The sequence below is a fragment of the Chaetodon auriga genome, chromosome 19, assembly GCF_051107435.1.
Source record: "Chaetodon auriga isolate fChaAug3 chromosome 19, fChaAug3.hap1, whole genome shotgun sequence".
In the NCBI taxonomy this organism is placed as follows: Eukaryota; Metazoa; Chordata; class Actinopteri; order Chaetodontiformes; family Chaetodontidae; genus Chaetodon; species Chaetodon auriga.
Window position 1 is genome coordinate 2659032 of NC_135092.1, and position 69154 is coordinate 2728185.

General features: G+C 42.0%; 6 protein-coding genes across 18 annotated transcripts in view; 4 read left to right on the top strand and 2 right to left on the bottom strand.

Moving 5' to 3' along the window:
• Nucleotides 1-2401: 2401 nt before the first annotated feature.
• On the top strand, nt 2402-10959 carry uap1l1 (UDP-N-acetylglucosamine pyrophosphorylase 1 like 1). Its single transcript, XM_076757337.1, has 9 exons — nt 2402-2859; nt 5123-5327; nt 6098-6273; nt 6409-6581; nt 7357-7550; nt 8412-8552; nt 8664-8849; nt 10332-10398; nt 10638-10959. The coding sequence occupies exons 1-9, from the start codon at nt 2532-2534 to the stop codon at nt 10722-10724; spliced, it is 1557 nt and encodes a 518-aa protein (XP_076613452.1). The 5' UTR covers nt 2402-2531; the 3' UTR covers nt 10725-10959.
• Nucleotides 10960-11752: 793 nt separating this feature from the next.
• Nucleotides 11753-16793, top strand: zdhhc12b (zDHHC palmitoyltransferase 12b). 3 transcript variants are annotated; one of them, XR_013079214.1, is made up of 6 exons: nt 11780-12311; nt 12640-12779; nt 13143-13235; nt 14879-15048; nt 15146-16208; nt 16242-16793. XR_013079214.1 is itself a non-coding variant. In XM_076758034.1 (5 exons), the coding sequence occupies exons 1-5, from the start codon at nt 12194-12196 to the stop codon at nt 15459-15461; spliced, it is 834 nt and encodes a 277-aa protein (XP_076614149.1). In that variant the 5' UTR covers nt 11753-12193; the 3' UTR covers nt 15462-16793. The 3 variants fall into 3 exon arrangements, 2 of the variants coding, with proteins under 2 accessions (XP_076614149.1, XP_076614148.1); XM_076758034.1 differs by having other exon boundaries at nt 11753-12311; nt 14882-15048; nt 15146-16793; XM_076758033.1 differs by having other exon boundaries at nt 15146-16793.
• A 71-nt stretch (nt 16794-16864) lies between these two features.
• Nucleotides 16865-36934, bottom strand: pkn3 (protein kinase N3). 2 transcript variants are annotated; one of them, XM_076758032.1, is made up of 22 exons: nt 36672-36934; nt 33595-33871; nt 32520-32677; nt 31569-31692; nt 29884-30035; nt 29330-29549; nt 28963-29145; nt 27851-27960; nt 25849-25992; nt 25532-25607; nt 24650-24809; nt 23620-23710; nt 23178-23239; nt 22877-22946; nt 22455-22546; nt 20446-20622; nt 20286-20348; nt 20127-20203; nt 19716-19858; nt 18771-18878; nt 18249-18329; nt 16865-17782 (listed from the first exon to the last, which is right to left on the bottom strand). In XM_076758032.1, exons 1-22 carry the CDS (start codon nt 36690-36692, stop codon nt 17582-17584), a joined length of 2790 nt encoding a protein of 929 aa, XP_076614147.1. In that variant the 5' UTR covers nt 36693-36934; the 3' UTR covers nt 16865-17581. The 2 variants fall into 2 exon arrangements, with proteins under 2 accessions (XP_076614147.1, XP_076614145.1); XM_076758030.1 differs by having other exon boundaries at nt 32520-32680.
• Nucleotides 36935-38709: 1775 nt separating this feature from the next.
• Nucleotides 38710-43978, top strand: LOC143338203 (protein SET-like). The gene is made up of 8 exons (XM_076758433.1): nt 38710-38947; nt 40626-40683; nt 40776-40918; nt 41073-41176; nt 41259-41372; nt 41667-41837; nt 42671-42811; nt 42984-43978. Exons 1-8 carry the CDS (start codon nt 38878-38880, stop codon nt 43002-43004), a joined length of 822 nt encoding a protein of 273 aa, XP_076614548.1. The 5' UTR covers nt 38710-38877; the 3' UTR covers nt 43005-43978.
• Nucleotides 43979-47010: 3032 nt separating this feature from the next.
• Nucleotides 47011-54568, top strand: dync2i2 (dynein 2 intermediate chain 2). The gene is made up of 9 exons (XM_076758580.1): nt 47011-47286; nt 47815-48075; nt 48265-48374; nt 48580-48737; nt 52434-52543; nt 52868-53038; nt 53533-53765; nt 53841-53998; nt 54166-54568. The coding sequence occupies exons 1-9, from the start codon at nt 47209-47211 to the stop codon at nt 54402-54404; spliced, it is 1518 nt and encodes a 505-aa protein (XP_076614695.1). The 5' UTR covers nt 47011-47208; the 3' UTR covers nt 54405-54568.
• The window catches only part of sptan1 (spectrin alpha, non-erythrocytic 1), a 35882-nt gene continuing 21283 nt past the window's right edge, over nt 54556-69154 (bottom strand). For 5 of the 10 annotated variants that reach the window (XM_076758578.1, XM_076758577.1, XM_076758571.1 and 2 more), the window contains 30 exons: nt 68907-68954; nt 67935-68026; nt 66794-66938; nt 66498-66679; nt 66231-66330; nt 65430-65627; nt 65170-65316; nt 64974-65077; nt 64653-64815; nt 64283-64297; nt 63174-63305; nt 61698-61835; nt 61499-61603; nt 61043-61251; nt 60776-60896; nt 60305-60426; nt 60075-60207; nt 59875-59973; nt 59595-59754; nt 58994-59070; nt 58691-58900; nt 58219-58515; nt 57810-57922; nt 57289-57306; nt 56190-56244; nt 55767-55963; nt 55560-55613; nt 55326-55472; nt 55076-55223; nt 54556-54988 (listed from right to left, as the gene is read on the bottom strand). In XM_076758578.1, the coding sequence (XP_076614693.1) occupies nt 54863-54988; nt 55076-55223; nt 55326-55472; nt 55560-55613; nt 55767-55963; nt 56190-56244; nt 57289-57306; nt 57810-57922; nt 58219-58515; nt 58691-58900; nt 58994-59070; nt 59595-59754; nt 59875-59973; nt 60075-60207; nt 60305-60426; nt 60776-60896; nt 61043-61251; nt 61499-61603; nt 61698-61835; nt 63174-63305; nt 64283-64297; nt 64653-64815; nt 64974-65077; nt 65170-65316; nt 65430-65627; nt 66231-66330; nt 66498-66679; nt 66794-66938; nt 67935-68026; nt 68907-68954 (3855 nt within the window). In that variant the 3' untranslated portion in view covers nt 54556-54862. The remainder of the gene's footprint in view (nt 54989-55075; nt 55224-55325; nt 55473-55559; nt 55614-55766; nt 55964-56189; nt 56245-57288; nt 57307-57809; nt 57923-58218; nt 58516-58690; nt 58901-58993; nt 59071-59594; nt 59755-59874; nt 59974-60074; nt 60208-60304; nt 60427-60775; nt 60897-61042; nt 61252-61498; nt 61604-61697; nt 61836-63173; nt 63306-64282; nt 64298-64652; nt 64816-64973; nt 65078-65169; nt 65317-65429; nt 65628-66230; nt 66331-66497; nt 66680-66793; nt 66939-67934; nt 68027-68906; nt 68955-69154) is intronic. The other 5 variants (XM_076758579.1, XM_076758573.1, XM_076758572.1 and 2 more) reach the window with 2 other exon arrangements.

Here is a 69154-nt window from a genome sequence, read left to right on the forward strand (position 1 = left end):
GTATAAAGTATCCTATGATGGGAATACTCATATTAAACAGGCGATAGACTGGCAAGTATTTTAATTAACTTAAAATTAGAAAGTGAGTGCCAAAAACTGCAGTTCCTTGAATGGACAGTTGAGGCTGGCTCCAGAAGTGAGTCAATCTCCGTAGACCCCCATACTAAAATGGCCAACTTTACAACAGAAATAAACATGTTTACAGCCTGGTCTCCAGAGCTAATTTCCCCGTTTATGACAACACTTAGAAAAGTATTGCTGCTTTGACAAGCATAATCCATAAATGTGAACAGGACATGTATGACTTCTTTTTTTTTTTTTTTTTGATAAATCAATTTATAATGCCAAATTATTCTTCAATAGGAGCCGTTTTCACTTTATAAGTACTGTATGTCTCCAGCAGGTGGCAGTAAATAGGCAAAACCAATTTATGGGTCACAATCCAACAATTCAGTTCAATGGGAAGCCTCAAATACTCAGGATTTCTTCTCTCTGAAGTGTCGACTGGCCACGTCGCAGAATTGTACATTTTGATAAAATCACAGCTTGAATGTTTGTTACAATACTTTTTAACAGATGGAAGATATGAATATATGTCTACAATGGTGACCTATACTGACATAGAACAACATGCCTTTCTGCATCTACACGGAACCTCTTCACTTGTGTGTGGCTCCTGGAAGGCTGCTGGACTCTGTGGGAGACTATACAAGAACATGAGGTCAGTGAGGCTGGAGGATGAGACACAACAAATGTCTCTAAAATTCAAAAAGTCATTGTGAACTTTGTGGTTTGGATCCTCTGATGCTGACTGGCTGCTCTGTTGCATTCTTTGTTCTACAGCTCTTCCAAAGCTTGATATTTATTTTGTTTTTCCCTACACAGGCCTTGCTGTGGAGTGTCTGTCCAAGGCCAAATTGATTGTGATGACAGTGCTACCTGTGATTTCCTCTATGTTCCAGATACATTCATTTCTTGTATATGAACTGCAAAAATAGTGCACACTCAATTAGTCTAATTTACTTTTGATTGTTAGTATCTTTTATGGCCACAGAGGAAAACAAATCAGACAATTATAAAGCAAATGTATTCAGTGACAGCTTTGGGTCTACTGGAATTTAACGCCTATGGGAAAAACACTGACAGGTTATGCTGTCTGTTGCATCAGTTCACTGACTGTAGCTCCAACAAGAAATGAGAGCAAAACAATAATTGTCTGACAAAAATGCTTTGTTTATATGTTACTAACAAACATCTAAGACTGTGACAGTCATGTCCTCTGCTTTTATTCTTTTGTTTCAGAAGTTGCTGACTGATCTTAAAACTCCATTTGGAAAGTGTTCTCTGTATATCTCCATTAAGAAGTGCTGCTGTCAGCTCACCACAGCATGGCTGTGTGTGGGTAACGTCTCTATCTTGGTGTCAGCGCCATCTTTGGGCCAACACCGACTACTTCAGTTCCTTATAACGTCCAGGATCACTGTGTGCTCTGCCCTTTTTCCCCTTTCTTTTCATTTTCATAATCACATTTAGTTTTGCATCATAAAGTAAAAGAAACTGGTTGGACACAGAAACATCCTGCTGCGTAACATAGACCAACTTGCTCCACCCCACGTGGGGGCGGGGGCACAACCTTAAACTGTTGGGCGCACTTTCTCCTCTGGCGGGCACACTTCAGTAGTCAGGTGACTTTTATATCTCAGGTCATGTGCTGATCATGTGACTTGGTTGTTTAGATTTCTTGCCAGAGTTACTTCCTGTCACTTTACAGCTGATGGTGGTGTTTGGATGAATGATCCAGTGATTTGAATAAACATTTTAACATATGATATTAAGATGAAGGCCCAGGCCACAATAATGTCTTTTCAACATCTTCAGCACTACTAGACATGTTTGTGTTTGATATCCTGACCCTTTCAAAGGTGTGAGTCAGCTGTGATGAAGACTAATGACAGCCTTTGATAGCTTGTTACTACCTCCAACCAATGCCTGGTATCAACTTGTGCTTCATCTATTTGAAACTCTGGTTTACCATGACTGTGTCACATACACTGTCACACCTTCTGTCATTGTTCACTGTGTCACGTTCAGGTAAGTCACGAGCTTCATGCATGTCAGCTCACTGAGGTGATCACAGCGAATACCCCATAAGGAACCACAGAAGAAGAAATATGCTCGGATATGTTAGGCCGTTGTGGTTTGACACACTTTGTTAGCAGTTGACTGCTCTTAAAATCAGCTGACAGACGCTGAGTCAGCACATCCTGAACTTGTTGCTGACTTACAGGAAACCGTCCAAACGTCGGTTTTCAGAGCTATTTCAGACATGGTTTGCTTCTGTAGTCCTGAAAGGCACAAAGACGTCAGTCATTCGTCTGCAGCCGCGTGTCCTGTTATATCTGTGTTTTTCACCACAGGATCCTTTGGATCCGAGAGCTGCAGTCACGAGTTCCTGACACAGTCACTTCCTGCAAACCACCACGCTCCCACATCGCTTCTAGCCAGCCGAGAGAAGGACTCTGCATGCGTGCATGTGTCAGGTCCCTGCTCCACAGTTTGATCTGTTACCGACACACACAATGCTGTCCTTTGAGCAAGTGGAGCGCAGCTTAGAGAGAGCGGGACAGTCTCACGTTCTGCAGTTCTGGCCGGAGCTGTGTGAGGAGGACAGGGACAGGTTCCTGCAGGAGCTGTCCCAGCTGGATCTGGAGGGACTAAAGGATCACTGTGAAGGGACTGCGAGGGCTGCAGCCTCCCCGCCAGCCAGCCTGGATCAGGACATAGAGCCAGTCCCTCCAGAGTCCATCGGCAGCGTGAGGAAAAGTGACCAAAGCGCTCTTTCACAGTGGGAGAACGAAGGTGAGCTGAGCAGTGACAGACATCTGCCAGGACTTAGAAAAGTGAAGTAAGAGGAAGAAGGAGCTAGGTTAGTGAATAACATGGTGTTTGTCTTCACCAATGCACGTCTAGAGGTGACATGTTAACAGCTTCAGTGTCCACAAAGCGCCTTAATTATATTAATCATCTTTATCAGTCACTGCACTCCTTCCGGTGATGGAGAGTAACCGCACGTTTACTCATCTTTTGTTCTCAAGTACAGTTTTGAGGTACTAATACTTTGTTTGAGTATTTTATTTTTATGTAACTTTATACTTAAATACATTTCCGAGGGAAATATTCAGCGCATTGTCAAAGACTAAATCGAGGGTCCCCAATCGTTTTCCGTTTGTGGGCCCTTCATACCTTCCGACATGTAGGTATGAGTGTGGGAGGAGGGCGATTGTTTTTTCCAGAATGGCGAAGGTACTCTGCCTCTGATTGGCTCACCCTGACGCTCTCAGCCTATCCGTGCTCACTCCTCATGCCGAACCTCACCGACCAGGCTGCGGGGACACACGGCTTTAAATTGCATCTAGTGTGTGCAAATTGGGTGGTGTCAGATAAACACAGAGAACAGATCCATGTATCCACAGTTATTTGTAAAAAGGCTTGAGGGCCATGTAAACTATGGGAAAAACCCAGGAAAACAGGAATGTTGGCAGAAATGGGCCCTTACAGAAAGGCTTTGTGTGGTTGTGGCCCCTTGTCATGCCTCAGGTGTTCCAGCAGTTTCACCCAGCGCACAGTTCTCAGATGGTTTTATTTAAATAACTGTTTAAGGACCAAAGAGGTCATATTAGCCAATATTAGTACAAAAAATGAAAACATATTTACGTATCAGGATTACTTTTGTCTTCTTTTATCTCCCATTAATCATTTAACTCACTGGTTTGAGTTCCATGCACAATCCCACAGGTGTTTCTACATCTGCTCAGACTGAGCCGTTCTGATGTCTAGTCCACAAATACACGGGTATTTTTCCAAACACAGCCTTTTCTATGTTTTGGTCTTTCATCCACACACAAGCACAGTTTTTGGTCACTGAAAACAGAGCTTTTGGAAAAGTCCTTCCAGAGAGAAGGTGACATGAAGAGTGCTTCAGTTCTGTTTTTGGGTTTTCACAGATTTTTTTTCCATCCATGCTTGTGTGGACAGGATTTTTTTTTAGAACAAAGGAGGAACAACCTGTGTATGTGTGGACTAGACATTTCAGAATTGGAGCAGCTGAGTGAGAAAATTTGCTCCCGTCAACAAATTTGTTATTCTGGGTTGGACTGACGATATCTCCCACTCAGAGAAAACTACACAACTGTCAACAAATTGTTAGCAAATGGCTGCAATTCACCATGACTGGCTTTTACAGTACATCCAAATACAATCCAATCAACACTAAAACGACTGATTCAGCACATTTAAAGGAGCTATAGACAGTGTTCGTTTGCATCTGCTTTCACTTGTAAACAAACTACTCCAAACACATAACAGCACAAAAGTAGCTCGCCTTTGGAATAATGCATAAACATTCCCAAGTAAGACAACAACAACAACAAGCCTGTTTCCTGTTCTTCCCAGTCTACCAACATTACCTGAATACAGTGTTGTCTGTCCCAGCCCAAGAAGTGCAAAAAGAAGAGATCAGGTCAGGCACTGTAAGGGAGTAAGGCAGGAAAAATCTCCTCCAGAGAAAGAGGAAATTTAACTACAGTTATAGGATGACCAGCCACATCACAGTACTGCACAGTGTTCAGGCTCCTCTAATGTACCAGCTTTTCCCTGTTTTTTAAAATGGCCAGCAGAAAGATGAAGTTGTAAATAGGCTGAAACAGTGGTTCCCAACCTGAGACTCAAGCTAAATGTAAGGGGTCACAAGATTATTAACCAGAAAGTAAAGAAGAACAAAAAAAAAAGAGCTTACTCATACATTTATTCTTATTTTTCTCAAATCACTACTTTTCTAGTGAAATAGCAAAAAACTACTAGGACCTGTCACATTTTGAACAGTTCATGGCTCATATGTGATCTGTTACAAGGGTTGGAAGCCTCAAAGGTTGGGAACCACTGATCTAAATCATTCAAATCACTGCTCATCTCCTAATCCTCCTGAAAAACTCTGCAACAGCATTATGAAAGTATCATGCTAAAGGTTAAATGGCAGCTTGTCAAGTTTTATGAAAGGTTTCATTTATACAGTATGACAAAAGCTGTGTGCTAAGCCCTTCTTGTTACCACTCTGTTTTGACAGGGCTGTTGCAGATCTCAAAGAACCGAGTTGGAGTTCTGCTCTTGGCCGGTGGTCAGGGGACCCGTCTTGGCGTTCAGTATCCCAAAGGAATGTATAATGTTGGGCTACCAAGCGGCAAAACCTTGTATCAAATCCAGGCAGAGCGTATTCGCAAAATCCAGAAGCTGTCAGACACAAAGCATGGCTCAAAATGCACCGTTCCATGGTAAGATGATGTGATGGTTCTTTCTGCACTACTCTGACCATGTGCAGGCTTATTGAGCACAAGGTGATATAAACCCCCGGATGTTTGATTATAATACACTATAAAACCTCAGAACCTCACAGCTGCAGTCAAAACTGACATTAGGTGATTTTTTGCCTCTCTGGCAGTTTCTGCTTTTTTTCATTTTCCTAGTCTAATGAAATTCATGTCTCTCCTGGTTTGGTGATTTTGAATTGGATTTTTTCTGATAAACTGAAGGATCAAGTGTTCCTTTGTGGGTTGAGGAAATTCTCCTCCTTGTTAAGCTAAATAAACTATTTAAAAAGCTTCATGGACCTGACTCATCAGACATTGTTGGGTACTTACAACAAACCCAACAGTGCATCTGCATGTATCTAGTCATCACTCTCAGCCCACATTTTTCTCTAGGATGCAGTAAATGTTCTTTTACCTTTCAACTCACATGCTGTTTTAGGACCATTTCATCCATGAAGTAAACAAGCCTGCCTGTGTCGGGGTCAGGGCGCTCTACTCACAGGCAGAGCACAGCAAAGTGGAGCAGATGTTGTAACGCTGAAGCAATACCTGGAAAATTATTTAAATGGAATGTTTGGGGTTCATTTTATTTACATTTCTCAAGCTCTGGCCGATCGGACAACTGGCTGATTGTATTTTCTGGCCTGACGTAACTTTGTATTGGCCCATCAGCCAGTCCTTATTTATGGATCCTGCACTTAAAACCTTTTTTCTGTACTATTGCACCTCTTCAGGTACATAATGACCAGTGAGTTCACTTTGGCTCCCACTGAGAAGTTCTTTAAGGAAAACAACTACTTTGGTTTGGAGCCATCAAACGTTGTTATGTTTGAGCAAAGGATGATCCCAGCAGTGACCTTTGATGGAAAGGTCATCCTGCAGGGTAAAGGGAAGATCGCCATGGCCCCAGGTAGGTGCACATCAGCTCCTTCAGAAGATCCAGACACGAATATCTGTGAAATCACTTTGTTTCACCCATTGCTACTGTGTTCAGTACAGTTTAAGGTAATGAGCCATGTTTCAAAACCTCTCCACCCTCTGTCAGATGGTAACGGTGGTCTGTATCAGGCATTGATGGACAACAATGTGCTGGAGGACATGAAGAAGAGAGGAGTGGAGTACCTGCATGTGTACTGTGTGGACAACATCATGGTCAAGATGGCCGACCCTGTGTTTATTGGGTTCTGTGTGAGCAAAGGGGCTGACTGTGGAGCCAAGGTAGAGTTTTATCATACAGGAGCTCTAAAATTTGTGAGCTTTCTTTCAGCGAGTAGGATGAAGAGATTGATATGTCTGTGCATTAAATACAGAGCTGGAGTTGGGAGGTGTCCTTTTTTACACTACTGTTTGTGTGCAGATCAAACAAAACAGTGTTTGTCACAGACAGGCTAGCTGCTTCCCCCTGCTTAATGCTAAGCTAGGCTAACCATGTTCTGACTCCAGCGCTGTACTTAACACACAGTCATGAAAATGGTATCAGTCATCTCACCTCACTCTCTCAAAGGAAGCAAATGAGCACTTATATTCTATAGAAACATTGAGAAAACACAAGATTTCTCTTTGAATAAAGAGCAGTTGAGTAAATGGTTAGTGTTTCCTCTGTGACTGAACCCTACACAGGCTCCAGCTCTGTGTCTGCTGATCATATTCACCTTTCAAACTGGCAAAGCCACAGTCAGTGTGTTTCTTTGTTTCTGTTTCTGTGTTTCTCTGTGGGAGAACCATGTGCTCTACTGAGAGATAACATTCAATCAGTCATAGCTAATAAGATCCAGACATGTTCTGTTTCTCAAAACGGACATATTGGCTCTACTAACTTCGAGTTGGTTCTAATGAGGAAAATGAAACACTTTCACGTTATGTCCTGTGGTGCGCAAATTCAATTCAATCTTTTTTGTAACAATTAATCTCAAGGGAAGAATTAAGTGAAATATAAATCTTGGAGGAGTAAAAGTCCAAATTGTGCCTCCTGTTTCTGTCTATCATGTGTCAGGTGGTGGAGAAGGCGTACCCCACAGAGCCAGTGGGTGTGGTTTGCAGGGTGCAGGGCATCTGCCAGGTGGTGGAGTACAGCGAGTTCCAACCAGAGACAGCTGAGCTCCGAGGACCTGGAGGAGAGTTGGTGTACAGTGCTGGAAACATCTGTAATCACTTCTTTACCAGGCCTTTTCTGCAGGATGTAGTAGAGTAAGTACCTCTACTGTCACATATATGTTGGGAGAATCCCCCTGACAGCACAGCTTGGGATCCTCAGCAAAGTGAAATCCGACTGATAACAACATACTGACATGTTGACTGGCAAAGTTCAACAGGACATGCCCATATCTGGATGTTAGGGTCATGTTTTTTTAAAGTTAAACCTGCACTAACTGATCTTTTGGCCACTTGGGGCAGAGGAAACCAGCAGTAAACACAACACTGATAAACAGTATTATCACCTTAAAGTTCGTATGTCAAACATGTTTGCAATCAATTGCAAGCACAGATAGAGAAGTATTAGCATTCATTAGCAGCCTTGTTTCTGACTCACCAACTACTGAGAAAAAGGTTTGGCCCTTCAGCTGCTAAATGTTCAAATACCCACCAGAACACCAAATGTGGATGAATCTGCAGCTGAAAGTAGTTCACGGTGCACTGTTTCCTCCTGTCTGAGTGATGTCTTGTAAAAGCTATAGAAAATGATGTAACTGCTTTGATAAATAGAAAGATATATCTGTGATTCATTTTCACCTTGAGAAGAAAGCAATGGGCTTGGGGCTGAGAAGCATACAACTGCAGGTGGTAGTTGGTAATTCATGGTTGCCAGCAGATGATGTGAAAGATTTTGATGACTCCCTGACCTACCCTGTAGTACCACCATCAGGCCAAAGTCTGCACTGTTTAACACTTTCATCCTTAATAAGTTGTTTCAAAAGCTACGAAAAATAATGTGCAGATTTCAGCGACACAGCTGTGTAAATTAAACCATATATATCATTTTTCTTTATCCTTCTTTTGTTTGGTCTCATAAAAGTGCTTTTGATTTCTTACTGTTTTTTCATCTTACAGGAATTTTGAAGGCCAACTGAAACAACATGTTGCAACCAAGAAAGTACCCTATGTGGACACATGTGGCAATCTTGTCAAACCCACCAAACCCAATGGCATAAAGATGGAAAAATTTGTTTTTGATGTATTTCCATTCTCAAGGTACTGTCTCTTCAGCTATTGACGTGCTGTTTTACTCCAGATAAAATGACAGAAGTCATAATAGAGTGTCTGCACAGCACAACTAAAACATTTACTCTCTGTCTTTGGAAGGAACTTTGTTGTGTTTGAGGTTGTGCGGGAGGATGAGTTTTCCCCCCTGAAAAATGCAGATGGAGCAGCCACAGACAGTCCCACCACGGCCAGAAGCTCTTTGCTGGCTCAACACTGCCGCTGGGCCACGGCTGCAAGAGCCACACTGTTGGATGAACATGGGAATATCCTTCCTCCTACAGCCAGGTGAGAGGAAAATGTTCCTACGTACACCCTGTAGCAACAGATAATGTCAGAACTTGAACCCTAAATGTGGTCAAAGTGGAACAAAAAGGTTGTCTAAATTGGCTGTGAACAGAACAGACCTTTTTCACAGCAGATATTTTAACTTGTCTTAGCAGCTAAAGCACAGGTGGAGCCAATAATATTAATGAAAAATGTCCACTGTGAGAAAGTCCAGTAAATTTTATTTCTTGTACATAGTCCAAAATCACAAATTTGCCTCCAAGGTTTTACAGTTTGCTCAGCATACAACAGGCTACATCTTTAGATCCCAATAAACAGGCTTATTAGCCTGGATACATTCCAAAATGCTACAAAATCATATTTCATCACGCTATTACGCTGACAGAATGGTTCAACATTTTGCGAATATGCTTTTAAGTCAACAGTTAGATGAGAAGATAGAAACCAGACTCATGTCTATATACCAAATATGCTGGAGTCAGCAGACAAATAGCTTAAGTTAGCATAAGGACTGGAAGCCGAAGGAAACGCCTGGCCTGGTTTGTGGTAAAACTTATAGTTTTATGTACAGTTACATCCATCCATTTTCACCCTCTTTATCCGGGGCCAGGTCGCGGGGGCAGCAGTCTGAGCAGGGACGCCCAAACTTCCCTCTACTCAGACACTTCCTCCAGCTCATCCGGGGGGACCCCGAGGCGTTCCCAGGCCAGCCGAGTGACATAGTCACTCCAGCGTGTCCTGGGTCTTCCTCGGGGCCTCCTCCCGGTGGGGCATGCCTGGAACACCTCCCTAGGGAGGCGTCCAGGGGGCATCTGGTAGAGATGCCTGAGCCACCTCAGCTGACTCCTCTCGATGTAGAGGAGCAGCGACTCTACTCTGAGCTCCTCCCGGGTGACAGAGCTCCTCACTCTATCTCTAAGGGAGCGCCCTGCCACCCTGCGGAGGAAACTCATTTCAGCCGCTTGTATCTGGGACCTTGTTCTTTCGGTCATGACCCAAAGTTCATGACCATAGGTGAGGGTAGGAACGTAGACTGGCCGGTAAATCAAGAGCTTAGCCTTTCAGCTCAGCTCCTTCTTCACCACGACAGACCGATACAGCGACCGCATCACTGCTGCCGCTGCACCGATCTGCCTGTCAATCTCACGCTCCATTCTTCCCTCACTCGTGAACAAGATCCCAAGATACTTAAACTCCTCCACTTGAGGCAGGATCTCTCCTCCAACCTGGAGGTTACATACTAGAACTATTTCCTGGCCAAGTGCAGTGACTGTCTTGAGTCTCCGCTGGTTGCCTGGAAATGTCAAGTTGACAACAAGACTCCTGGAAGTCACTTTGCCCAATCAAGAAGTAGTTCCAGCACATAATGTGATTCAACCACATACACCACTTGTACTCATCCTGAGCAGTGAGTGTTGTGTTAAGATACTGGTAATAATCTGAGCCTACCCTTGACATTGTGTGTTTTTTTTTTCCACCCAGTGTATCAGCAGGGGACAGTCCTCCAGCACAATGTGAGATTTCACCACTGGTCTCCTACTTTGGAGAGGTGAGGACATGGATGTTGTGCCCACTGATCCATATGAATCATTAAGGATTTTGGAGAAAAGTTTCTCTTTATAGAGACAGGTCAAATCTAATTGTTGGTTTACAAAGTTTTCTCAGTTTGAATTTAAAATTATTTTGGATAATGCATAATTCAATGTTTTATCTTGAAAATTACAGTATCCCTTCCCAATTGACACAATGCAGTGCTGTAATTTAACTTCCATCTCATTTCCTCTGCAGGGGCTGGAGGAACTGCTGAAAGGGAAGACACTGCCAACTCCCTTCATTCTGGATGAAAAAATGGCCAAAGAGCTGCAGGCTCAGTAACAGTTTTCTAATTAGAGGATTGAGTGATCGCAGCTCAGTGGAGTACAGAATGGAGAGGGCAACAAGATAATCATAGATAACTGCCATTTCATGAGTCTGTAATTGATAATTGTCATTTTGCTGAGGAAGAACTTGAAAACAAATAAGACACATAAGGGACGAGCAATGAATTTGGAAAATTTATATGAACTTTGTTTTGTTTTACACATAATAAAAAATATTATCCAAATACCTCACTTTGTGTCCTCTCCCACTCTTTTTAGTAAATTCATTCAACTCTACTAAATCTTAACCTTTAAAGGTCCAAGAGTTCATTTTCAGCCATTTCAGGATAAATGTGTTTTGTGGTCATTTTTAAAGTCATACAATCAATTATGCATTAACAGAGTTCCTTTGAGTAGTGTTTTCTAGAGAAAAGTATCTAATATACAGAATACTAATCCACAGTAAGTCATGGAAAAGCTCCTGCAGCTTCCATAGAAAGGCTCAGCTGAGTAACTGTGGTCTGTACATAACAGTTTACCCTAACCTTAACCAATCTCAATCCATATGCCTCTTATTTAGAGGCGCTGAGTCCAACCACTGATGGTAATCAATCAGAGGCAGAGTATGGCGGGTCCAGACAAGAAAAACGGTGAGATTCATCATAAAGCAATATGAATAATGAAGCATAGAACATTTACTGTAATAAACGTATGTGGTACTAAATTAGACTGACTTCCAACATGTACGTATGCACAGTCAAACATCAACTAGCAATGATCATCATAAGTTAAATTAGCGTTATCTTCCTGACATTCCTATAATACCTCCATGATTCTTACAGATAAACTTCTACTACTATCTATTGGTATGAAAATGTGTATTTTTTTTCTCCTGCTGTCACTCCTTCAGGCTTTCTATCCCCTGCTGACGTGAAATAATACGGCGTGTTTACATGCCAGTGATCAACAGAGCTCAGCAGCTTATAGGCTGTTCATCTCCTCGCCGCCGGCCTATCCTGGCCTGCCTTGTGACCGATGGTAACCAATCACAGCTGAGGCTGTGCAGGGAAGACAACAAAAAAGCATCAAAACGAAGCGGACGGTTCATCTTGCGTTTAAACTGTGAACTTTTGTCCAGTATAGTTATTAAATCCTATACAGTGAGCTTCATTTTAAAAATTGTGTTTTTCGACTTTAATTTAATTCAATGTTTGGCCCAGTCACGGGAATTAAATACCGTGAACGTCGCAGACGGTCGCAACATAACGATAATCGCCTGTTCTCTGACGACATTAACGGTAGCTAGCTGTGAGGCAGGACTCTTCCTGCCCTTTCACGAACGTGAACATTAATGGTTTGATTTCGCGCGCTCGGTATCATTTTATCATTAGCTAGCAGCTGGCTAACACAACACGGACTGTCCTGCCACTGAGTTCCGACAGTCCGAACGCATCCAACGTTAGGTCTATCTGAAGATTGCGATGGATGCCTGAACATGCTAGGACCATGTTCAAAAATGTTTTTGGCTCTGGGTTTCTGGTAAGAACAGCTCATGTGATTCTGACATGGGTCATAACGTTGATACTCTTCCTACATGATACAGGTAAGCCTGTTAAACCTGTAGTTGCATCATATTAGTATTATAGCACTGCACTGTGTGTAGCTGTAGGCTAATAGTCATGTATATGTGGAATGAAAAGCTAACATTCATTGTCATCTAATGTTACAATAAAAACACCACATGCACAGATGTTAGCTAAGGGTGAAAGCTATGTTCCCGTCCAGATCCACTGTTAGTAGCTGTGCTGTATGACATAAACTTGCCTGTGCAGGAGCTAGATTAGCCTTTGTGGTCTCGACTGTGCCTGGGAGCTCTCAGCGGGACCTCAGTGTGCATCCGTGGGTGAATTTTTTTTTGTTTTTGGTTGAAGAGCTGAGGAAGCAGGAGGAGACAGGCCAGCTCGTCCAGCCTGTGCTCTTCGTGCTGCTGGTGCTGGTGTCGGTGCTGCTCTATTTCGCTGTTTCTCTGATGGACCCAGGCTTCATCCTGTCTGATGATAGCGATTTACAGGTAATTCATCATGCTAGTGCTTATTTCTATCGTTACGCATTTCGAAAATCTTTAGTAATATAAGTAATCCAACCTTGTAATTGGTTCATGCTGGTAAATATAATTCACAGTATGTGGTAGAATGAAATGCATTAGTATTTGGCCACTTCATTTAATTAGCCAGTGACAGATCTGGCCACACTCTACCATAATGTGTAGGAGTATCTGTGCATCAGAGCTGTGGGAAACACAGCCTAAATGACATCATGGGATACTATGTTTGTGGGAATGTAAATGATAAATGAGCTCACTCAACAGATCATGATGAATGCTTGAATTGAGCCAGTGGTTTCCCTGACCAGTTTGTCCTGTGTGTTGTTCCAGTTCACGCTGGGAGTGACTGAGGAGCAGCAGGACATGATCCCACCCACCACCAAATCCCTGCGACAGCGCCGCTGTGGCCACTGTCTGCTGCAGGTAAGCTGCCCACCGTGGTGGCACGTGGGACTCTTTCACATGGGTTAACACAATTAGGGAAAAGATGGCAGGATTTCAGAAGCAAAAGAGTTTCAAAGGCTGCTGATATATTTATCCCCACATGTACACATGTAAGTTATTTTGAACTGCAGTTTTTCGCAAAGACTTTGTTTTTGGTAGATTTCTGGGCTGAGTTCATTCTTCTAGAACGCTGTATTTGAGTTTGACAAAGAGAAAAAGAAGTTAAAACTCAAGGTCCACTTACTCGCCTTCTCCAGGGCTTTCAACTGCATCTCACAGATGGCACAAAACAAGTTGTGTTAGAGTGATGATATAATGATATAAGTGATATCACAGGAAGATCTGGGGAGGACCACAAGATGTGACAAAGGACCTTTTTTTGGCTGTTGGACTGAGGGTTAGGGTTGGATTGGTTGTCTGGACATGGTGTTTGACTGATTCATGGCTCGATTGTCTGTGCACATGGTGTTTGTGTTTGTGGGGCCAGTGTAGCTCTCAGGCTGAAATGTGACACTTTAAGTTCTACAGTACTCAAAGGATCCTTCAGTCGTGTAGAATAGCAGATGGGTAGCCAAGCAACAACAACAAATGCAGATGTATGTTGACGTCCCTTTAGATGGTGAAAGCCTAGTGTCGCTTAACCAGACCTGCGTCCACACTTTGTTTTAGGGCTGTGCCAGCACTGGAGAAAGTCAAGGCCTGATTCCTTGGTTGAAAATCCTACATTTCTAGACCATCTTTTCCTACAAAAACATATAGTGCAGAACAGGTGTGTGAGCTGTCCCTGCTCCACACGCTGCTTTGGGCTCATTATGTGCGATGCCATGGCGCTTGTAACAGTGACTGGCACAGATTATTTCACCCTAAACGTTAAGAAATAAAGCCAAGTGCATCGTGGCAGAAAAATCATGGTCTTAACTCATGGTCGCCACATTTCACTGTGTGAATGTTATGTAAATGTTCCCTCTGTAAATAGCTTCAGTGGTTCCAACTGTGTATCAGGTGTATTCTGCAGCAGTCAGACCTCGTATGGATGAACTTTCATGGGTCAGAGAGGGAAAGCTGTTCCGATCGTGATGTTCCAAAATAAGACATTTCGCCACACCAAAGCAGCAAAAAAACTGTAATCGTATTTGTGTTTCAAATATCACAGCTGAAGACTATCAAGGTGCTTTCTGAAATGCTCCGATATATTTCCATGTTTTTGGTAGCGTGCAGCTTGTCCCTGCTGTGGACACAGATGAGAGCTGGATGTTCTGTTGCTCTCTGTGAATTAACAGATGGTTAATATGGCCTTTTTCCCAAGACAGAGAGTCCTGGGAAGAGAAGCGCTGTCACACGGTCCCACACAGTCTTCATTGGAACATCATGTGTTCTGTGGCTCAAGGACAGCCTCAGAAATCCCATTACAACTTGTTTTTCCCTGCTGAGGAGCAACAGCAGCTATTTTTTGCATACTACAGGTCAAAATCAGCTTTACAGGACTAATCAAGCCTGGCTGTTAACGTGTGTTAGAGCAGCAGGGTAGACCTGACGCTGCCTTTCCACCTACTATGAATGTATGTTTTTGTTGTAATGTTTTTATTTATGCTTCCACTAAATACAATGATCTTTATTCCAAGCAGCAGCCAATGAGATCAAAGCACTGCCAGACGTGTCAGCACTGTGTCCGGCGTTACGACCATCACTGCCCCTGGATTGAGAACTGTGTTGGTGAGAGGAACCACCGCTGGTTTGTGCTTTACCTGGCTGTCCAGCTGCTGGTGCTGCTGTGGGGGCTGCACATTGCTTGGTGAGTGTAACACTGTCACACTGTCACTGATCGTCATGATTGATGCCGCAGCTGCAAAGCTGAAAGCAGATTGACTCTTTCCCGGTTGTTTCCTCAGGACGGGTTTCAATTATGCGCCCACCTGGCAGCTGTGGCTGCGTACTAACGGCATGCTGCTGGCTGTGGCCGTGCTGGTGGCTCTGCTCTCACTGATCGTGCTCCTCCTGCTCGGCTCCCACCTCTACCTGGTTTCTCTCAACACCACCACCTGGGAGTTCATGTCACGCCACCGCATCTCCTACCTAAAGCACTGTGGCGCAGATGAAAACCCCTTCGACCGCGGCACCTTCCACAACCTTTGGGGCTTCTTCTGTGTGTGGGGCACAGTGGTGTGGGAACAGGTGTACTTCAGGGAGGGCAGCGACCAGGTCTAGGTTCTAGGAACATGTGACGAGCATTGACAGACTTGAGACTGTATTTCACTCATGAACAAGCTTTCTGAATTTGGGGATCACCCACTTGATCACAATTTTGCGATATAAACTATCCTTGTGTGCAGTTTACCTTTGTAGAGGCACTGACGTTGTTGTGCCATAACTCTGCAACATCTCTCCTCAGTCGTTCAGCACTGCAGTGGACTGCGTACTTGTGTTGTTGTGTTATGTTCTTGCGGTCCACGTTTCCTGTTTTTTCCCTCCTCTCCCTAAATGGCTGTCAACAGACTGAAAGGTGTCTTGCACCTCCTCAGAATAAGGCACCCACTCTTAGTTACCATCTCTTAGTGGACAATAGATTACCAGCACTAGTCCTTACTCTAACAATTGTTTACAACCATTCAAGTGTACCATTTTACTCAAAGACAGGCAATTAGCCACATTGTCTGCAGGCACTTTACTGTCTAACTTTAAGGCTCTGAGTGAAGCTCGTCAGAAAGCCCTGTTGACTCAAGCTTGGTTTATTTATGTACCCTCTTCCCACTTGACCCTCACTCCTCCACTGAATCATTTATGTGGGCAGTAATTACATATGTTTTAAGTACTGCTGGTGTTACCATGACGCATGGTAAACCTGACTGATGGACTGTTAATTAACTCTGTTTACTTTGAATATATGTCAAATATCACATAAACCAGATCCTGATGAACAAGTTGGAAAGTTTAAAAAAAAGCCGCAGCAGTTTTGTTTTTTTTTGTTTTTCTGAAAAAAGCTGTTAGTTGAAGTGAGCAAATAACAATTTGACTAAATATGGACATGGTGAAATATGATGGTGTGTGAAATGGTATTATCCCTAGCATTTAATCCAACCATAATGTACATGATGCTTTGACTTTCAATCTACAGCATTTCAAGCTATTTTATATTGTAAATAATTTTTAAGCTATTTTGAACCAGAAAATGTCTTTAGATTTTTCTATGACTGTTTTCACTGAGTAACTGGAGGAATACTGTGGCACAGTAGCAAAGACTAGGTAGAGAGACTTGAGTGCAATACGTTGTTTGTTATCTCCATTTGAGCTTTTCCTTGTGCAATAGTAACCTTGTAAGACAGCAATAAATGTGGTGTTGAATTTAATGTACAGCAGTAGTGTTGGACGAAATGCAAATTACCTCCAGTGGGACTGTGTCATTGTCAGGGAGAGCTCTGGTTTATATGAATTAACATTTAATTCATGTTGTGTATTTCTGAATTATATGCAATACTGTCATGCAGTGTTTTTTACTACTTTGAAATGACTGCATACATCAATAAATCAATGTTTCATGAAGAGTTTCCTGGTCAGTAAAAGTCCAGCAGACATAAATTTATTCATTAGTATTTTCCTTCATGGAGTTCACGCTTTACATACAGGCTGGTTTGTTCGATATGAGCATATCTTCATGACAGTGTTAGTTTAAAAATCCAAATACAGTTGTTTTGACAGAGAAATATATATGACAGAACTTAAATTAACATTTGGGTATTGTCAGTAGGCATATAATGGTTATACTAAATGGCAGAAGGCACATTCAAAGCTTTGGTCTTCAGAGTCAATTCTCGTCATTAAGATCACAAATATTTACAATATAGTACTTTGGGTTGAGAGGGCAGTGCTGGTGTTTGGATCAACTGGCACAATGTCCAAAAAAAAACAAAACAACATTCTCAAGCAAAAAGTCATTGCACTGGTGACATATTTCATACAGAGTGTAAACAGTAAATGTTCAACCTTTTTTGATCTCACTGCATTATTAAATAGTTCAAAATCAATTCGGCAGAGACAAAAAATGTAAAAAAGTAAAGGCTCAGTCATGACATCAGACCCAGCGAGTGTCAGAGTGTCTGAGGTGTGACGGGCTGCAGCCAGGCAGATTTTGCTGGAGAACTGAGTGACTGAAGGACTTTGTAGTGTGCTGCAGTGAATAGGCCACAGAGATTCTAAGCAGATGGAAAAAGGCTGGACTGCAGTTTCTCAGCTTCTGTTGAATCAGAAGAGTTTTATGGCAAATAAAAGTAGGTATGAACAGGAGCTGACTATCACGACGATGTTGCAGCACAGAGGGTAAATCCCGTTGGTCAACTCATGAAAGAGAAGTCAAAGTCAGCAAAGATCTCTTGCTGTTCGGCAGTGAGGATGCAGGTCGTTCGTGGGAGGGTGAGGACTGGTTTGAGGCGAGTGAATTCCTCATCAAAGTTACTGACGTCCTTCGGAGCTTTGATGACTGGCAAGAAGGGAGGTTTCACCTTTTTGGCCAGGAGAGCGTCCCAGTCCATCCCCTGTTAACAGACAGTGGGTGAAAGCACAGCAGGAGTCACTGTGAGGTCACACGAAGACGATCAAACAGACAGAAATTCCACTATGATCTGAACTCAATATGAGTCAGCGTTGTGGATGTTCTACCTTATTCTACAATAAATACATTTCACTGCCTCGTTATATATTAACATCTTTGTATTCTGGGCCCACTTTGCCATTTCTGAATATGAGCCATATTGTGAAAGTGTGAATTTTGAGAAATTCCTGAAGACAGCGGAACTCTACTACTCGTCTCTGCAGGGAAAGCAGAGGTCTGAGAGTAAGAGAAATGTTTTGAAGCTGAAGTGCAGTTGCTTGTCTTCCTAAATCTCAGATTACGCTATCTTGAGTTGAAGCTCTTAAGAACAGCCAGTCAGAGCCTTGTAATGTTTTGTAGTGAAGAGGTCTTAGTGTGAGGTGCTCAGTAGTGCCTATCTGCATAACAACCTGAAAGAATTTGTGTCTTTTGATCTGCGAGGCATCTTCCTCTCCTGCTCCAAGTCTCATCTCAGGATTTTTCTGAAGCAGCTAAAACACAGTGAGAGCAATAGATGGAGTCAGTACAGCAGGATACAGAGCTCTCAGATCCACTTATAATACTGGACTTTTAATCAAATGTTGATGGAAATCAGTGGTGCTGATACATCCCTGATTCCAAACAAGTTGGGAAGCAGACTAAAACATGAAACAGAATGTGAGCATTAGCTCATCCTTTTTATGAAAGGCTCAGGATGAGGTTCACCACTTTGTGAGCACATGATTACAAAGGATATTACTACCTGGACTCAGGAACACTTCAGAAAACTGATGTTGGTAAACACACTTTGCAAATCACTGTATTCTGCTTTTATTTACATTTTACACCGCATCCCAACTTTGATGGAATCAGGGTTGTAGATGCTTTTTGTCATCTAAAAGTATAATGAGAAACCCCCTTGGAGAATTCACAACCATTGACTGGAGGCCAACCTTTTGAATGAGGGACACAGACTCAGGAGAAAGGAAGCGAGGGTAGCGCACGTCATCGTTCACGATGCTGTCGAACACCTCTTCCTCATTATCCCCTGGGAAAGGAGACTGAAAGAGAAGAGACAGCAGCACAGACTTGAACTTCTGCGCTCATATTACAGTACAGGCAGGTCACCTGGTGGGGTCACCAGGGATTGTATTTGGACAGATCATTAGATAAACAGTTGGAGGGTGTCAATAGCTCTCATTAAACTTTGCTGTACTCCCTGCATATTAAAGGATAGCTTCACATTTTTTTCAAGTCTGTCTTAAAACAATAATCAAGTGCACAGATTTTGTTTGCTGTAATAATTCCTTTGTCCATTCTGACATCAGAGAGATCCCTGCCTAACCCAAATCCTTGCCTTTAGGGAGCTATATAGTGAGTTTCAGCTGATTTTTTAGCTATTCTGCAAACAACTTTACTTAGCATTGGTTTCAGCTGCAGCAGGCAGCTGTTTTCAGTAAAAAAGCTTTAAAAACACACTGTAAACTACCTGCCAGAAGCATAAAGTTATTGACTAGCGGGCTAGCTAGTGGAGTATTTAGAAGCTAAAGAGCCAGATATTTCCCTCACGAGCTGGTAGAGACCAAAACAGAGCTAAAAGAGAGTGAATATATTTACATTCATCACATGGACAAAAAGACGATGTGTAAATATGCCGCTTTTTGCTAACAAGTTCACATATCTTATCAACTTAAAAGGTGTCATATGTCAATGTTTTGTTCTAAATTTGCCCCCAAGTGTCCAAAAATATAAGTTATCGCAGGTTCAAGGCCATTAATACTTATTTCCAGTTAGTCAAAATATCACAAACTAACTGCCACACAGTGAACCTGGGGCCATTGAAAGCTGCCTGCTTTGCCTTGTTCAGTTTGGTAACTACCTGACATGTTTATACTGACCTCGCCCACCAGCATCTCATAGATGAGGACTCCCAGCCCCCACCAGTCCACACTGCGGGTGTAGTTGTTGTCTGTCAGCACCTCTGGGGCCAGAAACTCTGGTGTGCCACAGAAAGTTGAGGTGCGATCCCCATGGCCCATACCTACACACAGAACAGCCTTGAATAAATATCACTACAGACACATGACACAGTGACTACATACTCTGTCAATCAGTGCTTCTAACAGAAATATAACAACTATGATATGGAACTATTCACACTGATACAGACAGTACAGAGTGCTTCATCACTAATGGCATTTTACTTTTTTTTTTTTTTAAACTTGTCATGCTCTGTAGGTAAAACGTTAAATTACATAAAAGAGTTTGACTTTTATTTGGAAAATGACATAAAATTGCCATTTTCTTACCTTCCTTGCACAAGCCAAAGTCTGCTATCCTGACAAAACCATCCGCATCCATTAGCAGATTATCCAGCTTCAGATCCCTGACAGACAGACACAGACCACATTATGCTCCATTCTCCAAACAAGTAATACTTTTCTGAAAACAGCTAGGGATGGACTCACCGGTAAACTATTTTGTTCTGGTGCAGAAACTCCAGGCCAAGCAGCACACATGATGAATAAAACCTTAAAGCAGAGAGAAACAGTTGGAAATAATACAGACATCCTGCATTTTGGCTGCATGTCAGTGGACTCTGGTTTACAGAGAGTGATGTGAACTGACCTGGCCTGTTTCTCAGTGAAGATGCTGGTATGAATGTGTGTCATGAGGTCTCCTCCAGGGGAATAGGCCATCACAAAGCACACGTGGTCTGCAGTCTGAAAGCAGCCGTACAGGTTCACCAGGAAAGGATGGTGTGAGGTGTTGATCACTTCGAAGATCCTTTTCTCACAAATGAGGCTGAACACAAATTCACAGAGACATTTGTAGAGATTGTCATAATTAGCTCAATCTCACCTTGATTATAGAGTTTTACTCTAAACAAAGCTCTGTTAAACACTTGCAAGAGACAGACAGCAGCAGAGGCCAAGATATCCTGACTTTTTGTCTCTAGGATGGATCAGAGCTGAACAGCACCAAGCCCAGACATGATCCACATGATCTACTGGCTAAAGAAGCAAACTGCACTCGATGAGCGCCTGGCAGTACAGATGAACCAACTACTGATGGATGGGACCCACCCAGAGTGGTTGACCCCAGGGCAGATGGTCCTGATCATGAAGGACCCCCAGAAGGGTGCAATCCCATCCACTTATTGATCAATAACTTGCCTCTGTACAACATGGAAGCTCCTGTCAGGTATCACAGCAGCAAAGATGAATAGGCAAATGGCCCAATACATGAGCGGGGAATTGGTAGCAATACCGGGGAGCCGAACACCAGCTACTGGTCAATAAAGCAGTCACCCAAGACTGCAAGATGAGACAAACCAACCTGTGCACTGCCTGGATTGACAACAAGAAAGTCTATGACTCAATGCCACACACATGGATCCTGGAATGCTTGGAATTGTACAACATCAACAGGACACTAAGAGCCTTCATCAAGAACTCAATGAGGCTGTGGAAAATGACTCTGGAGGATACTCAACGCCAGTTGTACAAATTGCCATAAAGTGCTGCATATACCAAGGTGCATAGGCCTGAACGCCCTCAGCAAAATCATCATGAAGAGTGGCTACGGATACTGGTTCCAAAGTGGAATGACCATCAGCCATCTACATGGATGCCAGGAATGAGTGAGACATCGACTCCCTGATCCATATCTCCAGGATGTACAACAACAACATCTGGATGTCATTCCGACTAGATAAATGAGGGCGGATGGTATCAAAGAGAGGGAAGATGATCAGAATGAGAAGATGATCTGGACTGAAAGACAGCACAGAAGCACGAATCATGGCTGCACAAGAGCAGGTCCTCAGTACAAGATGAAGAGAGGCAGTGGTCTACCACACCAGATAGGACCCCAGGTGCAGGCTGTGCAAAGGTGCCCCTGAGACAGTTCAGCACATAGTAGCAAGGTGTAAGATGCTGGCAGGAAAAGTGTACATGGAATGCCATAACCAAGAACCAAGTGGCAGGCATAGTGTACAGGAACATCCGTACCGAGCATGGGCTGTGTGTGTGTGTGTGTGTGTGTGTGTGTGTGTATATATATATATACATATATACACAAACATATATATATGTTTGTCTGCTTGTATATGTATATATATGTATACATGTATACACACACATATATACATATATACACACATATATATACATATATGTGTGTGTGTGTGTGTGTGTATATATACATATATATACGTGTGTGTATACATATATATACACAGACGCACACGTATATACGTATATACGTGTATACGTGTATGTGTATATATATATATATATATATATATATATATATATATATATATATATATAGTGTGTGTGTGTGTGTGTGTGTGTGTATATACACACACACATATGTATATATATGTATATATATATATATATATAGAGAGAGAGAGAGAGAGAGAGTGTCAGAGTTAACAGAGAGGATCACTGATGTTATTTTCAGTGAAGACAGGTAACACAAAGCTAGACTTAGTCGATCTTGCTTTGTGAAACAGGCCCCTGGTGCAGTCACACATTTAAATTCTATCCATTAGGACTGTGGCAGAGGAGTGGAATGACACATTGGCACCATAATAATGTTTCAAATGAACTAGCAGAGGGATTGCTTACCTGTCAACTTCGTCCCGTGTTACAATGTCTCCTTTCTTCAGGGCTTTGATGGCGTACAGTTTGCCTGACTTCTTATACTCTGCTAGCAGAACCTTGGATCAGGAGGTAGAGACCAAATGTTTGATGCACATTAACTTTCATATATTCTTTTAAAACATTTGCCTTTATTCTAGAGTTCAGGCCAGAGCTGACAGGAAATGAGGGAAAAGAGAGATGTTGGACATGACATGTAAACAAAGTTTACTGGTCTGGGTTGTGACTGCACAGTCAGTGTCCACAAGCTCCAGGTCACCGGGACACCTCTTTACCTCCACTTCTCACTAACTGAGTACTTTGGTATGTTTTTCTGGTCAAAACACGGCCACTGACATTTTAAGTATAAAGTATAAAGCAGAGCAGAACAAGTTAGACTAGATGTTTACCTTTCCAAAGTGACCTCGTCCCAGAACTGAAATGCAGTTGAAGTCTTCCAACTTAAGTCCTTCATCCCTGCTGCATGAGTGGTAGAATACAATATACAGTATGTAGAGAACTTTTAGTGTCCTGTGGTTAAGTTACTGTAACCATGAACTCTTCATTTTGCCAAGGTAACAGAGGTAAATGTAGATTTTTATGATGCGGTTTTACATTATAAATTATATATATTCTAAAATCATCCCACTTAGAAACGAAACAAAATAAAACAAACAAGAACACAACATATTCCTCCTCAGTATAACTTACTGTGGGCGTGGATGCAATGACGGTTGTCGCCTTGGATTTGGGCTCTTGTTCTCACCAGGAGACTGTTCCCAGCAAAGTAAACAGACAAAAAAGATAAACTGACACATCAGCTGAATCATTCAAACACAAAGGAAGCACAAACTAAATTTATCTTTGCAGTACTGGTTCTAGAACCACAAGCAAGTTTAGTTGCCTTTGGAAGCACTTAGAAGTACCATGACCTGGATGAATGACAAACTAAATGTAAACTGAAAAAGAAAATCAACCTTGATTAGGAGAGTAACAGAGACACGAGGGAAGGAACAAAAGCACTTCTCTAGATTACAGTTTAACATCACACACTCTCTGCCATTAGCCCCTTGTGTTACTGGCAGTAATGTGTCTAGAACTATTCTTACTGTCAAAGCATTTGTCATTGAAACAGACCACCTGACTTGCTTACCAGCGGAGAATCTTTAGTGTTCTTTCTTGTGCAATGTGGAGATCTGCCTGGTTGTTCTTCAGTAAAATTTAGAGTCACCACAGCAGGTTCTCTAAAAAAACAAGAGAAAACTGGTTACACTGCCACTGTTCTGGTTTTAGTGCTGTCTAATGGCTGTACTGATGTACTGCTGACTAGCTTTAGTAATGCATCTTTGTTTCCTAAATTCCTTTGAGCAGTATCTCCACAAGCCAAAAACAAGCCAACACTCAAACAGTTACTGTCTCAAATCCACTTATTCAGTGGTACAATATTAAGTACATGTCTGCCTACTTGTCTCTTCATGAAGAAACTACCCACAATGCATGTAGTACTACTAAGAAGTACACACCAAAAGCTTTTGTAGGCCTTTGAATTTTTAGGTTTCCTCAGTGCAGCTGGCGCCTGCTGTGAATTCTCCTCATACATTTTCTCTCAGAGAACCATCATGAAGACACTGTTGGATCCATTTTTGTTTCACTGTCATTATGTCTTCAGTCTAAAATGTATCTTTTCTTTGTTACTCATTTATCAGGACCTCCTTTCATCTTACTTCATAGATATATATTGATTTTAAATCTTAAGTTTTATGGGCATGTTTTTAATGATTTCTGTATTTTGTCAATTCTTGGACAGCTTGGATATACACAGTACTTGTTAGTACGATAATATGTTTTGGTCTGTGCATGGAATTTGCTGACAATAAGAAAAAAATTTGAATATCACCCCTGTTATCCTTCAATAATGGCAATTTTATAACCTCACACACTATTATCATACAACCACTATGTCTTACTTCTCCTGACTCTGAATGCAGGTCAGTGATAATGTTGCCATCAGCCCTCTACTGACAGTCTCTTTAGTCTGAGATATCATGAGCGAGCAGAAAAATAGCCTCAAGTCACTGTGGAACACTAAGCAAAGAAGTTAACAGCTCACTTTTTGCTCTCTCATAACTGTGACAAAGATATGTTTCAGGGTCTCAGTGTCTACAGACACCTCGCAGCCTTACCTTGCCGGAGAAGGGGTGGATGATGTGGAGCCAGTGTTAGAGTCTGCTAATGGGGGGCTCATGGGTTCCAAGGAGCTGCAGGGAGGCAGTATGCTCATCATCAAACGGCCCCAAGTTGCAAAGTTCATGTTCATCTGGGCAGCACGCAGGAAGTCCTTCCCTGTGAGCAGAGATGGAGACAAAAATAGAAATCCAGTTTGAACCATATACTGAAAGACTTTAAAGTGCAAGTAGTGAGAAAAGACAAGATACATAAAGAGAAATCAGCATTCGATTAGCCTGTGTTTCAATTACAATCTCAGGCTTGAAATGAATGAAATGTAAAATGTATTGAAGTGACCTTTGCACGTAAAAAAACAAGAAACCACCACAACTTTGAAGGTCAAACCATCAGTTTTTGGATGTTTGGCTAAGAGGGACTTTATTGATGCTGAAATGGTGGTATGATATCGCTTGGTCACATGGACTCATGCAATGGAAACATGTCTGTATCATCACTGAAAGTTCTGGAGTTGTGTGTCTTCCCTCTGATTATGCCAAATACAGTAAACTACACCAAAATCATGTACTGAAGGTCCCCACCTTCATCCTCTCATTCATCATCACACAGTACTTTAAAATGGAATCCTAAAATCATTTTTTATAGTATTGTTTGATGTATAGTAAAAGCCCTTATGTTAATGACAGTTAACCTTAAACGACAACAAGAGTCGGTACAAATTTACATGCTAGAGCTACATCTAAATCCACATCGTAACCTTCCTGTCATAAAGAAGCAGGGGAACAACTTCTGGAACAAGCAATAATAAGACAATTTATGTCAACAAACAAATGACATCTAAAAAATAACAGACAGAACACAATATGAATAAATGTTGCTACCTTTTTCTTTCGGGAAAATTCTCCTCTGCCTCTGGAGTTTGGAGGGCCGCTCAATGACAGGATTGATAAATGTCACCTGGAATTGAGCAGAGGAGCTGGTTATGGTTCATGTGTGGGACTGATGCTGCATTGGTGCTGGTGGCTGTGCCACAGGACACTGATTAAAACTTTCATGTTATGGCGTAACAATAAGAATGTAAGAACCCGAACATGAATGTATTTAGAAATTAAGGCAACTCTGGAATGAGAACCATCAGCACAATATGTTGCCCACTGATAGTTTAAAGTGTCTACAGGCTAGATATGAAAGTGAGAACCTCAATGAAGAGGACGCCCTGAGGCTCCAGCTGGACACACATGCCGTGTTTGCGGTTATCCAGGAAGTCCTCCAGCCGCAGAAACTTCACCCCACATAACGCTCGGCAGTCTCTCCAGTAGGCAGAAATTTCCAGCTCCCTGGACTAGATCAACACAAATATTCTGACATGTTCATAATGTCATTTACTGACTGGAGTATTACATTTGGTGCATCAGAAAAGAGGTAACAAACAGTTGATGACATGTAAAGCCGTTAAAAACAATGTCACACAAAGAATAACTCACTGTAAGACCTCACTGTAAGACCTGTTTTTACAGCTGCCTGAAAAAAAAATGTTTTTGAGAGAATAATTCAAACTCGTCTCCTCCAGAGCCACAGAAGACATTAAAGAACTGTTTTTTCTGGGGTGTGTAGCACTCCCCATGACCAGTAAACAGAGTGAGAGCTGGAGTGTTCAATGCAATATCAGAACCCAAGCCTTAAACAGGGGCTGGGCGTGTGTGGGTAAAGGCAGATTAAAGCAAATGTCAGAGGATTAGCATTGGGATTACATGAGTAGAGTAGGATGTTGACAGAGTATCAAAGACATTCTTGGCCATTCTGACTCAGTGAGGGACAAGATGTCTGGAATCTGTGTTATTGTTCTTGGGCTCTCAATAGATGTTCACCATTGGAGGATATTGAGATGATATTTGGCAATAAACTGTCTATCCAAGAGTTTCAGCAACAGTAGTTGGTTTGACACCAAACTACACTGGAATAGAGGTAGAGGCTATCATTAACAGGAAGACAGCCAGACTAGAAAGTCCCTGCGACTATTGAATTGTCAAATGTTTCCTACATTAGTGAACTGAAATATGAAATATGAAAAAATTAAACGGCTGTTTCATGGCTGTTCTTTGGGCCTATTTGATGGAAGAGAAATACATTTAATTTTGAAAACAAAACACATTACTGAATATAATGCAGGATAAAAGCTATTTCAATCAGTAAATAAGTCTTCAGTTATTGTGGACATTTTCCTTCCAGACTGAGCCTGGTTATATAGACTGGAGTCCAATTTAAGAACAAGCCAAAACCCTGAGCCGAGCTGGATTCATGCTATGATCACTTTAACATTCATGTCAGCTTCCATCAGTAAAGATCCATTACATTTGGGGCTTTTTTTTAATTGTTGTCACAGTTTTCCTGTGGACAAACACTGTAATGTCTATTTTGGCTTTTCTGTCCTGCAATTTGTGATAAACAGATACATACGCACATACCGATATATCAGCAATAAGTTAACATCAGCTGGTACATCAGCCTGGCCAGTTCATCAGTCCAGCTCTACAAACGTGACACCTTTACATCTGTTCTGCCTGTGATGCAAGATCAGAGGATCACAAGCCACTGTCTACTTCTGCACAGTGATTCTTTTCATTATGCTATCACACCAGGTGGCTGTTCACCTCTGTGGATATATCGCCTCTTTTCAGCAAAACTGCTGACACCTGTAATATCTTTGTGTCTATGAACAGCAGTGTATGCCATTGTTTTTAATGGTTAAGAGAGGCTCATCAAACAATGCTCTGCTGAAAGGAGTTTCAATCAGCCATGGAGGGGGTGTCAGCATATAGTCTATTCAGTTAAAAGCTTTTTCAGCATCCAATGATATCGCAGCAAATGGTGTTTTACACTTTTTCCCATAGTTTCATTTGAACTTTAGGTAAAAGTCGGCCTGAAATAAAATCCACTGATCTTGATGAATTACACAATTTTCTTGTTGCAAATATAATACTGCCACATATGAGTTTAATGACCATCAAAAGCACCGGAGAGAGAAATTCATTTACTGTAAGACTATATCCTATATAGACTGTTCCATATCACAGTGAAAGGACAGTAACTCAGTAATGATGTTTTTGTCCTAGAAAGCAGGTTAGTGGAGCAACCATTTGAAAAATTCAGCTCTGGCTCAGTGGTAATGTGAGTTGCTTGTTGAAGTGAAAGCCACTGACCCGTTCCAGTTCGATGCTGAAGCTCTGGCCCCAGGCCTCATTTCCCAGCTGTCTCCAGTGTGTGCGTCCCACTATCCTGTTGTCCACCTTCAGTACAACGCTTATCTCCGCTGAGACACAAACACAGAGATAAAAATAAATACCGATAAAGGTTGTGACAGGCTGTGTGGTTATTACGTACAGTGCTAGCTGCACAATCAGTCAAAATCTAAATCCTGTTTTTGTTCCACAGGCTCTATGGTTTCTTTTGATTTCCTCTCTAAAATCTCTCAAAACATTGTCCTCTGAATGTCCAGGGCTCCTTCAATTATTACTGTGATCTCATAGAAATATGAATAGCTCAGTTTCTAGTTAGAGTGAAAGACTTTTCATTTTTACAAGATTCTTTTCACATTATAACAAGATATTTTTTCACATTATTATGACATCATTGAATTTTTCATTGCAGGATGTGTTTATTTGATATCTAGTAATAACAAGGAAATATGTCTTAATGAAATAACAAATATCTTGCTATGATGTCAATTTGATCTCGTAAAAACAAAAAAGTTATTTGCTATAACGAGACACTGAGCAGGGTTTTTTTTTTTTTGCCATGGTGGCAGCAATACACTGCTGTAATTGTGCTTCATCAGCACCATTGAAGTCAGTTACACACAGGAGCTGCCCTGAACTTCTGTTGCGTGGATCTTTATGGTGCTGTATGTATCCAGAGAGAAAGTTCTCACACCAGTTTGGATAAAAAAAGAAACTACTCAACGTCATCTACATGTTTTTGGAGTGAATTTTAGGATGCAATTGCAATATTGTAATGAGGAGATGCTACAGGTGAATATCAATCAAAGCTCAGACAGAGAAGGACAGCGTGGAATTAATTCTCAAGAATTCTTGACAAACAAACACACACACACACACACACACACACACACACACACACACACACACAAACTACACTCTTGTAAATGTACATTGGTGGATTTATCATTGGTTGCCATCTAGAGGATTCCATCTACAGGAACTCATACAAACCATAAAAGGCTAACGAGCAGATAAATGAATGCAAATGGAAGCAAAATGGCCAAAATAAAGTGTTAGTTGGAGCGTTGACTTACAGGACAAATCATCGGCCTTGGTGGTCTTGCCATTAGCACTGCGTCCTGACAGGCCGCCTCTCACCTTCAGAGACTTTCCATCTGAGTGGCCTCCAGGGGTGGCCGAGACACTGGTCACACGACCACGGCCAGGAACACATTCCAACAGGTCTTGGCAGCCTATCAAACATACCTCCAACCGACCTGAGGAAAAGCATTTCAGCTATCAATTCAGTCTTGAGAGAACACTCTTTAAAGTTTAATGGAAAACAGTAATTTTCTTAAGAAATAACATGCAAGAAATCGCAAAATGACGAGGTCAGGTAAGACATTTAATTAAGTAATTAAATGAATGTATATATATATATTGGAATATATTAGTAGCAACCTGTTAGGCTGGCTGGTTTGAAGAAAGAGGAAGAAGAGGAAGAGGATGGAGCATTGGATTCCTTCTTTGGTGTGCTGTAGGAAGGCAAGGTTTTCAACGCTAGCTCCTCTTTAATGGCAGCATGTTTGGGATGGTCCTGAGGCAGCTCATTTAAACGTCTCTCCAGGGAAAGACGTAACAAATCCACCTTCTGAGAGGACTCTTGCATTCGTGCCTGGGCCTGAGGGACACACAACACTTGTAGAGCACAGCCTGACTGTGGTCTCCAGCCAGAGTCAAACCAGGGACGTTTTGGTTACATGATTTTCCCCTTGACCACTGGGCCACATGCAGGGTGTTTCATTAAGTAATGTAACTGGTTAAACCAATTGAATATTTATTTGTATTATCTTGCATTTAATGGCTGATATCCTCTTATCTGGGGTTAAGGATAGATGTAAAGTTAGTTTGATTGGCTGGAGGAGTGCTGATTTTGTCATGTGGTATCATCCTGTTCTACCTGCTGATAATGGTATTATACAGTATTCATCTGATATTACAAAGAAAGTACCCACCTCTGCAAGTATGCGGCGGTCCTGGATCTTACACCCACTCAGCTGCTTCACCACATTTTTGGCACCTTCTGCAACGGCAGATTCAATCTTCATGTGGTGCATGAGTTCAGCCACCCGCAGCTCCAGAGGGCTTATCATCTCCACAGGCTGACCTGAGGCAGGTGGACAGTAGTGTGTGATATAGTTAGTGCCATCTTTTAAGAGCCTCGTATCTGAGTCTTGTTTTTCCTGAAAACACCTCTTCCTAGTTATTAGTTAATTTGGCCAAAAAAATCACACTGGATGCTGTGTTCATTTCAAAGTATAGAAGAGGACCACTGCTAGGCCTGTCACAATTTATTCATAAGTGTCTGATCACAATGATTTTGCAAAATAGTTAGAATCGTTTCCATTCATCTGTATAAAACAGCTGGGTAAAACAGAAATGTCATATTTCAATTACTACTTCCATGTCATTTTTTACTCTTTCAAGTCTGACTGGTGAAGTGGAGAATTAATACTAATATGATGGATTATATTTAATTGCACCTTTCAGCAGCTCAAAGTGCTATACAACAAAAAAATTACATGCACCCAATGCTTCACACAAAAACGACCGAATGAACACAAAAACAGTTCTAGAAAATGAATGTTAAATAAGACGGAGAATAAAATACACTTGATAATAGAAATAAGATAAAAATAAGGATGAAAATATAATCAAGAGAATGCATGACATAAGATGACAATAAAACCACTGAATAACAGTAATAAAGTAAAGTTAAAATAGTACATAAAATGTATAAATTGGAGCAAAAGACAACATTTTAAAAGAAGTGCAGCAGCACAAGGCGAAGCACAGAATTGTATCAGGAAGTCATAGCAAGATAAAGGCTGAAGTGAAGAGATATGTTTTTAGCTTTCGTTGAAAAATACTCAGTGAGCTGGCTTCCCTGATATCTGTAGATAGTGTGTTTCAGAGCTTTGGGGAGTAATGGACAAAGGCTACATCTCCAATTTTCTTTTTACTGTTGCTGGACACCTCCAATAAACCTGCAGCAGATGGTCGCAGTGTTCTTGAAGGCAAATAATAAAGAGGGGATTTAGTAATGAATCTTGGTCCTAGTCCATTAATAGCTTTGTATACAAGGAGGAGGACCTTAAAGTCAATCCTGAATGTCACAGGAAGCCAGTGCAGAGGAGCTAAAACTGGACTAATGTGTTCTCGGCTTATGGTTCTGGTTAATAGCCGAGCGCGCAGTCTGTCAGTGTTGTTTATTATTCTTATTTACAGGAGGCCAGTAAATAATGCCTTACACTAATTGAGTCAGCCTGAAATAAAGACATGAATCACTTTTTCAGCATCATTTCATTCTATAAATGGTCATACTTTTGCTTTGTTTCTACAGTGGAAATAAAGCTTTTGTCACATTGTTGAAGTGAGACTTGACTCAGATCTGAATCTAGAATAATACCAAGACTTGTAACCTCAGATTTAATCCAGCGAGTTAATTTCCCAAGATTATTAAACATCATTTCTCTTTTTGCTTTAGGGTCAATTTGCTTTCCTTAAGTTTGCTTTACACATAACACTTGATATGAGTTTCTCTCTTATATGGGATTTGCCACAATTATTTTTCAGTTATGGCTATTTTATACAGTGTGTATATAAAAAGAAGTGTACATGTATGTGTAGTGACACTTGCCATGTGAGCCATCCCGCTCCTCGTCTCTGGCTTGACTGACTTTGACAATCTGCATGCGCAGCAGCTCAATCTTCGTGCGGCTGTCCTGCCACATCTGCTGGGCTGTAGACAGCATCTTCCTGTCCTGGAACATTAAATGTACAACTGAAGACGAACACATTGCTACTACTGTGCTAATACTGATGAATAAAACTGAAATATTACCTGTTTTTGGTAATGAATTTGTAAAAGCTGCTGCTTTTGTTCAAATACAAGAGTGAGAGAAATTTTTAATATATCAAGTTATAATATCAACTGCATGTCTCAGTCTTTAATTGGCTTTATGTCATGTGAACTGTTACCTCTCTTTGTGATTTCAATAGATCACTTTATGTTAAAATGTCTGCTTTCTCCATTTGTACTCTCTATATCCATTTCCAACAAACAAAAAGCTTTTCACATCTTAAGTATGAATGAGAGATCTCTTAAGTCCACAGTAGAAGTTTCTTTACCTTTGCATTCTCTCACAACACTTTTTAAGATAGCATACATTACATTACTCTCTGTTCTACCTTTTATTCTTTTTTCCTCCTTTTCTATCCATTCCTTATATGAGTGTAGTGGAGTGGAGCTTTTAAAACACAAAAAGGAGTGAACCAAATTATAAAGAAACTAAGAAAATGAAAAGATAGAAATGCATAGCAAGGAGTTCTGTACCCACTGAGAGGACCGGCCCTGTCCTCAAGTCCTCTCTCTGCAGTGGCAGTTCTTTGTGTCCCTCTCCTGTCCAATCCTCTGTCCTTTCATACACATCAGAGATTCTCTCTGCTGCAGTCAGCAATTTAAGTCAGTGTCAACTCACTGTTACACACAGACCATGATGGGAAATCATCTCCATCAACAAATTGACTAAGTCTGTGTGTGTGTGTGTGTGTGTGTGTGTGTGTGTGTGTGTGTGTGTGTGTTCTGTACCTTGACTGAACTGTTCGTGTAAGTCTGGATCATGTTGTCAGCGCCCTGTTTGACTTTGGTCTCCATGGTTAGCTGTTTCTTCAGGGTTCTCAGTCGACTGGCTAGTGGTGATGTGACCTCTTCCCACTGACACGACTCTGCTGACTGGTTGTCTTCTTCTTCTGAGCAACCAGCATCAAAACAGCCACATGGTAGTTAGGCTTTAGATATCTTTAGAAATAATTCCCTATCATTAGTATTACCCTGACATAATCTGGAAAATAAATTCTTCTAGCAGCCAAAAGGGTGAGGCCTACTTTCATTATCGTTTTTGCACCTTAGCTGTGCAGCCCTACACCGCACCCAGCAAACAAACAACAGGAAATGGTGGGAGCATTTTATTCAAATCATAATTACTTAAACACCTCAGTTCAGAAGGATTTGACTGCGGTGCCACACATGAGTACATATGAATGCCCACATGGTTCATGACCATACCAGCACACATCAGAGGAGCTCGCATCTAGTTTTATGTGATGTGGACACTATGCTAAAACAGTAACATTAGCAATAGCAATAGCAATAATAATTAAGTATTTCTCACTCTTCCTCTCTAATCATGTGCAGATAATTGTGTAATTTTTTGCTCATCTGCTCATCATCTAATCAATGCCTTGAAATACATATTGCACAGACCCAAACAAATTATTTGCAGCCAACGGTGCTTTAACCAAGTACTAAGTGAAGGGGCTTGGAGTTAAGCTTCATGTAAAACCTATTTCTTGGAGTATTGTGTGTACATTGATGAGGAAAAAAATTAATTGATTTCATCTTAATATGAGTCTGAAACAGAAAACATGGCGAACTTGAAAGGGTCTGAAAACTTTCCAGATGTTCTGTATATACAAAATTCTATACTAATCTGTTTCTCAATAATTGTCATGACATCTGGCTCCAGATTGGACCAAAAGTGTTGGACAGGACACGTTTAGGATTTTTTTTAAATGCATCCCTCTGTGTTTCTCTGATGAAGTGGTCTGTTCAGATGTTGCCATTTCATTAAAACACACTCGAGCAAATGATGTGTTTTAATTACCTGTGGAGCTGTCCTTCTCTGTGGCCATGGACCTGGCATTGAGCTCCTGCAGTTCCCAGTGCAACTTCTCCAGTTTGCGGCTCGAGGCCTTGAGTTGGCCATCCACATCAGCGGCGCTCTTGCGATTAGTAACGGCTCGCCGCATTCTCTCAGCTGCCTCCTTGATCTTCAACTCCCGCTGGATCTCCTGCCTGACCAGAGTACGAGCATCCTCCAAACGCTGCTGAAACTCTGGGTCAAGAATGTCCTCTTCATCCAGACCCTGCATGTTACCGCTCTGAAAGACACAGCACAAATGCTCCAATTTCTGATCACTGTGGTTATTATTTATCTATGTATCATGTTATATGTACATATTATAACAACATAACACCCCAGCTGTCTATATCAAAAACAAGCTATTATCACTTATCATGGGGTCTAGCTGTCTCACCTACGTCTCACAATTGGTTGTTGTTCTTAAACACACTGTTTGAATGAGCATTATGAATACATATGGATTTCAGGACCTGACATCCTGGTAGTTTATCATCTACCCAGACTCCATGGATACCAAAAATGTTGGATTAAAGGGAGAGCATTTAAATGTACACAGCTGCGTCAATACAGATGCCAACATTAATATTAATCAATAGACCACTGCCTACAATACACAAGACAGCCATCACCCACCATTGTGAAGACAGCATTATAAGGAAATACAAAATATATCAAAGACAAAAAACTGCACAGGATGAGTCCACTGGTGGATGCAACCATTAACAGTTAAACGAATAGTAGAATGCCTCCCCCTTGTGGATAAAGACCTGTTCAGCATTCTACTACAGTGGCAACAGTGTCGGCCTTGTCTCTGTCAGGAAATCTGGTGTTGTGTCAAGATTGGGGCTGAAACCAATTAGAATTTTCAGAATCTGTTGTTGATGAACCATTTAGTCTTAAATTAAGTGCCGACAAATTCTGAGAATGCGAAGAGACATCTTAAAATGTTTTGTTTCCTTCAAATTGTCCAAACCCAAACATTTTTAATACAAAATAATATAAAACACAAAAAATCTTCATATTTTGCTGGGGAATAGTTGTCCTTTTTGCATAATCAACTGTTTCAGCATTAGTCCAGATACATCATTTTATATCATTAATCATATCTTGGATCAACCTGTAGTCACAGGTCAGTGATGATACTGATGTTCTTCTGAAAGCTGTTCACACACTGTTTGTTAAACAACACGCTGCTGCTGCTGCTGCTGCTGAATTTTCTTAAAAGGTAATCTTTCAATTCTGTGAGCATCACAAACCAAACTGTATTTTTGAGTTTCCAGTTCACCTATCCTACATGCATCTGCACTGTGGGAATAAAACAGACAGCAAAGCTACACTAGTAAGCAGATGTAGCTACTCGTTCTGGCTATGAATGTATCACAAACTACACTCAAAATGTTCATTTAAGATATGCCTGCTGTAAACAGACTGCAACTATGTTTGCCTTTCAGATGTATTGGAATGTGCAATTAAAGATATTTACAGATGTTTTTGACTGAATCTGACACATGACATCAGAAAGCTCTGATCACAATAAGACTAATTGTGCCTGGACTCTTCAGGTGTTCTTCTGAATGAAGTTGACAGTAGATCCTCTAAGCAGCTGTCAATCAAAACAACACCTTATTTACCACAAATGCCTTGATGATGAGATCTTTGCAGCTTTATATATCAGGTTTCCCTCCTAATTATTTATTTAGTATAATTGGTACTAAATAATCAGCAAATATTTTGATTATCAATTAACTATTTGACTCTTTTATTCAAGCAAAAATACCAAACATACTTTGACAAGCATCAATTACTGCTTGTCAAAGTATTACTGGTTAATTTTTTTTTTTTTTTTCATAATAGCTTGAGGTTTTGGAGATCTGCTGGTCAAACTGAACAACAAGCAATTTGATGTTATAGAATAACTGATTTTCAAGTATTCAAGTAAATATCAGAAGATTCATTGATAATCCAAATGACAGTCCTAACTGAATCCATAGGACAAGGTACGTCATAGTAAGCAACCATGAATCCAACATGCTTGAGGAAATACAAGCAAATGTTTATTTAAGACATTTAATTGTCATTAATATGACGATATCATTGAATTTGTTTCAGATTGGATTAGGTTGTCATTCTGTAGCCTTAAAGGCATTTACCCAACATTTTTCATTCATCTCCACTGCTGGACACAAAGGCCAGATGTCTGAACAGACGATCAAACGACAAGAACCACAAGATCATCATGGCTTACTGGTCTGTGAGGAGGCTCTGCTCCAGGCCCAGACAACCTCCTCAGCCGTTGAGGTAGGCTGTCTTTTGTGCTGGTACTTCTGGTGTCTATTCATTTCTACAACTATTATCTAATGTATTACCCAAAGGACACACCTCATATCAATCTAAACAAGCACAACTTTTATTGTCAAGAACTGGTCTGATGTCTGGATCCCTTTAACCTGACATTTTTCACCACAGAGATCAAAGAATGGCACCAAGCTCTAAAACTGTTCATTTCAAGTAGGCTAGACCTTGGCAAATAATGCTTTTATTAAATTTTCTGTAGTAATACTAAATTACCACATGACTCAAAAAGTCACAGCTTAGTCTAAAACTCGATTCTACTCAACTCTTTCAGCGAGACAGAGGGTTTCAGACGGTTGGCCAAACCGAAGTCAAGCAGTAAACTGAGATTTACTGAAATAAATCATTTTACGTAAAGACTGGTTTGCTCAAAAAAGGGGGGGGAAACTCACTAAACCGACTCTGGAAGAAGGCTAAAGCCATGCGGAGAAGTTTTCTGAATGAAACGGAGTCGTTTAATTAGTAAAGTAACGCTATGGTAACGTTATACTGACAAAGACTGAGGAACTCTGAGGAGAAGCAAACAAGACAAACAGGAAAATCCGGAACCTGCCTGTCAAAGAGGCGACGAGCGATAACTCAACTCAACGTCAAGTCATATTGATTGGCATAATGTTGGTAACTAATGTCTCCCTGATAACCGAACTCCATTTGACGAATTGGACAGCCTGTGGCATCAAATTTACCTGAAGTGTTAGACCTGACATGGTGGCTGTCAGTTGACTGTGCTGGACATTCACACGGCGCCAACGTCCGCTCAGCTCCCTGCGGTCTTCTTCGGGCCAGAAAGTCGGTGAAACGTCTCCCGGAGGAATGGCGCAGCTAGCTTAGTTTAGCTAATCTAACAGCGGCATGTGAAATTCAACGTCTGTCAAAGCTGCTCACAGGCGCTGCATTCGGGTGTTTGCGTTCATCATGGAAACAAATCTCTGTAAAAGTTTGAATTGAGTTAAACTAAGGCTGGACGCTAAACTGACGTCAATAAACCTGGGCTGGATTGGACGGCAGACGGTAATAACGCAAGGCCACAGGAACCAATCACGTTCGACTATTTAATGCACCTGCCGAGGTAACCCATGATGCATTCAGGAGCCTGTGATCTCCTCCCATGGCTGACAAAGCTCCGATTGAAACGAGCAACGAGTGTCAAATACACAAACTGTAAAACATTAATCTTAAGTTTTCAAATATTTGTTTTGCTAAATCGTTTGTGAAACCAAACACAATTTCCCCCGTAGGTAATGGGACAGTGGTAAAAAAAAAATTTAAAAGTTTCATTCATGAATATATGAACAACGTAAAGTAAGAATTAAAAGTGAACATCTCTTAGTGAGTTACACAACATGTCTGAAAGCCATTAAATCCGCTTTTAACATAACTTGTTTCTGTAGTCTGTCGTGCACTGAGACACGGAAAACCTGCGTATGCTGACAGAGGCTCACTGTCCGTGAGAGGAGCTTGTAGGGAAACTTGTTAAAAACCTCAGCTGCTTGCCATTCCATCCAGCCACACACAGGGAGTAGCTGGGGTTGGAAATGTTGTCTCGTGTTTTTTGTACTGTGGGCATGCCATATACATAAAAAGTGTGTTTTGGTCTTTTGCTTTTTTGTGTGTGGAGCTAGAAACTGAATGAGTAACTGCTGTCCCTTCAGTCATGCATTTTGTCTACACAAGGGTGTGAGACAAAGGTTAAACTGAGAAGGGATGAAGGTAAACTACAAATAACCAACATTTTTAAACATTTCTACACGCTGTCAGAAGGCTTTACCAGGAATACTCACCTCCCACCTTCTCAACTTTGATGGTAATTCACATGCTCCGTTCTCTATTTACAATTTACAATTTATTTTGTTTGGAACATCTGAATCCAAGAGAGTACAAGTGCTGGATGAATTATGAAAGAATGGGAACTCATTGACCCCTGATTAGAAAGAGCAGTGTGTTTTGGTATTATAGCAAGGCTTGTCCATGAGAGTATTAACCAACAGTAATAGAGCACTATACATGGGTGTGTTGAAGTGGAGGGTTTGGATTTAGCATAGACTGTAAAATGTCTGTAATGTATGATAATAATAATGAAGTAAAAATGTAACAAGCACTGGAGACAACAGTGCTTTACAATATGCTGTGTATTTAATCTGATACTGTTTGACCAGTGGCTATCATTTTAAAAAATGGAGTTTTACATTTAGATTTTCCATGCATTGTATACAGACATTGTAGTCTCAACACAGATGTGCCAGCTTCTCTGTTTTTGACTCCTGAGCCACAGCCACCCAAACAACTGGCATAGTTCCCTAAAATGAATACAGAGGTGCAATGTGCATAGTTTTATATATCAACATAGATATAATCAAGTGCAATGAGCACAGTTTAGACCCATCTGGATATAGTTAGGAAAATACTGTACTTTGTAAGTACAATAACATTATTTCTAATTTCAAGTTAAAAGTAGTTTGACAGCTCCTGCACAACCACAACCCTCATCAGGAAAATCGCAGGCCAAGCAATAATAGAAAAAGAAAAGAGAAATATGATTGTGAATTTGCAAATTGTTATCAGTATAACATTTAGCTTACTGAAACAGATATGGATGGACGGCAGCCAAAGTAGAGAAATGCGTTCACTTGGACACCTACTGTTTTGAGTTGTACTGCATGAGGTTGCAGTACCACACTCCAGCCAATTGAGGGCAGTAGAGAAGCATAAGTATGTTCAGCGACCGAGCGCTACAGAGAGAAACAAGCGTGCGAAGCTGCGCTCATTCCTCCTTACCGTGGGCTTGAAGAAACGCACTATATGTAAGGTGGAAGTAACTTTTATCCTTCAGAGTAGAGTTATAAACTGCCCGGGATATACATCTGGACTAAAGTGTCACGGCAAACGATAACCATGTCGGCCTCATCGGCGAAAGTCAGTAGGAAGGAGAATTCAAATCATGACGGAGCGGACGAGACCTCTGGTAACGTTAAGGAATGGCGGTTATCCTGTACAACGCCATTTTCATTTGTTTTTCGTCATTTTGTCATTTTCATTGTAGTTTGTTGTGCACTATCGAGTTGAAGTGATATATGTTTAGGGATGAGCAGCTTAATTTGCATTTTCCTTCATATAAGCGTTAAGGTAAAATGCTGTTGTGCAGGATTGTTGTAGCATGCAATGTAGCATGCTAACAAGGGCTAACAGTTTAGCCAGCGTGAGAGGTTAGCTAGCTATTAGCTTTCATTAGCTACTAGTTCACATGAAGGAGGCCGGTATTTGCATTGCATAAGCTGCATTTAGCGTGATGTGCAGGTATTGTTCATGCAGACAATTTGGGAGGTTTGCTATTGGGAAGTCTTGATGAAATCATGTGTAGCCGTGCGTTTCCTCTAACACGTTTGTTGCTGAAGCCACATAAACGATTGCTTGACCACATTATTAGCAAGTGCAACATTCACCGGATCCCGTTTCCTATCAGTCAAGAAAGGCCGAACACTGATAACGTGAACGCTAGCTGTTCAGGATAACATAACCATGCTTGTCAGCTTGGCTTTTGTGTGCGCGTTAATAGCTGAGCAAAATGTAAACAAGCGCTTCTTATTGGTGTAGATAACTAACATTATAGTCGTGCGAAGCGACATTAAGGATGTTAGTGTGTGTTTAACGTGCATACAGAGGCTTTGGTGGACCTCGCAGTATGTTTAAATCAGTCCGAAGCAGATAACCATGTCCCAGCGAGACGTCGTTAAGCCTCTCATTCAAACCAGGCCGCCTTTAGCAGCAACAGGAAGCTCCAGACTGCAGGAGGCAGAGGGTCTGTGCTATGGATCCACCACACACACACACACACACACACACACACACACACACACACACACACAACCAAACGCACCGTTCCTGGCGTCCCGCGTTATTTACCACGCCGTGTATGAAATGGAGAAATGAATGAGAGGGGGATTCGTGTGACTGAAGAATCGGGAATCAGGAAAATACTTTTTTAAACTGCTGGAATAATAATCGAATTCAATAAAAATCAGATATAAATATAATATGTACGTGGGACCCGTAAAATATAGATATCTTAGGTTCACATCGAGAATATTTCAACTTTGTCCTTAATCATGAAAAAAGATAATTATCGTTAAAGCATGAAAAGCTGTTTTTTTTGTTTTGTTTTGTTTTTAAAGAAAAGTTGAAGGTTGTGTAAAGTCGTCCTGGGCTGCAGATGGATGCCTGGTTAAACCTGCAGCAAGCCGATCTTTTATTGTTGAAGATTTTATTGTGAAATAGTGGTGATGGCGAGTGTGTTGTGTTGGTTTGATGTTGGTGTATGTGAGTGTGTGCGTGTCTGCGTTCTAAACCCTTTGGAAGTCCAACTACAACAAGGAAGGTTGTACTACAAATACTCTGTTTTACTTGATTTTTTTGTGTGTGTATGTGTGTGTGTGTGTGTGTGTGTATGTGCCTGTGTATGTCTGTCTGTTTACATAGAGTATTTAAATACTGTAGATTCATTTATCATATATCCCAGCTGTCAGCTCACAGTAACCATGGTTGTGCAGACATTTAACTGAAGCCATATTGTTTGTTTTTAGCAGTGGTAGGTTCCTTTTTATTCCAAAATCCTATGCTAAAAAAAAACTTCTTTCCCTTCTCAGAAAAAGAGCAACAGGAAGCAATTGAACACATTGACGAAGTACAGAACGAAATTGACAGGTGAGTGTGTGGACCTTGTTTGTGAGCAGTGAAAGATGGGTACATGGAGATGTTCTCTAACTGACATGTTTGTGTTTTTTTTTCCTCCCCAGACTGAATGAACAGGCAAGTGAAGAAATTTTAAAAGTAGAGCAGAAGTACAACAAATTACGTCAGCCATTCTTCCAGAAGCGATCAGAACTCATAGCCAAAATTCCTAACTTCTGGGTCACAACATTCGTCAACCATCCACAAGGTAAGCTCTTCTGTTTTGTCGTATGTGTACATGTGGTGACTTTGTTTGAGTTAGCATCCTGCTCGTAACTTTTATGTTAATGTATTTCTCACAAGCGCACAGAGAATGGTCTGATCAGCAGCTAACAATGTCTGCTGGCCTGTGTGTCCTGTAGTTTCAGCTCTACTGGGGGAGGAGGACGAGGAAGCACTTCATTACTTGTCAAGGGTGGAGGTCACTGAGTTCGAGGACATCAAGTCTGGATATAGAATAGATTTTGTGAGTTATCAGGTTGACTTTGTACTTGTACATTCTAAATGTCATACCATGTACTGATACAGATGTGTTTCCTCTTCTGTAGTATTTTGATGAGAATCCATACTTCGAGAACAAAGCTCTCTCCAAAGAGTTTAATGTAAATGAGAATGGAGATCCCGTTTCCAAATCAACTGAAATCAAATGGAAGGCTGGAAAGGTTGGTTTGCATTTTCTTTGGCTGTGATGTGATTTTTACGAAAGAAATGTTCAGTTATGTTTTTTAATGCTACTACGCAGTCTCATAAATGTAAGAAGAAGGAAAACATTATTATTTCACTTTAGTGCTACATCTGCCTTTGTTCTATTTTGACTGCAGTCTTTCTAGTCCTGCCAATGTTGGGCTTCCTAGATGTTTTTCAGGTTATTGCATGCGTAACAATGGTTACCATAATCATTCTCTTAGCAATAAACACTTTATAACCTTCAGTCTTGAACACATTTTCCTCCACAGGACCTGACGAAGCGTACAGGCCAGACACCAAACAAAGCTGGCAAGAAAAGGCAGCACGAGGAGCCGGAGAGCTTCTTCACCTGGTTTACTGACCACTCGGATGCGGGAGCTGACGAACTGGGAGAAGTCATCAAGGACGACATCTGGCCTAACCCGCTGCAGTACTACTTGGTAGGCTCATCACCCTTCACCACTGTTTCTTCTTGTCTTTGTGTCAGACAGAAAACAGAAATGCATTAAAACAACACAAGGTATTTTGTTGGTGGGGGCATAACGCTTGAGGTACTTATGACATGATAAAATACTAGTGGTGTACTGATGAATTGGGCTGATATCTGGCATTTTGAGATTATTGGCATCAGCCAATGCCTGCGCTCACAAAGCTGATTAAACAAAAAATATCAGCAGATAGCACAGACAGTATGCTTTTTTTTTGTTTCCCAAAATGGATAAAACACAGATGGTTGCTACAGCTAATTAGCCATCACAGCACTGCACTGTGGTTTCTGATCTGGGACAGGATTTTACAACTCTGGAATGTTATCACAGTAACAGTTATAACATTTTTTGTTGTGCTGATTGTGACATAAACAGTAGAAATACAGCGTTTATGTTGCAAAGTAATCCTCCTGGTATTATATTTTATCACATTTGATTGGCCAATGCAGTGCCTCGCAGGATGCTATTGTGCATCATCTTAATGTCCATTTAATGTCTTTCGGCTAACATGTTCTCAGATTTTTTTTTTTTCTAATCTCAAATAATGATATTGGTATCATCCTCAAACATTTTGTAATGGTCTGGCTCTATTGTGAAGTGTCGAGTACAGCGCTATACCAGTGTGCCACATAATGTCAGTGAGGGTCAGACTTACAGACTGCAGGGTTATAGTTCACTGCAGTATGGATGATGACTCTGTAAATATAGTCACTCATCTGTCATGCTGATATTGTATTAGGACATCTGAGCCAGGATCAGGTGCTGAATGTCTGAATGTTCCCAAGGTCCCTGACATGGAAGATGAAGAAGGTGATGGTGATGATGATGACGATGAAGAGGAGGGTCTGGAAGATATTGACGAGGGGGAGGAAGAGGAAGGTGAAGGTGAAGATGAGGATGAGGATGGAGATGGAGAAGACGGAGAGGTAAGAATACTGTGGATCAAAAACATTAACCAGTAATTGTAATCAATGGTAATTAAGATGGAGACACATCCTGTCCTGTAGTCCCTGAACGTGTTTAATAGAAGCTGAAATGACTTCTGAAATAGTCTGTGAACAACCAGTGTAACATTTGAACTTTTTCTTTGTCTTTTAGGATGATGGTGAGGACGATTAAACGTTTCAGCAGCACCTTTTCCCATTCCTCCCTCTGTGATCATCCTACAACCCACGGGAGCAAAATATTTTGTTTGTTTTGGGTGGGGGGTGGGGGGTTTGTAAAAAAAACAACAAAAAAAACCCAAAAACTAAAAAAACAACAACAAAAAAATCCTGTGTGTTGTCAGCGTGTCCGTCCTCTTCCCCTGCAGCCACGGCCTGCCCGTAACGCCATGTCTGAAGACCAGCTCGATACACTGCAGGTCTGCATTGGGTGCAGTGGGGTGGGGGTGTCTCTATCTTGAAGTCTCACCTGTCATTGTTTCTTTACATCTCCCAAAGACATGCAAAAGAATAAAAAAAAATTGTAGCATTCTGCACGTCATCCTACGTAGATTTAAAATACGTAAAATAGCAATTTCTATGTAAAATATGAAGTTGTGAGTTCAATAAAAATAAGCCATGGTGCAGTGATAACTTAATCATAGCATCCTTAGCCACTTTTATATATATATAAATGTACATTATAATATATCCAGTGGTGGGGGTACTAGGGCTTATTAGAAGTTGCATTTTCCTTTGTGACTTATTGTACTAATGGAACTGATTGAAAGCACCAGCTTGTTCCTTTCAACCATTGTAAACGTTTTTGGGATATACATGTATCTTGGTAAGACGGTCATTAATTGTACACAGTTTAATGGGGAGGTATGGTGGGGCAGCGGGGCTTTGACACCAACTCTGGACGTCTGTTAAAGAAATTTTCATTATCTTGTTTTTCAGGCACCCACAACAAAGTTTGAAATGTGCATTTTTTATAAAAAAAAACAACCTAAAAATCTAATGAGCTTGGCTTACATTTTGAGATGGGAGAGACGATTTCTGTAGAGTCCCCTGTGGAGTGTGCAGCGTTTCTTCTGTTCCGCTGGAAACCTGTTCACATTAAATTAAGTGTACCAGTTGCTTTGTTACAATAAATAAATGTATACATGATGTTTGAAGTAGTTCAGTCACATTTGGGCATTTCAGCTGCCATTGTTTGAATAGACCCTCATCATGTTTGTTTTTACATACTTGCTGCCATTAGGTCAGTCCAGAAGGTTGGCAGTTAGACTTTTGAAATGTCATACAAATGAACAATTAGTAGTAAAAATGAAAGCATTTATAGACAAAGACCAAACAGACAGGTGCCTTTATGGATGTTTAGAGGTACCTTTTTACATAGACAACATAAAGTATGACCATATGGCAAAACAGTTCCAATAGTAGCTGTGGGTCCAGTGGATGCTAATACTCTGATCATATTAAGATTTGTTATATAAAATGTATTGGGTGCTACTGGCTCTCCAATGTGCCAATTATTACTGTTTAGACGTGTCCCATTGTTAATTATCCCACGCTTTGTTAGTGCGTTTTGAACAGTTATGGCTGACTCAGGTTTTAACCAAATTTTGCTAATGATGACTGATTTTTATTATTATTCGTCTGCTGTCATTGTAGGTCTGTTTAGGACCATTGTGCTAAATGTGTAACACTTGTTTGGCCCAAACAGTTGCATAAAGGAGACAGGTGTTAGCTCAACACATCAGTAACATTGTAACAGAAGCATCATGTTAACCTGTGTTGTTTCATTTTTTGGTAATTGATAGAGTTGCTCTTTGAAATATTCCCCATGTTTTATTTAAGTGCTTAATATACAACATAACCCTGGGTTATGTATGGTATGTGCATGTCCAGTAGAATGCCCTTGAGTTATGGTAGTAAGAGTTATTATTTATTTATTAATGCCCTGTAAGGGAAATTGGGGTTTTACAGGCAGCAACAACAACAGGAGACAAAGAAGGGAATGAAAAATAGAAAATAAAAATCACATATATATACACACACACACACACACAAAGGGGGGCATTAAAAAATAATTGCTCATGGAAAGAAACTGAAAATTGCACATGGTTTATGTACAGTGTTTTCCACTATTGCACAGTAGATAAAAAGATAACACTATATAAAAAATGTACATGCATAGACTTATGTAATATTGAAGAATAGTAGTAGTAGTAGTAGTAGTAGTAGTAGTAGAAGCCCTTTTCTATAGGTCATGAAGTACAGATAGAATACATGAGCCACAAAGTAGAAGACCATCCCCGATTGAACAATATGAGAGCAGTAAGAATAAAACGGTGAAGCTCACGTCCTCTGTGATGATGAAGTGAACCTAAAAACTCATCTCTGGACTTGCGTGAGGCTTCATGCATAAGGCTGAACAAAACACACACATAATGGCTCTTGCATGCTGGAGTAGGAACAGGTGGTGCAGGTGAGTGTGAATTTGACATGTATGTAGCTGATACCTTTCTGCACACAGGATCCCTGACCTCTCAGGGGGTGTGGAAAAATGGACACGCATGCAAACCTGGTCTTCACTTACACTCTACATACAAATAAAGCAACTTTCCAAATATTCATTAACATTTCACTTCCTTTTATGGTCAGCTAGAACATTTACCAAACACATCTACCATGATTTAACTAATAAACTACGTCATGTAGCTTGTGAGTTAGTTCTCCCACCAGCAGGTGGCAGACAACACGTACACATGGACGTAAAGAAGACTGGAAGGCGGCCTTCAGCAGAGGCCTTCTCCACCTTTGTCATCAGCTTACAGTTTGAACAGGCAGTGGAAGATATCAGAAACAAAGAAAATGTTTCTTGGGCAAATAATACTCTGCCCTACATTGGTTTTAAAGGCTCATTGTTTTGCTTGCACCAGGCCCAGTTCAGACCCTGTTAGTAATGGAAACAAGCCCAGACCTCAATATCAGCTAGGTCACTAGCAGCTGGGTTTTGTGAGGGGTCGGTGGGGGTGGGGCGGTTCTCACTGAGAACACTAGTTTCCTCTGTAGAAAGTAGTTCCAGTGAAAACTGCACACCCTGTCTTCCATAGATGTCTGTAAACAAAGGCTGCTTGCTCTAACATGAATCAATGTTGCTGATCAATTTTCTCAGTCATTTTTTAAAAGTTGTACCACAACCTCAAATCCTTTCATATCTTGTATTGACTGCACAGTCAGATCTCAAACGGAACTACAGTCATTTATAGGCTGAATAAATAGTGTATTCATCATTAGGCTTACTATCTGCTGCCTTATTGATATAAATGATAAGTTCCATGCGTGCAGTAATGCCACCACTGCAAAAAAAAGTGCATGGAAGCAGCAAATCTGAAGACTCCCCGTAATAATCCATTTGGTTTGCCCGCACACTATATTGTGAAGATCCAGAGGAAACGATATTTAGTTGAAAAGACACCGATAAGTGTAGCGACAGCTTTGATGGTGGGCATCCTGAGCACAGCCGCTTTGTTTCCGATGGTTTCACTGTGAATAGCCTGAATCTGTGTGCATCAGTTTACATGTTTGCTGGGCAGAAAGCATTCAGACTTTTTATAGTAACCGTAAGATCACAGTGTCAAATGAGATGATGGAAGAAAGCTAACAACTGTGCAACCTGCTTAAACCGTGCACAGCCCCTCTGTTTGGATACACGTGTGTCATTCCTGCTGTGGCCACAACTATTTATAAAGTCAAACAAAGGGAACCTAATTCTAAGTTGGTTTAGTGAGTGTGAGACAGCTAATAGTGTGCCAGCTGGTAACGCCGTGACACTGAAGGAGACTGAGCTGACAGCTTCGGGCGGCGTTGGTGACGCGGTTTCAGTGTAACAGATATGTTGAGGAAACAAATCATACCTTAGCATTTATCCTAGCACGAGTTAAATACTCAAGGCCTTTACAGGAAGTACACGACAAGTGCCTTCACGACATATTGTAGTGGCATCATTACATCTATTAGCTGCAACGTAAAACATAGTGGAAATAGATAACCACGTGATAATAACTCTGTTTTCTTTCATTCTCAATATAGTAAATCAGCGGGTCCACATGAAAACACTACTGAGAGAAAAGCTAAGACGTTGATCCTGGAAACAAAGCGGAAGTGAACACGAGATTTCTCTCTTGCGTCTCGCCATTCTCTCCGTAACCAAGGTAACGTTAGCTTCGTAGAAACAGGCTCCAGCACGGAGACGTTAGCCTGGCTAGCTGCGGGACAGTGCTACCCAGCTCCCATTCTGTCAAACCTGTCGGAAGGCAGTTAGTGCTGAGATGTTCAGTGTTAGCAGTTATTCAAATGTCCCTTAGCCTGAGCAAACCATTAAAGTTAGCATGTTTACTGACGAGGCACTGGACTCAGTGAGTATCAATTCTCTGTGGAGGAAATCTCAGCAGTCGGCGCAGGAGTCGGTATGTTTGAACAACAGTGTCAACTTTCCCTCCCAAAGTGCTCTTTTAGCATGAATCTCAGTGTAGCTAATTGTTTCCTGTAACAGTGAGTTGCCGAATTACTAATGGAAGAGTATTGTACCTGACGTTGGCGTGGTTGGCCAGCCAACGCATGTTACGTTCAGGTGTTGCTCAGACGTGTAACAACCACAGTTGCAAGGACGCAGAAATTAAACGATACAAAGTAACTTTACGTTGCATGAAACTTCAGAGATGGGATTCCCCCAAGAGAACAACTAGAAGCTTTATTGAGTTCATCAATTTCACTTACATTAATATTTACAAACAACATATTTGTGTAATGATAGAACCGTTTTCTACAGCTGAAACACTCTCCTAACATTTTAAACTCTTTCTTGACAAATGTGGCCCCTCTAAACACAAAGCATTAATTTTGCACCTGTTTAAGTCTGATTAGTCCTGGTTGCAATTACTATGTGATTGATGTGCAGCCATAAATGGAAGGGCCTTTATTTGCTGATGTTTCAGAGAAGTTGTCAGACCAAGGTGGTGCGCAGTACTGAGGCAGAGGTCCAGACGGTGCTGGCTACTATCAGCAGTACCCAGACAGAACCACAGTATCAGGTGACTGAACAGCTCCTCCAACAAAACCATGAGGAACCAGAGCCACCGGGCCTGAAGGACTTCTTACAACGGGTTGAGGATGCAGTCATCAGAGAGCTGGTCAGAAATGCCAGGAGTCATGCCTTCGATGGGTTCCAGGTGAACTGGGAAGATCACAGTAATCTGGTAAGAAAGACCAATGACTCAAACTGTTGTCTGATTTCTGAGACAGGTGACAGCTTTGTAAACCAGAGGAAAATCTGAAAGTCTGTAGTTGTTGCTGATGACTTAATGTTTAAATATTTTGGAGCAGTTTTCTGGGGTTGATCTATCTTCACGAAGAGTTCTCTGTATGACACAGTCCCATGTCTGCAGGTTTCATGCCTCCATCGCCTTCAACATCCCAGCTCTATAGAGAGAGGTCTTCATGTGACCAGTGTGTCCTGGAGTTGTACAGGTTCAGTCATTGCCTGTGCCTACGGTCGGTATGTTGGTCTGTCGCCTGACGTATACATAGTATGTTCTGTGACCAAACCTGAAACTCCACCAAGGAGGTTCCACCTTTTTTTTTTCTTTTTTTTTAAAAACCTTACTTTAGTCTCAAAAACATCATCAGAGTGTTGGAGAAGCTGTCCTGTCATGTGGTCATTGTTGTTTAGATGTGGGCGTGTGCGTGTTTTTGGTGGGCAGGATTGATGATGGAGACTGGAGCACCGAGAGGTCGTATGTTTGTACGTGGAACCTGGACCGTCGAGGCCAGAACCCCAGACAAGCTGATCTGGTCATCGATGTTCCCACTGCAGTCACTGCTCTGTGCTGTCACCCCAACAAGCCCGCCTTAATCGCAGGTACACAGCCAGTCTGCACTTTCACATCACGAACTGATAACATGTGTTTCTGCATGCCTACAAACTCTCAGTCTTATATATATATATATGTATATGTATACATACACACACACACACATATACACACACACACACACACACACATACATACATACATACATACATATATCTAATCTGTAATCTGCAAAGACTATTCCTAGATGGTTAGCCCCACTGCCAGCCTTGTACTTGTCTTGTCATACCTGTGAACATTAGGATTTGAAAAGAAGGGAAATTGTCCGGCGTCTCTCCCTGGGCCGTCCCACCACCCTTATCCACTGTCCACAATCCCTCACATATAGACAAGGGTACACACAATGAAATCACCAGGAGGCAACCATGTGCTTTTTAATATAAGACTAACAAAGACTGGGTTAACTAGTCCCTACATCAAGAACGTGACGACAGGGCAGCTGTGGTTCAGGAAGTCAAGTGGTCGTCCACCAATCAGAAGGCCGGTTGTTCGATCCCTGGACTCTATAGTCTACATGTCAGAGTGTCCCTGGCAAGATACTGAACTCATCTACTCCAACATTGTGACACTTGTCCTTGGCAAAATACTCAACCCCAAATCACTCCACCAGTTTGTGAATGTGTGTGTGAATGCTGGTTGAGTGTTGACTTGTGTTGCGCTTTGAATGGTCACTTAGACTTGAAACTTGCTTTATATAAACACAGTCCATATCCCACATACCGCTCAGCTAGGTGGTGAAAATCAGACACCTGGTTGAAAGATGTGAACATCCCTGCATCGTATCAGTGAAAACACTAAAGGAAAGATAAATTCAGCTCATCACTTACACATTATGCTTCAATTAGCAAGCACTGACATGAGACAGTTGTCAGAACAGTCATTGGTGGAGCATGTTTCTGCACCTCTTGGGCTTGTGTTTGGCTGATTTGTTGCTTTTCCTGTTTGATACACTAAAATCTGTTTTTACAAAAAGTGTGACTGACCGACATTAAATGACTTCAGCAGACATTACTGTCATTGTTCTACATACTGCCACCTGCTGTACCGGAGGGGAATGTAGTAAACACATCAAATAGGCGGTCATGCCTCCCAAAGCTACAGCCAACCCTTATTTATTTATTTCTCATTTATTTTAAAAAGATGAAAATACAGGAGATTTATGGGAATATATTAAAGTGGGAGGACAACAGGAGAGCAGGGTGATGGGTTGACAGGTCTCAGGTCAGGGTTAACTTTTTCCATGTGTATGTTTTTCCTGTCTCTTTCCCATGATCCAAAGCTTTGACATCACAAAAACCTGATTGGTCGGTTGCAGTGATGGTCCTGGAGTGTAATTATAGCATTGTAGAAACAACATCAACATGGCCGTATCAGAGCGTGCTTGTGGAAAGGCTGCTTTTTTCCTTGTCACAAGGATCCGTTCCCCAACGCTAACAGTGTTTGTTTGTTTGTTTGTTTGTTTGTTTGTTTCATCTTATTTAATAAATGATCAACCAGGTCATATAAATAAGACAAGCTTTTTAATTTGTTGTTTCATAGGAGTGTGATCTGTTGAAAGGGTGTCACTCTGTGTGTGTGTGTGGGTCAGTTTGCTTTGGGTCAGTCTGTCGTCTTGCAGGAGGGTCAGGGCTCTGTTAGGTAGCTGGATGACATCGCTCTGCAGGAAATAATGTTCTACTAATTTGCTGCATTGTGTGTGTGTGTGTGTAAGTGTGTGTGTGTGTGTGTGTGTGTGTGTGTGTGTGTGTGCGTGCGTGCGTGTGTGTGTGTGTCCATGGGTGAACTGTGATGTGAGTAGGGTGGAGGAGGGAATTGGTGCTTTGCTGAGGCTGCAGTTTTCGTGAGGTTGTTTTTGTTTGTTTGTTTGTTTGTTTGTTTTTTTTGCTTCATCTTAATTTAGTCTTGTTGAATTTCCCAAGTTCAGTTTTTCGCCTGTGTTTCAGTAATCTGTTTGTTGGAAAATGTCCCTTTTAAAGTTGTCTGGTGCTAAAAACAGTATCACCTGCTCTTGATATGTGGCGCTGTGCTACAGACATGAAATAGCTGTTTATATTGTTTTACATATTTGTAGTGGTTCTTTAACTGAATTTTAATTGGTTAATTAATTCAGTTGAATTGTATTAATGTTAATTAGAATAAAACAAACACATCGCCAATATTAGCTGAGAGCAGATATATCAGTATTGTGCATGTGTTATCAGATAAGTAACATAATAAGTAAGAAATTGTTGTACAGAAAAGTCAAAAATGTTTGGGTGCACTGACAAGTTTGTTTTTATTCTGTGAAATGTCCCACTCAGTACATATGGAGGCATTATGTTTTCAGGCTGTCTGTCACTGTCTATAATACATTTATTTCATCACTTCCGTTATTAATGTGAAACCATTCTCTTCACTTTCATTTTCTCCAGTTAGTTTGTTTTGCTGCCACCCTCGAGGTGACTTTCCTTAAATGATCAATGGCAATTTTGTGTTGTGAATGATGAATGGAAGATGGGGAAAATGATGAAACATGGCTCTGTTGTCATCACATTACGACTATTTTAGACAAATAAGCTTTAAATGAACCAAATCACTCGACATTTCCTCTGTTCATTTTAGTCACTTCCATCGCTCATGCACTGCAGGATGAACTGATTTGATTTTGGTGGTCAAAGCTCACTGTGACCTCACAAAATACATTTTTGGCCATAACTCAAGAACTGAGACACTAATTATGACAAAAATTCACATAAATGTCTCAGCATAAAACAGTGAAGTGAGGACATTTTATATCCAAAAGGTCAAAGGTCAGCTTCACTGTGACATCATAAACACTTTTTTGTCCATTATTCAGCACCATAACTCAGAAACAGAAGGTCATATTGTGACCATGTGTCACATTTGGTCAGACACTGAATTGGTGACACTAATCTTTGGTGTCCACCTCGAAGCTGTGCTGATTGTTTAGATCTTCTGTGCTGCTGGGTTAAAGATGTGTGTGAAGCATGCTGATATTCAGTTCAGGTGATTGTTGTTACACCGTGTGATGAAGCTGTCTATCAGTCCTCTGTGCTCCTCTGGAAAAACAGTCTCTAAGTGAAGACAGCATGTTTGTCACTGGAAATGATTCACTGGAATAATATGTCAATATAGTGATAACTTGATACCTTTAATACCTTCAAAGTCTTCACTGTCAGTAGTTTTAAGTGCATCTAACAAAGTCCTACATTTGTCTTTCTGAAACAAGCTGCCGGTCTCAATTCCTGTCATGTACCATGTAACTGCAGTATTCTATAAAGGAGTACTCAAGTAATACAGTATTGCACTTCCACCAATTTTGCCTGAAGAAGAGAAAAACAATGGTCTAATATCCTGACTTTTAGGTCCAGTAAAACCCAGACAATGATGACGAGCACCTTCTTTTGTTTTTTTGGTCAAGCTCCGAAAATACTGAGTCCTGCATTTCCCATATTGCAACCCAATGGCTTCTTTTTTTCGTCCGTGTCTGGTAAATGCACATCTTTCAAACTCTGTACCTCTGTACCATGCCAAGATAACCCCAATGACATCATCAGGGGTCATTTTCTCAGATTACTCATTTTAAACTTATCATGTTTCAGGTGTTTCACTGAGGTATGTTGTTGAGTACAGCTCAGTGTAAACTGTGTGTGTGTGTGTGTGTGTGTGTGCTGTGGCTGCAGGGGGTCTGTACAGTGGAGAGGTGGTGGTCTGGGACACCAGTCAGACACAGGACCCGATGCTGGCTCAAACTGGGATGTCAGCAGACAGCCACAGAGAGCCTGTTTATCAGGTGAGTTGTCGCACTTTCTGTTGAAATGCTGTTATCCAGTAAGAATGGTCGCCCACTGAAAGGACTGATACTTGATGCCATATTTGGCCTGTTTGATGCCAGTAGAGAGGTGTGTGTCCTGTGACGCTCTTAGATCTGAGAGGCTTTGGTTACAAGAATGAAATAGAACAAAAGGTTCAGTCCAGTCGACTGCTGTGTGCTGCTGTGTGTGCTCATATGCAGCATTTTGATTTGTTACTGGGTCTCTGCTGTAGAGAAGAATAAACTTGACTGCAATGCTGCAACTGTGTGTGTGTGTGTGTGTGTGTGTGTGTGTGTGCGCAGGTTGCCTGGGTGCCGCTGCAGGAGAAAGGAGAATTTGGGGTGCTGAGTGCCAGTTCAGGAGGAAGGGTGCTGCTGTGGACGGTGGACTCAGACGTGGGCAGTTTGGTTCTGAGTGCTGCCTTCGCTTTAGTACGACAGCAGGTCCCCCACAGCAGCAGCAGCAGCTTCAAGGTGAGCACTGACACTGAAACCAAGCTGAACAGCACATCCAGACGAGAGCAGCGCTGTTCAGTTTGAAATCACTGAACAGGGGTGTCAGTGAGATGCCGAGATGTGGGCCTTGCTGAGTCCTTGTTATCTTTAAAATTGAAAGGATTAAACAAATAATCAGAAGTGATTTGGTCCTATTTAAAAATCTCCATGAAGCATTCAGGATCAGTCTGCTTAACTTAATGCTGTAATTTCCGGTGTGGATGTTTTGATGGAAAGACTCAAAGTGATGTACCAAGGAACAAAAAGCCAGTCAGCTCAGATATATATTTAATTCTTATATGAAGACATTCTAGAAATAAGGCTGTTCATCAGCTTCAGCACAGATAGGATTGACTGGAAATGACCTAACCAACAAGTAGAATGTCTGTCACCTATAAACAATGCCTGAACTGCACCTGTGTGCTGCAGTGTGGGTCCAGAGTGAAAAACATTACGTCTTGTGTCGTCCATAGGCTCGAGGCAGCAGCACCGTGGGTGTCACCTCGCTGGCTCTGTCTCCCTGGGACTCTGACACCTTCTTGGTGGGCTCAGAGGGCGGCCTGCTGCTCAGATGCTCCTTCTCCTCCCAGACGCTGGCTGCAGCGCCCTCCGAAGGCCAGAGTGTGACACCAAGAGCCCCGGCAGTGTTTTCGTTCAGGCTTCAAAGCGGCCCCGTCCACTCCATACACTGCTCCCCCTTCCACAGGTCTCAGCTCTGTTCACTGACTGATCAATCATTCCTGAAGTGATCAGCAGCTGACCTGTGGTGTGTTGTCTGCAGGAACCTGTTTGTGAGCGCAGGGACTGACGGTCTGGTCCACCTCCACTCTCTGCTGCAGGCCAACCCGCTACTCTCGCTCCGGGTTTCAGACTCCTACGTGTTTGAGGTGCAGTGGTCTCCAACCAGGCCGCTGGTTTTCGCTGCAGCCACCGGACAAGGTACAACATGAAAACTCATTGCCCTGATTCCCATCTTTTACTATCATACTATCTTTTAAATGGAAGATGTCTTATTGTTCGTGTTGGGCTGTGTAAATGAAGCAGTGGTACATGCGGATGAAGACAGATGTATTCTTGTTGACTCTCACACTGTGTCTCTCTGTAAGGTGAGGTGCAGATATTCGACCTGGGCAGCAGGTCCCTGAGGCCAGCAGCCACCATCGAGCAGGGAGGTGCGGGCCAAGCTGCAACTTGTTTGGCTTTCAACTATCACAACCCTCACCTCCTGGCAGTGGGGAGGACAGATGGGACGGTCAACATTTGGCAACTGAGCACAGATTTGACAGAGCAGAGCCCCAGAGAAAGCAGCCAGCTGGAGCAGATAGCCAATCAGGTGGCTGGATGAGACACATTAGCCTGGGACAGCTGAAGACTGCTGCATGTTTCTGATTTATGTGAACTGTTTTTTTTTTCTTTCTTTTTCAAATACTCACATCTCAAAGATTTTAACTGCAAGACTGTAAATTGTGGAAGTGAAATAAAAACAAGAGCAGAGGTTTCCAGTTCTAACCAGTAGCGTTTATTAAAGGACAATGCAGCTGTTAAGGTGTTGATACATTGTTGTCACTATTAGGTTTTTAGATTCATTGAAAGCACAAGCTAAAACAATCACATTCAAATGCAGACAGATCAACTATGCTATCATTAGAAGCACAAAGAGTTAAGGATAGAGTGAGATAAATAGTATAGATAGTTGTTATTAGTGAGTATTCCTAGTGCCACAATCATGCAGTTTCAGCTGTGTGTTTGTGTTGAAGAGTGTGTGGGAAAACGCGTCCCGATTGGTCACTGGTGGGCGAGGGATCAGTTGACGAAGAGCGAGCGGGTGAATTCGACAAAGTCGAAAGCCGACGGCAGCTCGCGGCCCTTGCTGTCGAGGTAGGGCTTCATGTGTGAGAGGCAGTAGTCTGCCTGCTCCTTGGTCAGGTTCTGAAAGGGACAAGGGGACAGGTTAGACCTCCATGAAGACTTGACACTCACACAGAGTCCACAGAGTGAGCAGGGAACACATATGACCTGGTAGAGCTCTTCTTTAGTGACGTAAGGTTTGTTCTCGGTGCTCAGAGCTCGGAAGGCGCTCTCTATCTCCTCACTGGACTTGACGTTCTCTGTCTCGCGGCTGATCATGAAAGCCATGTATTCCTGCAATGACACGTTTCCATCCCTGCAGACACAGAGTCCTCACAGTTAGGCAGCAAATACTACACAGACATACTGATCACATTCAACATCCCTGTGAAAGCTATTTACTACTCATGTGACACACCTGTTGGGATCCACAGTGTCAAGAATGGCCTCAAACTCAGGATCCGGTTCTCCTTCTTCCACCATGGGCAGGTCGTAGCCCAGCGAGCGTAGACATGACTTGAACTCCTGGTGGTTCAGACGGCCAGACTTCTCCTTGTCAAAGTGCCTGCAAATCAACAGGTGCAGATGAGGATGGGTGTGCGCCAGATCAGACAGAAAGACGTCGTGATGAAGTCAGGTGAAAACCACTCACTTGAACATCATGCTGAACTCCTTCAGAGCCTCCTCTGTCACTCCAGTGGTGTTCCTGAAAGAGAGAGGGAACAACATGAACACCAAGAAGCACAAGCAGCTCACTGATCTCACAACACCTACTTTAAACACACTCTCCTTATGCTTGACAACTGTGTGCATAAGTGTGTCTGAATTCCAGAAGAGTCAGTGACATGGTGGTGTGTACCTGGCCTGTATCTGTTGCTCCAGGTTGTGCTGCATCCTCATTCCCAGTTGGTCTAGCTGGTCCCACTGCTGGGCCAGGCCCACCGTGCTGTGCTCTGTGTACTTGTTGTCCAAGATCAGCGCCTCCTCCATAGCTGCACCCAGGTCTTCAATCTTCTTCAGCTGGCTGCGCATGGCTCGGATCTCCTGGTGTTTACGCTACACACACACAGAGCTATCCTTGTTAGGACACTGCATTGACTTCCAGGCACAAAAACCTGCCACATGGTTTGAATCCTACACATCATTTCAGAAATCTGCTAGTAAGAACTTGCTCTTTGACTACTGGCCTTGCTTGTGTGACATTTGAGTTCTGGTACCTCTGACACGCTCCTCTAGCAGCAGAAGTGTTAACATGTCATTTCCAACAGTCAGGGATATTTACCTTGGTGGCCTCCAGCTGGGACTCCAGGGTACCAGACTCTTCCACCATACACGACCTGTCACCAACACAAACTGATGTTAGCATGGAAGAAGCACAGGCTGGTACAGCTGTCACACTCACTCTGACACAAACTGTTAGGACGACGTTCATTCTCTACATCCAGTATTCCCATAAAATGAACTATAATTGAATGAAGGGTTTGGAGGGGAGTATAATTTGGCATGTCACTAATGGATCTGTTCCACTGTCTTTACTGCCACTGAGTGGAGCTGCACTCATGCCAAAAATCTACTGGAAACCCAAACCATGCAAGGCTAGGGCTCCTGCACACAGGGCTGGAAACTGCAGTGCATCATTAGTGAATTCATTCATGAAAATGAAAGTCAGTTTTCTGTTACAGAAGATGAATGGTGCACCCTGAAGTCACTGCACACATGAACAAATAAAACAATGACCCAATAGAACCAAATTCTAGCAAAAGCTCAAATTTGTTTCCAATCTTACATTTGTACTGTTATGTACAATGGAAGCCAAGAATTTGCAGTTTCCATCCCTAAGGTACACACAGTAAACAATGTGACAACAGTGCTGACTGCAGTCTGGTGCTTTGACTTTGAGGACTGGGTGAATGTTAGTACAGCAGGAAGGTACTGAGCACACCAGAGCCCAACGTGGTGTTTTTAGACTGAAGTGCATGAGGTCACACGGCCCTGGCGGCACTGCGTGGGTCAGAAAAAGCACGAGGAAACAGAGCAAGGCTTGAAAGAGGTTGACCTTCCAGAAAGATCATCAGCAACTTGGTACTGATAGACACAGACAACCCGTCGATAGGCTATGCTATTCAAAGAGAGAATGGGGGAGAAAATGGAGACAAGAAAATGGAGCAAAAACACAGGGAAAATTTCAGAAACAATCATCTACATCAAGGAGAAATCAGGGGAACATGTTTAGACTGGTTCTACAAGCTTGATTGTTGAAAATCAACGCCCACCTTTGAGGTCAAAGGCTTGCTTTCATCATCACATCCTACCGTTTTCACACTCACACACACTGGATCAGACGCTCACATGACACATTTAGAAAAAAAAGAGATATTAACCCATCCAGAAGATATGTCCTGATTAGCACAGTAATCCCAAGCACCAGCGAGGAAGCAGCCAAGAGGAAGGGAGGGGAAGAGAGGGGAGAGAGAGAGAGAGAGAGAGGGTGAGAGAGAAACAAATACATGTTAACATGAGGCAATGACACAGTGTTCACTGCAAACAACCCTGAACACACAACACTAAACACCGGTGTGGACAGTGGTGAATGTGTGTGACACCTCAGCTCTGAAAATGGAGATCTGATCCTATGTGGTGTTTGTGTAAGGGAGCAAACACTTCTCCAGTTCAACTCAGTGGTTTTACAGAGAGACAATGACAGAAAACACCTTCAAATACCTGCGATAACCTAGCAAGTCAGCAGCAGAGGGTAAAAACATTCTGTGTGCAGCTCAAGATCACATTTCATCTCTAAAACGCTCAAACATTCATGCTGAGTTCCTAGTTGAAATGTTGATGTTTAACATGAAAGAAGAGCTGATATCTGCTTCTAAAGGCTCGGCCGGAGCACGTCCTGTACCTGGTCTCCTGCAGCCACTGGTGGAAGGCGTTGGCATGCTGCGCAAACTCCTGACGCAACTTGTCGTTTTCCTCCTGCCTCCTCTGCTCCTTCTGCAGCTCCAGCTCTCGCTCCTACACCCACATTTAGAGGAACAGACAGACACCCGGAAGATAAAGTGCAATGAAAACTATTTTTAACCTCTGGAAAAAGAAACAGTGACATCCTGGTCAACTGACAGGACCTCAGCAGTGTGTTCTGCATGCTTAAGCCATTTACTTTCAATCATGTGCACTGGAGGTGAAATGGTGAATTTGGCTTAGAGGAGAAAGTGAATGAAAGGAGCAGGGTTGTATCTGTGAGTAACAATGTGTGTGTGTGTGTGTGTGTGTGTGTGTGTGTGTGTGTGTATGTGTATAATCTTTGAGACCTTGATGATCTTCTGCAGGTTCCTCCAGGTCTCCTCCAGGGCCTCCATGGTGAACCAGGTGTAGGGGTTGGACACCACCTGGTAGCTCTTGATCTGCTGGTCCAGCTCAGCCAGCTGGTTGAAGTCGGCCTGAGCTGAACTCAGTGAAGAGCGGAAGGCCTCGTGGGCTTCACGCAGCGCCCGGATCTCCTCCAGAGAGTTGCACCTCACCGGGTCTGTCAGATCCTCCTCTGCATTCTCAAACCAGCTGTTGAAAGCTGACGCCTTCTTGGCGAATGTCAGGAACAAGTCTTCAACCTGTGATGGGTGTGGAGAAGACGTGATTACTGATATTAGCTTAGGTTTGTTGAAATGTTTCAGATTTACCTCAGCTGTTTATCATTTCAGAGGTTTTAGGGGTATTTTTGGAGGCGTGCATGAAAATGTTCAGAAAGCATCTCTTCAACACAACATGCTCTTGTGGCCTCTTTACCTTTCTGAAGTGCTCTTGAGCCTCCAGAAGCTTCTTCTTGCGAGCGGCTGAGTTGGACAGCAGCTGGTTCCAGCGCTTCATCAAGGCGGCGTGTCGAGCTTCGATGGCTTTTGATTGGACGTGCTTGGCTGCCAGCAGCTGATCCTTGAGAGCTGTAATGTTGGTGATTCCCTCCTGCTGGAAGGCCTGGAGACCGGCATCAAATGTCTCCTGCAGACACACAGAAAAGACAATACATGCTGTCAACAGAAAAGAGACATGGTCCAGAGGAGTGGCTGAACACTGTTTCAGATGACTGAGTACCTGCTTGGTGAGCAGAGTCTGCACAGACGACAGGTCTCTGCCGTAGTCGTCAGTCTTCAGGCTGTTCTCTTTCTCACCTGTACACAAAGCACATGCACAGGTTCAGAAATGATGGACACAGAGGTCAGGCTTCCTAAACGCTTAGTGAAGGAATAGTTTCATATTTGGAGATTTATTTATTCATTCATTTCCTTTCTTTCTTAGACTGAGATGAGAAGATGGATCTCAGGCCATCTGTGTTCAGTGCAGAGCTGGGATCAGGAGCTGTTAGCTTAGCTTAGCATAGAGGCTGATCGAGAGGAAAACAGCCTGGTTCTCTTCAAAGTGAAACAATATGCCTACAGACACCTCGAAAACTCACAAGTTAACATAATATATGTCTTTTGCTTGATTCAAAGCCAGACAGAGGTTTAAACATGACAAGTTGAGGTTTTAGAGGTTTTGCTACATGCTGGAACTATTTTTTGGCAAACAGTTTATTCATCCAATTAGAAAACTAGACATTTGTGAATATATTTCAGTGGTAGGATTTTAGTCTGTGGAGGACTGAAGCTTTATCAAAGCAGTTTTGAGTGAGACAGAGGTCTCTCTGTGTTCGTACCGATCCAGGACTCCACCACGTCAGCCTTCCAGTTGAACTGCAGGAAGGCAGAGTTCTCATCCAGCTTGGCCTTCCTCTGAGCTGCTGCCCTCTCCAGCTCTGACACTTTGCCTCGCAGAGCTGACATCTTTGCACTGATGTTGTCCACGTGATGGTTATTCTGTTGGAAACACACAAAATAGTCAGAAACTGTTGGTTTTGTCATTGTACTGCACAAATCACCATAGATGATCAGTGCCTTTGAAAAGCGGACTTTCTCGTGATGCTGTATAGTCAGTACCTTCTTGATAAGCTCCTCTCCATTGACGCACACATCATTGACTCTGTCCCTGTGCACAGTGAAGTCAGTCTCAAATGCTTCATGCTTTTTCAGCAGACCCTGTTGAAAACAAAGGTTTCATTGAGACTCAGTAAATACTCATTACATCTTATTAAAAACACTGATTTAATGTTATGTAACAGTGTGTGACAGAAAAGTACCTGCACAGCAGCCAGTGTATCTCCGTAGTCCTCACTCCCCACTAGATTCAACTTCTCATTAATCCAAGCTTCTTCCTCTTCCACATTCGCCACAAACTGCTGGTACTCCAGCGACTCCTCCAGCCTCTGTCCCCTGGGAGCAAACACACACACATTGTCTACATTTACACACCCATTTCTATGAGTGTGTGTAAATGTGTCCTAGGCTGAGTGTAGCTCAGCAGGCTCACCTTGCTCCAGATAGGTCTTTGAGTTCCTTCCAGTGGTCGACAAACTGGGCCAGCCTCTGCTGGATCTCCTCCTGACCGATGGTGTTGTCATCAGACAGCTTCTTCCCAGTGTCCAGCACCGACTGGGAGCACACAGAAAATGGAATCAGTGCACACCAAAGCTACCATATTCTCTAGAATATTTCTCAGTGCACTGAGGGAATCAGGATGTAGAACAAATGCAACTATGAAGCAGCAGTTAGGTTCAGGTCAGCTGTTTAATAGTCATAATTCTGCAACATGCTCAGCTATTGTGGCCTGATTCTATTTACAGATGGGGTCAGTTGCCATGATAAACATCGATGTGTGGGCTAGAAATACAGTACATGTTTGTACAGTTCATATGGGGCTCTGTTGTGTTATTGAGGAAGTTTCTAAAACTGACATCAATACTTCCACAAGCGCTTGAGGTCTTGATTGAGTCGTGCTTACCTGAATGGCCGGCTCATGGGCTCCCAGCTCAGCCTCCAGCCTCTTGTGTTTCTTCCTCAAATTCTGTACTCCTGTCAAATCACGTCCGTAGTCCTCCGAACTCACAAGCAACTTCTTTTCTCTGTGTGTGGTAGGGCAGATATGCATATGCTTGAGATGTGTATGTCTTGCCATAAACAAATACAACAAAGGAAAAGCTCATCTCATCCCATCTTAACTGCTGGTTCCCTTCCAGATAACTACATGATCCAAAGGTAACTCTCTTACTTGATCCAAGACTCTTCATCATCCAGGTCCCTGAAGAACTGATGCAGACGGTGGGACTCGTTGAGTTTAGCGCGCCGACCGGCAGCCATGCTCTTGATCTTAGTGAAGCGCCCGTTGACAGCATCGCGCTTGTCCTTCACCTGTGAGGTGTCGAAAGCGTTGCTGGCCATCAGGCTGTCAGCCTGGCCGTTCAGATCCTTCAGACGATCCTGCAGGGAGCAGAGAAGTGGTCAGAGGCTCTCACTGTAACTCTGGATCTATGAATGTATTTTCATGGTTCACTTCAACTCTTTTTGTTACCAACTTAGCCTTTTAATGTATCTACCAGCTCCTTCGATGAGAATTTTGTCATTCGTGATGAGTCTAAAATTCAGAAACACTAATAATAATACGGTCTTGTTTCCTGAGTTACAGCTGACTCACATGCTGAGGCATTTATAACATTGAGCTGCATACCTCATGGGCTGAAATATCAGCCTCCAGTAGCTGGTGTTTCTTCAGCAGGTTGTTGACTGAGGCCAGATCTTTGCCATAATCCTCAGAGGCAAGAAGAGCTTCCACCTTAGAAACAACAAACACATCAGACTTTGAGATTATCTTCTGTACATTGGTGTCAGAGTTTTTACATATATATATCTGGAACGCAGATTCTCACCTCAGAGAGCCAGAAGTCGAAGTCCTTGATGCCTGTGTTGAAGTTCTGCTGCTTGTTGGCCTCTTTGAGTTTCTGGCTCTTTTCTGCAGATTTGTTGACGAGGAACTGCCACTGTTCATCCAGAGCATTGAGGCGAGCCTGAGGAACGGACAAGTCCCGTTATTTTCACACATCTTCACTGCACCACTGCATTCAAATTCCTTCTCACACATATCTTAGGGAGAGCTAATAGGTCCAACTTCATTTTCAACAGAATCCGTGTCTTGCAGGGGGGCTGAATGATTTGAGGTAAATATTTAATTGGGATTTTTCTGACCAGTACTGCAGACTAAATTGTATTATTTTCCATGAACAGAATCAGATAAGACAGAGACCATCCTGCAGTGAGATCACACCAGCTGTGACACCCGTCAACATGTTGACACGCCGACCCATGGGTGTTCAGTGTTCAGCCATCTTTAAACTCAGCCTTCATTTTGATCTCAACGACACACCTGTACAGTTTCATGACTACATCTTGCAAAGCTGTGATGCCGCTGAGTTGACAAAATCTGTCCTCAGACAGACAGACATATTCATGTTCTTGCCAAACAACCAATCATTTATCTCTAACCAATAATGACACATTCTACCTTCACAACCAACCATCTTTAAAAATTCTAAGAAATCTGACCAGTTGACTGTTTATTAAGATACTGCATGAGAAAGGCTGAACATTACCTAATAATAGTCTAATGTAATATGCATTTGTGTGTGTATATACAATTATTACAATTAGTAAAAACAAACTGCTGACAATATTTTTGAGTAACGACTCCAAATGCCATCACCTCTGTTAGAGCTAATGCTAATGTTAGCTTCACAGACTGACAGCATATTGAATCCTGAAGGTCTCAATTAAGAGATTTTGTGGTTAAAAGCTCAACATGTTCTGAAGTTTAACTGACAGATTCTGTTGACTCTGTTCAGCAGCTGTCTGTCATTTATATTTCACAACTATAGAGCTAGCAACTTGCTACCTGTCTTAAAAAAAGTTGAGGCAGGAGGGTTTCTGTAGAAAAAGACTCTCCACTCTTGTTGGTCTTTTATAAACAGAACAAGACACAGCCAGCTCATTGACTGAAATGTACAGAGAGCTTAAGAAGGTTGCACTTTATTGTTTGGCTACCTCACAGACTTAACTGTAATCATGCTGTTATTTCAATGGGTAAGTTTATCAGCAACAGTTGACACTGGCCAGTGATATTAAAACTCATCAGCTTGTTTGACACTCCCAAATATCCAAGTTAAATGTTTATATCATAATTTAAGAGCATCTCTTGCATTTCTATCTTGACCATTCTTTACTGGTAACAGCGTTGTTATTCTCTTTTGTCTGACTCTTTGCCCTTAGTATTGCTAATACTTGTAAATCTCATTCTGCTGTTAAGCCACATTTCACAGAAGTGTCTGCTGATGATGACATGATGAATATACCTTGACTGCATCCTCGCTGCCAGCACAGGCTCCTCTCTGGATAAGGGCGTTGCCGGTATCAATGACCCCACGGATTCGGTCTGCGTTGGCATGCAGCTCGGCCTCGAATGCCTGATGTTTCTGATGCTTACTCTGACAGCGCACACACACACAAGGAACATGGATACAGCATGAGAACCACAAGGTGGACAAGTTCCTGTTTATGGTGAAAATGCTCAGAACTCTCCTTAAGCTCAAATGTGTTATTTAACACTTGGCTCTGCTTTCATACCAACATTATAAGCAGTCAGTTCTACCAAGACTGATCAAAAAACCTTTGAAGAATTGTGAAGTGAACATTAACATCAAATGTGAATTACTTTATAAATTTGTGTGGAGGGTGGAGTATAAAAATTACTTCAACACAGGACACCGACCATGGCAGACAATATGTTGGACATCAATAGACACACAGGACAAACAAGTGAGGAACATAAAACGGCAGTGCAGAGGACAACATCTGCAACAGAGCTAACTTTGAAAATACTTACTGGAGAAAGTCACTTCAAAGTTGCTTCATGTGTATCTCTCTAAATTTCCCTGACCTTCTAAAAGCTGGCCAACAAGACACTCTTTAAAAATACTGTCTTTAGACATAATGCGCAGAGCCAGTTAGGGACCAGTGATTGTTTATCACAGTTTAGAATCTGTCAGCTTGACGACAGCGTCAGGAAGTCCCCAGTCTCTGCTCACTTTCACCTCAAGGTCCAATTTGATTAGTTCCACTGTGGAATCAAACATCTGAAGCAAGTTTGAAGATAACCCCCCTCAAGAATTGAAAATAAAAATGGAAGCCACACCCAACAACTAGAAGCCTTTGATGAGGGAAAAAACACAAAAAACAACCTAGAATAAAATACAAAAATGAACACAGAATTAAGCCAAAATTTTAACAATGAACTAAATTAAAACCCAGGTGGAAAAGAAGCTGGCACTCAACAGTGCTGATGAGGGACAAACTCAAGATGGAGGGCTTAGTCTACGTCGTGTCTACACACACAGCAAAGACGTGGACACATGGAGGATAACCTGCTCGGTTGTTAGTCAGCTGACACACTACTTAAACTTACCAGCAGCTTGGACAGCTATAAAAAATAAGACAGTGGAAGAAAAATTCAGTCTCACGTCAGACAAGACACAGGGAGGGATTTGACACAGTTTAAGAAGAGCGTCGTCAATAAAACAAGACAAAACAGATTAGCAATTTTAATTTAGCCAACTTCACACGGCTGACTTCTTTTTTTGGCTACAGCACCTGCCCTAGAATCAGTAACCATCTATGAAAATGTTACTGTAATCAATGTTAACGTACCTTAAAAAAAGAAACAAGTGCTAGCTTCTCTATTAACTGAAGTCATGAGTGGAGTTTACACTCACACTTGCTGTGTTGCTATGAACTTCTGTGAGTTGGGCCTGTGCTAGGAGCAGCCAAATGCGTACCTGGATGTTGGTAGGATCCTTGTAAGACTCATCAGTTGCGGTCTGCAGCTTCTCGCTGATCCAAGCCTCAATTTCGTCCACATCCCTGCTGAACTGCTGCAAGGTCTGGGATTCACCCAGCTTGGAACGCTTCTCGATCATCTGGGCCTTCAGCCGGCGCCACCTTCAAACATCAGTGTTATGTTACATGTTTTATGTCTGTCTTAACATCTTGGGACCATGTTGGGAGTAAGTGTTCTCGCTTAAAGTGTTATCCCTTGGATTGATGTGTTTTCTATCTATCAATAAATGAATCAGTACTAAAAATCAACTGCTTCCTACCGGTCGAGCACTTCATTGCGACGGTTGAAGATCTCAGGTTTGGCATAATGGTCAGCTCCAATCAGCTGGTCAGCAAAGGACTGCAGAGCAGCAATCTTCTCCTCCTGTACAGCCAGGCAACATTCAATCACACACTTAAAGAACACAACCAATCAATTTTAAAAGCTTTCACTGAGCGGCAAAACATCTTCCGAACCTGCACGTTAATGGCCTTGTCAAAGTCTTCGTGTTTCTTGATGAGAGCTTCCACACTGTCCAGGGAGTCACCCTTGTCATCACTGGCGAGGAAGGCTTCACGAGCTGCCATCCAGTTCTCAGCCTGCTCACAGTCTCTGTTGAAGAGCTGCAGGGGACAAAGACAACAGTCAGTCAGTCAGTGGAGGGTCAATGACAGCTGTCAGTGACAACGTAATAATCATTTCTAACTGGTCACGTCATGGCTCGACACTCTGTTACCTGGAGCTCGAGGCACTGGTCCAACATCATGCGACGCTGCACCCAGGCCTTCTCCAGGTCAGCACGCTCATGGTCTAGAGCCTCCAGTTTCTGCTGAATCTCTGGACTGGCATAGTGGCCTCGCACCAGCAGCTGCTGACCAAACTGTTCAAAGGCCTGGAAGGTACCTGCCCGAGCATCGATTTCTGTGCGGTGTTCCTGGGAAGATGGAACAAGAAAACAAAAATGGATGGAGAGTGTCTGATGGGCAAAAATCTGCACAGACATCTGTAATTTTGTACAGAACAAGAATGACTGTCTTGCAGTAGTATGCCTCTGCCAACCAGCCAAATTGCAGTTGTCTAGAATCTTATGTAGTGAAGACTTTAAAAGAATTTAACAAAAGGTATTTTTTGGTGGTTGAAGTGAACCTGAGTTATGGTGCTGAATAATGGACAGAAAAGTGTTTATGATGTCACAGTGAAGCTGACCTTTGACCTTTTGGATATAAAAAGTCCTTACTTCATCATCTCATCCTATTACACAGTTGAATTAGATTTTTCATACTTAGCATATACATTCTTGAGTTATGGTCAAAAAATAATTAGTGAGGTTACAGTGACCTTCGACCACCAAATTCTAATTGGTTCATCGTAGAATCCAGTGGACGCCTGTGCCAGATGTATGACATTTTCTACAGGCATTCCTGAGATATTGTGTTCATGAAAATGGAATGTCTCAGGCTACAGATGTCTCTGTCATGGAGGCATTAAAAAAAAGAAAAAAAGAAAAAAAATACAATAAATAAAAAAAATTCAGTACCTGGTGTCTTTCCAGAAGGGCCTCAGCTCCAGTCACGTCTTTGGCCAGCTCCTCTGAGGACACCAGCCCTCGGATACCATTGATCCAGGACATCAAATCTCTGTGTACAGGTGAACAGTTATAGCCAGAAAATACTGCACATATCTGACCCGCATTTCTTACACTTTGACATTTTTTTTCCCAAAAAGTGTTGCCTATTTTCAATGTAGTTCATCACCAAAACAACAAATCAGACCCAGTGGCATCCACTGGCTGTTTTCTCCTAACCTGAAGTCAGAGAGGAAGCGCTGCAGGTCGTGGGAGTTGCCAAGCTTGTCTTTGCGCTGGTCAGCACGTCCCACCAGGCTGCTCCAGGCAGTGTTCAGCTCAGTGCATTTCTCCTGGATGTCATCCACTGCCTCAGGGTGGGACTGGATCAGACGCTCCGCTGTCTCCCCAAGAGAATTCACCTGGGTAGGACATCATGACAAATCAGTAAAAGCCTCAAGAGAAATAGATTTTCACCAGAGACTTTGTTGTAAATGAGCTACAATCTCACATAAATGACAAACAGACAATCTGACCTTATCGCCCAGGGCTGCCAGGTCTCTCTCAAAGCCTTCATGTTTGCGCTGCAGAGCCTGGACACTGGCTAAGTCATGACCATAGTTGTCAGTGTTGAGGGCCTGGTTCTTCTCCTCAATCCACTCTTTAGTTTCATCAGCATCCCTGAGGAGGCACAAACACAACTTCGGTCAAATGTTGTAAACACCATAATCTTAATCATGAATCTCATGAATCTTTTTGTCTGACTGTGTCAAGCTCATTGCATCTCCAGTCACACAGCTGAAGGCTAAAAACAAACCAGTTTGTTTGGGTTATAATTTATTTATTGGCACCGTTGACAGTGCACTGATGAAGTGCACACATCTTCACACTGTTTTGTCATATTCCTAGTTGGTTTAATTAAGTTATATTATTTTATTTCTCTTCACCTTTGAGTTACCAGAGTTATGCAGAGGTCCAAGCCAAGACCCACAACAGTTTTAGTTACTGTCTATATTGTGCTCCCCTGTATGTTTACTGTTGGATCAGCCAGTGTATATGCTTCTCTCTTATTTCACTCTGTTAGGTCTGGCGTTAACATCTTGTTTGCTTGCCTTATTTTTAAGTATGGTTATGCTGTTGGCTTCTTTTAAGGCCCAATATCTCTGTTAATGCAGTTGCACAAGATAAATCTTGGTTGGGAAACTTTTGAACTTTAAACCTGTGTTCCCGTGTGCCTTGACTGCTTGGTCTATGACACTCATTTATCCACGTCACCATAGTTCTGTCAACATTTTATCATGTATGTAGCCAGGAGGCTGGCTACTGTAAATTGTTTTGGAAAAACAGGTATTCAAATCATGAGTCTTAAATAATAGCCAGGGTGTGGCCAGCATAAACTAAGTCACTATTTGAGAATGAACGATATGTATAAAAGATGATGTACATTCCTAACCCTGCCCAAACAGCTTCCACTGATCCTGTACTGTTGGAAATAGCTGTCAATGTGAGCAACATCACACTGAATTCATCACTGACAAAATTAGATATGATGGAAATTCACAGGTCTGGAACCAGGCTATCCTGTAAGAGCTTCATTTCGCCACAGGGGTCACTTTCAACCAAAATAACATAGGCTTGCTTTAAATTGTCTCAAATCCAATTTTTATTTTTTTTTACCTGTGGAACCTCTGCACCTCGTGGGCACTGCCCAGCATGTTGCTCCTTTCTTCAGCAAGCTGCTGCAGTGACCGCCAGCGATTGTTCAGCTCCTACACATAAAACAATCAAGATGAAGTTGCACTCTTCACTCGTCAGTGTTTATTCAGCCCTTATCCAGCTTGTTTATTCTAGCTTTGGTGTTTGAATCTGCAATAATTTGCATTACAGTACGCGAACTTAACAAGCCATTAATTAAAAAGGAACTCATCAAGTGATGGTAATAATAACATTAACATTAAACTTAATTTGTGTAGCACTTTTCATGCAAGAATTGTAGCTCAAAGTGCTTTAAAACAAAGATATTGCATAAGACAGAATTAACATAAAAACAGGGATAAAAAATGAATGTAAGATAAGATGGAGAAGAAAACCCACTTGATAATACCGAAAATAAGATAAAGAGAAGGATGAAAATAGAAACATCAAAGGTCTCTACTCTAACTTCCTCCTTTACTACAGTGGCAATATAATCATGCAAATAGAGTATGAACTCGACAAGGAAAGATTTGCATAGTGTGTTTGATAGGAACAGACAGTGATGGACAAATAAAGGCAGGTGCATGACGGGGGTGAGATGCACAGGACTGGGTGCACGGTAAGAACACTACAGAATATGAGGACAAAGAAAGTAACAGCAAAAAGTCACGATCTGCAAAAGGATGCTCAAGACATAATTTATGCAACATGCCAACAATCATTCACGTGTGATAACAAGGTGAAGAAATGCACTGGGAACTAAGACGGAATCAAACAAAATCAAACACTCCTAAAACTAGTTAGAGTCAGGTTTCAAAGAACAGGAAGAGATGGATCATGTGACAACAAAATGGAGACGATGATGACGGGGTTAGTTTTCTGATCACAAAGCAGGACAGGAGCTACGGGAGAGACGATTCAAAACGACGACTGGGATGGACTAGTTAATCTTACCTTGATAGTATTAAAGTTAGCCGTTGTTTGAACAGCCAAGCGTATATTCTATTATCAAAGGTGAACGAAACATGGCAGAAAGAAGTGGAGAAAGGGAGGAGGACAAAAACAGAAAAACACCACACCAGTCAAGAGTGTTTTGGAAACTCCCATGGTTCGTCTTCTCCCAAGACCAACCAAGACTTTACACCAGTCAGGACATAAGCACTGCAACCATGGCTAGAGCAGAACCAGTCAACCAGGCCCAA

Coding starts and splice junctions, on each gene's coding strand:
- uap1l1 (XM_076757337.1), top strand. CDS start 2,532: ATGTGTCAGGTCCCTGCTCCACAGTTTGATCTGTTACCGACACACACA. Junction 2,860..5,122: donor TTCACAGTGGGAGAACGAAG/GTGAGCTGAGCA, acceptor CTGTTTTGACAG/GGCTGTTGCAGATCTCAAAG. Junction 5,328..6,097: donor TCAAAATGCACCGTTCCATG/GTAAGATGATGT, acceptor GCACCTCTTCAG/GTACATAATGACCAGTGAGT.
- zdhhc12b (XM_076758033.1), top strand. CDS start 12,194: ATGCCTGAACATGCTAGGACCATGTTCAAAAATGTTTTTGGCTCTGGG. Junction 12,780..13,142: donor CTGATGATAGCGATTTACAG/GTAATTCATCAT, acceptor GTGTTGTTCCAG/TTCACGCTGGGAGTGACTGA. Junction 13,236..14,878: donor GTGGCCACTGTCTGCTGCAG/GTAAGCTGCCCA, acceptor CTTTATTCCAAG/CAGCAGCCAATGAGATCAAA.
- pkn3 (XM_076758030.1), bottom strand. CDS start 36,692: ATGTCAGGTCTAACACTTCAG. Junction 22,947..23,177: donor TCATTGCATCCACGCCCACA/GTAAGTTATACT, acceptor CCACTCATGCAG/CAGGGATGAAGGACTTAAGT. Junction 22,547..22,876: donor GACGAGGTCACTTTGGAAAG/GTAAACATCTAG, acceptor TCCTGATCCAAG/GTTCTGCTAGCAGAGTATAA.
- LOC143338203 (XM_076758433.1), top strand. CDS start 38,878: ATGTCGGCCTCATCGGCGAAAGTCAGTAGGAAGGAGAATTCAAATCAT. Junction 38,948..40,625: donor CGGAGCGGACGAGACCTCTG/GTAACGTTAAGG, acceptor TTCCCTTCTCAG/AAAAAGAGCAACAGGAAGCA. Junction 41,373..41,666: donor TCAAATGGAAGGCTGGAAAG/GTTGGTTTGCAT, acceptor TTTCCTCCACAG/GACCTGACGAAGCGTACAGG.
- dync2i2 (XM_076758580.1), top strand. CDS start 47,209: ATGTTTACTGACGAGGCACTGGACTCAGTGAGTATCAATTCTCTGTGG. Junction 48,738..52,433: donor CAAGCCCGCCTTAATCGCAG/GTACACAGCCAG, acceptor CTGTGGCTGCAG/GGGGTCTGTACAGTGGAGAG. Junction 53,766..53,840: donor CACTGCTCCCCCTTCCACAG/GTCTCAGCTCTG, acceptor TGTTGTCTGCAG/GAACCTGTTTGTGAGCGCAG.